The sequence below is a fragment of the Argopecten irradians genome, unplaced genomic scaffold, assembly GCF_041381155.1.
Source record: "Argopecten irradians isolate NY unplaced genomic scaffold, Ai_NY scaffold_0342, whole genome shotgun sequence".
In the NCBI taxonomy this organism is placed as follows: domain Eukaryota; kingdom Metazoa; phylum Mollusca; class Bivalvia; order Pectinida; family Pectinidae; genus Argopecten; species Argopecten irradians.
Window position 1 is genome coordinate 1 of NW_027187809.1, and position 61,959 is coordinate 61,959.

The window sequence follows — 61,959 nt, forward strand, 5'->3', positions numbered from 1 at the left end:
TATGAAATATAATCTAGTCTTCCTAGGTCTTCATGAAGTATCCCGTGAGGATACAGAGGGAGTTGTGAGATACTTTTTGTATAATGAATTCGGTATCACGGAGAACATTGATTTTGGCAACGTCCATAGATTCGGGAAGAGGAAGGCCGCGACCTATTTTGGCTAGGTTCATTTACCAACGCCAGCACGGGCTGATTCTATCACTGACCCACAAGCTGCAGGGGTCGCGTTATAGTATTAATGAGCAGTTCCCTGTCGTGGTCGAGGATGTCAGGAGGAAGCTTTACCCAGTCGCCTAACGACTTCTTAGAGAGCGCCATGGGGTAAAATTTATCCGGGACAGAATGTATGTTGACGGTGGTTTTTTACACGGGGCCTGAGGCTTCAGGACCTCAACCGGTTCAACAAACGAACCAAGTGTTTCATGATTCTGCAAACTTACAACATAATAGGCGACGACCTCAGAAACGTTACACATTAATACATTAAATTGGCTGTATGATGTAAAAAATTATTTAGGTAGATGCGGTTTCAACAATATTTGGATTGCTCAGAATGTAAATAATGAAAAACACTTTTTGGAAGTGTATTCACAGCGCTTGCATGATATATTTATTCAGGAACTGCGTTGCGCATTTGATGTTTCTTCAAAATGTGAAATTTACAAACATCTTGTTGATAACTTTGAAATTCAATTTTATTTAAAGAAATCTTTGAATTCTAAAACTAAACAAATATTGAGTAAATATCGCATGCAGGCCCACTCTCTGCATATTGAAGCTGTGAGTTATAACGCCGTTCCCAGAGGCGATAGACTTTGTACTGTTTGTGACAAAAATATGTAGAAGATGAAATGCATTTTGTATTACTATGTCCTGCTTATTCTAAGTTTCGTAAAAAGTTTATAAAAGCTTATTACTACAAACACCAAAGTGTATATAAATCAATTATGTTATTTTCATCTTACAATGTAAAGAGCTTTAATTTGCTGGGGAAATATTTGATCCAGGCAACAGAAAAAAGGAAAATTATCATTAATCTGCAGTAGTATATCATACTCATATATTAGCCAATTTGTTTAATTTCTTATGAAGTATATCGGAATTATCCTCCGCCATCTTGAAACATGACAATGATTATTGTATTATGTATTTATGTATTTGTAAAATCTATATGCTGTATTGCATTTGGAAAATAAAAAAACATGAAACTTGAAACTTTTTTTTAAAATTCGTATTCCGTATTTGCATCACTAGCTACTAATATTTTTCACATGAATATCAATTATAAGCTCTTAGGCTTCACTCGTTATATATCCGAATGGCTGTATCTCCATTTGCCCACACTTTTTATAATCTGATAATTAGCAGAATGGTGTGACAAGGATTATACCTTAGAGTAGCTAACCTGTGTTTACTCGTGTTTATTTTGTCTGTGAATTTCACATGTGCTAATTGTACTTGTATTAAGGATACCATTTATTTATGAGATGTACATAAGGGTACATAACCGCACCCTCATCCACATGTTGTCCACATTTGTCAATGAGATCTATAATGATTGGGATGATCATCTTCCATATATCCTAATGGCATATAAAGCTACAGCACAATCCAGTAAAGGGTGTAGTCCTAATCTAGTTATGTTGGGAAGGGAGACAACCTGCCCCTTGGATATCATCATGGGATTACCCTCTTCCGGTGAAACAGTTTGTAAAAATCAGTATGTTGAGTGGTTAAGAAACAGTATGCGGGATTCATTTGGTTTTGTACGTGATAATTTGGCTGTTGCAGCTCAGCGACAAAAGAATTATTACGATATTGGGTTAAAACCTAGAGAGTACAGAATTGGGGATTATGTATGGCGGTGGTACCCGCCAGCCCTTTCTGGTAAACTAGGAAAAAGGGTTGACAGACCCATATAAGGTAGTTAGGGTTATACCCAGGTACACATACCTAGTACAGAAAACCCCATCTGCAAATCCAGTCTCCGTACATGTAGATCATTTGAAACCGTACGAAGGGAAACTGCCAGTCTCCACATGGACGACTGAGCCTGACTCAATATGGTCAGATATTTCAGTTGACATTAAGATACCTGATTTGGATTCCAGTCAAAATGACATAGAGAGCCTAGATCCAAATCCTGTAGTCAGAACCAAAACGGGTTGTTAAACCAAGGGAAATCTACTCACCATAACCCCCAACTCCACTGACCTGTCTCTATCATTTCTCGTTTCTGCCCTCTCTATACATGCTTTCACTTGTGTAAATTGTCTGCTATATAGTTAAAAGAATACAAATAAATACAATAAATATTTCAAATTGTTTGTATTTGGAAGTATTAGTTACAAGATGGAAAAGTTTACAAGTATAGAAACTGAGTAATATCTCTTTAAATTAACAGTGACTAGTGTAAGGGAGATAACTACTCCCTAGTATAATGGAAATTTAAACTTGAGTCTACAAGTTTTGTTTATTATTATAAACGGTGAAGTTGTTTGATCACCAGGGTTTCTGCTTATTAAACTGTTTGCTCATTACAATATTTGTATATTTCTGAAATGGATGTTCTGGAATTAAGTGTATTTCCAACCGATGTACAGGAGCTGGATGAGGACCTCTGTCCTGTGTGGCAACCACAAGGTATGGCATGCCCCGTGGTAGGGTGAAGCGAGGAGGTATTCTTGCGGTATACCCTGTTGGCCAGGCATTGGCGTAGGATTCATGAACCAACGTTCACGGCTGTCGTGTGTACTCTTTGTCTGTTCTGGAACATGCAGAGAAACCAGCTTCGCCGGCATCTGGTCAGCTGACATCACCAGACACCTAACCAAGTGGCCGAGGCAATGCTGTGTATCCGTGAGATAGAGCGGGATAATCCACATTTCTTGAATCCCAGGAATGTTCTGATGCCAGTGTCACCTCCCTCGGAAGGTGCTATTCTACACCGAAAACGCGTTCCGGACGCGCAGCGGCAGGCGGTGCATTCCAGTGCCGTAGATATTCATGGCCATGGGGTGGTTTTCCAGGCATGTGATGTGCATATCTGTGAGTGGCAGGACAAAGACGGAAGGTCCTGGGCTGTATCAACCGCTCGGAATGAACAGACCCTATGGACGAGTACCGGTCAGTTATGGACACGTTTCCTGAAAACTAAAATGAAAATTGTCATATGTTTAGGTTTAAAATAATTGCATCTATATGGAAATTTCACCATTTTATTATCTCCTAACAATTATGTTTTTGGTTGGAATATGATGAAATAATTGTGATCCAGTCACATGTGTTTGTGTTACTTATTAAAATATATATATACATAAAAACTGGTACAATAATTTAGGGTATACCTTGTTTTCACACATTTTTTATGTGTGGCTGGACACAAGAGCAAATTTTTTCTCCTCTGAAACAAATATTTACTGGGTGTTACACTCATTTCATTATTTAATTATTTTTCTACTCGTTATTGTTATTATGTGTTTGAATGATCTATATTAAGAAATATGTTTGTATTTATTTTCTTAGTGCAAGGGAAGCTATAGGAGAATGAGATGCTCCCTTGCACTCGCCTCCCTTATTTTGGGTGATATTTTTGTTATGTATGAGTGTACTTTTATTTGGCAAATTGGGTATAACTGTTTCATACATATCTTTTCGTACTATAGTTCTCAATTTGTTTGTATTTTCAATATATATTTTTGGATACAGTATTTACACTTGAATATCATTTTGATAGACTTGGATTTATGTGCGTTAATGAGGTACCATGTGTATATACATTGCTAACTAAGCATAATGTAGTTGTTATAAATACTTCCGGTGCTTAATACTTCCGGTGCGGAATTTGTAATTTTTTTCTCTCTCTCTTTCATTGATAATTTTGCTCCAGACAAATGTTGTGTTTTGTTAACATTTGTCAATTTTTTATAGGAGGGAGGAGTGTGAAAGTATTGATATTTGTAAATTGTATGAACGGCGTGTGTGAAAGTGAGTGTGTAATTTTTTTTGTTCAATATACATGATAATTATTATTATGTCATCTTTTTATGTATTGCTTAATTGATAATGTTACCTTTCTGTATTGTTTATTACCGATTGTTTCATGTTATCATCCGGGTATCTCAATTTCGTTACATCCTTATTTTCGGTCTATCTTCCCGTTAAATTTGTAACAAGGTATCTTATTGGCTAAATTTGTCCCATTGTGTAATCGCTATATAAACCCGCTGTAGTCCGTGTAACTTCAGTCTGCATTAGCACTGACCTGCTGGTAGACTCATTCTCTGTTCTCTCGTGTCTGTCTCTTTATTGTTGTCTGCGGGGTTGGGGGGTCTGTGTCCCTTTATAATTAGGCTAGCAGTTATGTAGTACAGTGCATAGTTCCGTAAGCTGAAACCAGCGGTAGGATCCTTCGATGTCCATGTATATACTTTGTTGTTGTAAACTTTACACTTATTATGTTGATATTTAAGCATCTGCGGGTGCAATAAAATGCCCTGTACCACAGTGCTGTGTTGTTTACTCTCTGACCACGCTATATCTCTACGGAACCCGGGTTGAACGACATTGAACCTGGGTGCAACGTACACTGTAGTGACACTAGTATTCGTAGTGACAGATGAACGTGACTACACTCCTATTAAACAAGCAGCCCGCGAATGTTCGGTAGAACTTCAATCTGAGGACATCGAAAGATCACATCGCGTTTGTCGCGAAATTCAAGGTAAACCGCGTCAGATAATTGCTCGTTTGAATTCTACGGACATCTTTAAACTTAAGTCCAGCTCAGGTTTCCGGAATTAGTACGACACATCGGAAACATTTCGGTTAACGAGAACTAAACTCAGTTTCGTAGCAAACTGTCGTTCCTTGCTAAGAAACTAGTCAGAGATAGCAAAACTATCCAAAACATGGACAACCAATGGTAACTGTAACATATATGTTCGTGACAAAAATGACAAAGTGTTCATAATACGAAAAAGAAAGTGATCTGGTACCGTTCGGACATGTTATTGGCTCATAATGGTTTTGCTACCTTGTATGTGAAATTAATAAGTATTTGTATTATTCATTCATAACTTGGTATATTATTAGCTCAAAGAAGATCATTCAAATTTAAATAACACTCTTTAATGAGTAATTAAGAATAAAGTTGATTAGTTATACTACTTATTTAAGCTTATGTACTTGATGTTTATAAATCATACTTGTCATACTTTTCGTTTTTAAACATTGTTTATTGGATATGTTGTTAATAGTTTTATGTAGTTTTATTCAGCTTTAAACCATTGTTTGACATAAATGTCTGTCTATGCAATCGCATCTATTTAGGATGCATGTGCATGTATATTTTTTCCATTGTATATCTTTAAAAATGACAACTTTAGACTGTACTTTAATTCTAATTTCACTTTATAAATTAAGCACCTCATATTATTTATACATGGATATGTAAACATACATTATAGTACATGTTTCTAAAGTATATTCAAAGTGCTGAGATAGACACATTCATCCGTTTCAAAAAAAAATCTTATTCTAGCATGGCGTAAGTCCACGTTGCATGGAATTTAACGACTGCAGTTCTGCGGATAATCTCTCGTGTCTACTAATTTAAGAGATCCAGGTCTCGTGGCTACTGGTCAGGATCAGTGACATTTTATATGTTGCTCACTGGCTAGTACGTCCATCTTAGACCACGCTGTTCAAGTTCAAGTTCAAATGATATTATATATAAAGAGCTCCACCTCCTCAATTAAAAAAATTACATAATAAATGCACTACGAAAGTTATCTTTAATATATAGAAAGCAGGCCACTTCTATAAAAGGGAATGTATGAGAGACTGTAAGAATATATACTACACATTACGCAAGATATCGGACTAATAAAAAACGTTTAAAGATAAATGATACAAATTCCAGTTATTATGAAATTAAGTTTTGGCTACTATAGACAACACATATCACTATTTTTGGAGAATAAAACATAATTGTTCTGTATCACAAATTTCAGAATTTATCCTAACAAACCTTTAAGAGTAGGTTCATTTCTAACATCCTGATATGACGGATTAATTTAATAAAACATGGAACTTATCTTTTTGATCATGGCAGTTAAAATATGTTCTAGAATTCAAATCTAAGTTTTCTTAACGCCCAATTTCTAGGTTCGAAATTGAGAGCCACTCCACATCGTGAATTTGGATTGGGCACCGCGTGTTTTTGTAGACATAACTTTAGATAAAAATAAAATTTCAGTACCAAAACTACTCGTAAGAAGTTTTTTGTAAAGTTCTCAGTTCACTTCGTCCACGATCCAGATGCAGATAGGGAGTTGTTTAATTGTAACTTCCGTAGAATCCAATAAATACTATCAAGATTCTTTTGAAAAAAACACCAGTGGTCTTGCACTGCTAAAGGTATAAGGTTCCTATAATGTATCTAAAAGTGGTAACTGTAGAAGACCGAAACGTTCTATCACACCGGAAATTCAAGTTACGACATCTTGGCCCGCTTTTAAAACAAGACCATGAGAAAACCTTTATATTAATCCTGGAAGTATCCATTGTATGTAGCCGAATTAAACACTGGACTAATATAGTGTCCCATATCTTCACTTTAGGTAGAATCCAACCGATATCCCCGTGCACTGCTGTATTAGGTGCGTATTTTCCGCACGATTCTGTATTGCGTTAATACAGGAAATAAGACTTGAAGCCCAAAAATAGCTGCTCCGTAATTGATAACCGCCATTAAACTAAAGGCTCATATAATTTCGAGTTTTGAATTGTGTGAATACTCCGAAAGACTTATATTTGGCGATCACTTATCCAAGTGCTCGATTAGCTGATTTTAGCGACTGTTTTAGCCAATAACATCGTAGTTGAAGTGTTCCGTAAGGATGAGGTCAAGGTACCAATATTATCGACGACGTCAAATTTCTCATGCCCGGCATTGTGAAACAGTTCCGCGTTCTCTGTATCGACGGAAATCTTAACATTTTGTGGTCTTTGCATCAAACGTTCAGTGTATCTAGTAAAAGCTGCAGATCCTCCTCTGTTTCGGCTTTTAAAACGACGTCATCGGTGTATGCTAACACACACAGTCTATTGCCGTCAATATCAATTCCAACGTTTTGTGTGAATTCAATAAATGTATGTCGTAGGGTTAAATATATGTATATATTGTCACGTGTTCACGTATATGTGAATCAATGTTTACAGTGAATGTTATATGTTTATCGATCTGTGTGTCTATTTATAGTATGTGTCCATGTGCGTCCAGTAGTTATGTAATGTCTATTTTTACTGTAACCTGTTCGTCCAGTTGTGTCCAGGTATGTATGGGGATGTGTCAGATGCAATGAAATCCGCAAACCATATATCAATAAAGATGCAATATGTGCTGTAAAGAAGAAACACCAGGAATGGACAAAGTTCCACTGCAAAACAATACTGCAAAAACAAACAGGTTACACAAGCCACCAAACGATTATCAATAATACGTATGAAATAGCGAACCATTTGCCCAGGAGTACAAGCTAGCCCACAAGGCTATTGTCGATTATCAGGCTCATATAAAGATCAGTATGCAAGCCTAAAGCGTTAACCGTCAGCTAGCTGAAAACATAAAGGATAGCCCAAAACTCTTTTGGAACTATGTCAGATCGAAAACAAAGACAAAATCTACCATCACCAGAGTCAATAATCCAAATGGAGACCTAACAGAAACAGATGAGGAAAACAGCCGAAGTTTTGAACGAATTTTTTGTCAGTGTATTTGCGGAAGACGGAAATACCAATCTATCCCCGTTACCCATGAGGAATATAACAAGTTCACACTGGTAAATTTTGACATCACGGAGGAAACAGTACTAAAAGGCACTACATAAACAAAACCAAATTAATCACTGGTCCGGACAGAATTCATCCGAAACTTCTACTAGAAACAAAGGAATAGTAAAGCCTTTCACCTCACTATTAAAAGATTCAATCGAATCCGAGGAAAGTGTAGTGGACCACAGCAAATGTTTGCCCAATACATAAGAAAGGCTCAACAAAGGATCCAAATAAACTATCGTCCTTTAAGTCTGTCATCTGTACCCTGTAAAATCTAGCAGAGGATAATACGTGACAATATCATTGAACACCTAAAGACCAACAATACACTGTCACCAGAACAACATGGATTTACACCAGGCAAATCTTGCACAACACAGCTTCTAGAGTACTAGAACACTGGACACAGGCCCTTGACAACAAGAACAACATTGATGTTATGTATTTGGACTTTAGTAAAGCCTTTGGCAAAGTGTCCCATAGACTCATACACAAATTAAAATCCTATGGAATTGGAGGCAAAATTCTGTCATGGATACAACAAATTCCGTCGGGACTACAAAAAAATGTTACTATAAATGGAACAAGCTCCAAATCCAAAAAAAGTAAAGAGCGGTGTGCCACAAGGAAGTGTACTCGGGCCCATAATATTTTTAATTTATGTCAACGACATCCCAGAGGTAGTGAATTGTGTCGCCAAACTATTTGCTGATGATACCAAATTGTATTCAGAAATCAACACATTACAGGACTGTGAATAGCTACAGAGAAATATTGACAGGATCTCAGATTGGACTGACCTCTGGTTAATGAAGTTAAATAAAGAAAAATGCAAGCATATGGAAATTGGCAATATCCCCATTAACAGACAATACAGCATAAAGGACGGCGACAACAGAATCCGACTTGGGAAAACCAACAGTGAGAAAGATCTGGGAGTCACAATGGATAATACCCTGAAATTTACAAATCAAGCGAACAAAGCTTCATCAAAGGGAAACCAAATAATGGGTATCATATTTAGAACATTCACATATATCTTGACAACCAAACCTTTAAAACACTGTATATAGACTTTGGTTAGACCTCATTTGGAATACTGTTCTGTCGTTTGGTCTCCCTGGGCAAAAAAGATATAAAAACCATCGAAAAACGTCCAACGAAGAGGTACAAAAATACTTGTTAACCGTAATCTCACCTATTCAGACCGATTGAAGACCCTGGGTATCCCAACACTCGAATATAGAAGACTGAGGGCCGATATGGTGGAGACCTTTAAAATAATCAACAAAATCGACATTGTTTGTTTGTTTCATTTATTAACGTCCTATTAACAGCTATGGTCATGTAAGGACGGCCTCCATGTATGCGGTGTGTTGCGTGTATGTTGTGCGAAGTGCGTGTTTTGGGCGACTGCGGTATATTCATGTTGTGTCTTCTTGTATAGTGGAACTGTTGCCCTTTTTATAGTGCTATATCACTGAAGCATGCCGCCGAAGACACCAAGCAACACACTGCCAACCGGTCAACATTATACTGACAACGGGCGAACCAGTCGTCCCACTCCCTGTATGCTGAACGCTAAACAGGAGCAGAAAACTACCACTTTTATAGGACTTTGGGTGTGTCTCGGCGGCCAGGGGACAGAACCCATAGCCTTCCTCACAGGGGCGAACGCTCAACTCAAGGCCAAAAGTGAGGCTCCCGGGGTGGCCAAGGGAGGCATTAGGAAAGATAAAGTCAGTTAGGAAGAAGAGAAAAGATTAATATCCTAAATTTAGTCGCCTTTTACGATCATGGCAATTGGGGCAGCAGGTTATAATTCTAACGCCCTACCTGCAGGGCCATTGTTACCAGTGAGAACATGTGTACTCCAATGAGACACACATAGGTACAAGAGGTCATAACAAAAAACCTCTACAAGAAAACCCTTTCGTCTCAACTCAAGCAAGAAACGTTTCCAGTAAACAGGATGAGTGGAGTCCTGGAATTCTCTCTCCCTGTTGATGTGGTCAATGCTTAGAACCTGACCATTTCAAAAATAGACTAAATAAGCACTGGAAAACCACGCCATGAATTTTTTACCATCAACCTAGGAAAACCAGTATATTATACATAAACCTAGAACATACTTTTAAGAATTTTAAGCAATCACGTTAAATACTTTACCATTATTGTAAATATCACTATACATCTCTACAAGCCTTTTTTGGCTTCCCAATGATGTTGAACTGATGAGAAATGAGAGTTGGCACGCGGAAAGGTGCGTGTTTGCGTGTGTATTTAAGTGGTGTGTAAGAAGGGAGTGGCGCAGTAGCCAGGGAAACGACGGGTGAAATATACGGGTTTACGTCGAACAACCTATTAAACGAGACATTTATCCGGACTACATGTCACCATGATAGTCAAAGGGGTTCAATCTTTGATCCAGTAATCTATGTGGCGACGCTCCTGAAGTAATAAATAGATAGATAGAAGCAGCTATTGTTCTTGTTTCATTCACCTATCACATGTATATAAGTTCATTTATATATGCATCAAATAATAAACTGGATAACAAACATCCGTGTTTTAACCGCAGTTGACAGCGAAAAAGTCGGTATTTACACTGTTGACACGTACGCAGCAATACAAGTCACGATAAAGTGATGTGATGGCACCAAATAATCGGCCACCAATGCCCAGGTCGTGTAGTTTTTGGAAGAGTAGTGATCTATCGATGGAATCAAAGGCTGTACAAAAGTCTATGAATGCTGTAAATGTCGATAATTTCTTAGCTTTGCGCGAATCTATAATAGAAGTTAGTGTAGACAGATGGTCTACGGTGCTTGTTCCTTTCCTGAAGCCGTTTTGTTCGTCACAAATTATGCCGTTAGCGTTTTCCCGGGTAGTGAGTCGCTGATTTAAAATACCACAGTATAACTTATAAACAGCCGATGCATGGGTTATTCCACGGTATCCGGAGGAGTCCCGCGGGTCAATCGACGAAGATGAGATTGGATTTGTAATGCACTTTTTCCATATGCTGGGAATAATTTCTAATTGGAAACATTTATTGAAAATAGCGAGTAGACTGTCAACAGCCGTTCTTCAAGAATGTATTACGAAGTACCTCCATAGGGATTTCATCTATGCCAGTAGATGTTTTACATTTAGCTGAAGGCACTTTCTATTTCCTCTCTCTATATAGAGTGTTGTAGGATATCTTGTAATAAGGAATTTTTGACGTCACCGGCGATGATAAAATCCGCACAAACACGGCTATTTGGGTTAAGTAGAGTTTGGAAGCTGAATTTCCATGTTTGTAGAATATCGGTGGTATTATAACTGATTGAACCATCGCTTTTTAAAATTCCATAGGAATGAGATTTTGTCGTTCATTACCGACGCCTTCCTTCCAAAACTGTTTTTGGTCATTTGACTGGACATTTTCAATGTCCGACTGTCTTTTGTACCAGTAACGTCGTTTGGCTTTTTGTACTTCGTTGTCAAAAGCTTTCCAAAATTTTACAAATGCTGACTTCAAAAGGTGTTTTCCTCGTTAATTTGACTTTAACCATGCTTTTTCTGCTGAACACGTTTGATACCAAAGAGCAGATAACTGTCATTCCACCAAGGTTTCCGTATCCGCCTTGCTTGTGTGAATTTCCAGTAGCTATGTCACAGTGACGTAAATGCTTGTCCATTTCATACTTTATGGAACCTATAAATTCTCAATACACGTTGTCCATATCATCTTGTGAGAAGTTGTAGTTTTCAAGTTTTGATATACAGCTGAAAAGTTGATCGCTAATGTCACCTAAGAAATTTGATGGTACACTGCCTCTATCGTAACGTCGGTGGTATAAATCTCCAAGATAAAAGGGAATGGTCGGGCAGTCCGGAAAGGGCACACATATCGTGTTCGCTCGCGAGCTCAGATACAGTATTTACTGAGAAAGAGTCCAATGTGTGAACGAGTTCATAAGGAATTATACAGTAATCAACCACAGACGATCCTATAGTTGATACACATGTAAAGTTATTTTTTAACTGTATTCCGACTGTTGAGTATGCAACAATTGACATGAGTTAAAATCTCGCATAGTAGAGTCCCGTGTTTGTTTACCTTAAAATCAATAACATCTCTATGTTTTATTTCGTCTACACCGGATATGAAATCATCGGTATCACCGCATAGACCGTTAAAGTCACCACAAATATTAAATAGCGGATTGGTACCAGTTGTACTGATTTCGTATAAATGAGACATCAATATTTCCAGAAACTTTCCTGCATCAACTCCTCTCGTAGAATTCTGGCCGCCCTACGGTGTCAAATGCATATGTCTTTTTATAGGTAGATTATGTTATAATGTCAACCCTGATTTTTTTGCTATAATCCATAATAATATGCTGTTCCTTCATTAAACCAAATTATAATACACAGTGCATCCAACCCCTCCCCTTCATTTTTTCTTCTATTCCAATCTTTTCTTTTCGATAGCTTTTCCATTAACGCAGATACGCCACTTTTCATAGTATAATACCGCAATTCAAACATCCCGCTTCGCCATTTTTGTTTTTACTACCAATGGGCATGCCTCAACGTTGCTGACTAAAACGATCTACCAGGCCAGGTGCTCGGTTGGGGGTTTAATGATCCGGATTTATAGCAAGGATATATATATCTATTTCTTTCATATCTACGGGTGTAATACTGGCTGGTCCAGGGCAATACACTCATGTCGCCTGAGGCTGTATTACATGGCTACTCTTGCAATAAAGCCTCGTGATGTCACGGCATCAACAAAATCTCTATTTCCTCGGTAAAATTTTAACTCTTTTTTTTTCACGAATATGACTGGTTTTACTATGAAAGATGCAAACAACGGAATTTGTTATGAAAGTATCACGTAAATTTTCATGTATGGAAATGTATTCAAGCCTCGGGTTTTACTACATTTTGTGACCCTCGGGTAGAACATCCCTATCCTTCATATCCACATATGAAAGAGTCTTATACTAGTATGTGTTGGTGTCAATCATTACTTTGTTTGTTAATTAATCACTAAGATTGTAAAAATAACCTACACCATATTAATGTACTTTTGTAAATCAAATGAGATAATCAAACAACAGACCAGTGACATTTCCCCAGACAATGACATACAAATGTACTCAGTACAGATACATGTCACTTACATATAAGCAGTAACTCAGAAGATTTTTTTAAGTGGTTCCTCAAAATTATAAAATGACTTAATCCAGATTTGCAGACAAATACTATTTCATAGTTAATAGAGTTCATTACACAACAACTAGATCAGTGTTGAGAATCACGATGGGGATTTAATGTCACATGCAGTCATTGAAAAATATAACATTGAACTTTACATGTACATCCTAGATCTTTCATTATATAGAAGACATTGCTCACAAACATTTCATCTATTTCTCTCTCTCCAACTTTCTATTTAGGTTAAAAGGGTTGTTGTTTTCTTGATTTAAAATTGCAATGTTATAAAATATAACATGTATATATATAAATAATTCTTAAACAGGTATGACAAATTCTGCTTTTCTGAAAACTGTGTTTAGTAATCAATATTGATATACCAACCAAAATATGGTCAGTGTATAGCATGAAAACTAATATCAATGTGAGGCCATGTAAACACATACATGTATAGATATATTTCATATTCCAAGTGATCCTGAATTAAACACATCATGTGGATACATTTATTTTCATCTGTAAGAAGAAATTGTAAGAATCTTTAAGATTGTGTGTTCAGTATTATTGTATTTAAATGAACCTGTGCTACCTCCTGAGGCTTTATTGCATCCATTTGTATCAACTAATTAGTTTAATATACAATTATACAGTGTACCTGCATGTATCACCTAGCACCTACAAGTATAAATGTACATGTACCAGGCATATATTAACTGTACCTATACTATTACCATGCATACTCTATCTTGTGATGTCCAGTATTATAACTTTAAAGAAATTATGAACAAATTGATATATTTATGAGTGCTGTAATGTATTTACTGAAAAATTATACTTTATTTTAGAATAAAACCATTTTCTGAGACATTCACGTCCTCATATAGGTTTGTATGTGACAATATGTTCCAAAATTATTGTGCTAAATGCTGCATTTTTTCAAATGAACAAAAGAAATATTGTAACAGATGATGGACTCAGGAAATTAAAAAAAAGATACTTATGGTTTCCATGCATTTAATACTGTCTGGTTTTTACATATAGAAACATATATATTATGTGTATAGCCTCAAGAAATTTTTCCTATATTCTGGGGTTTTCCATGCCTGCAACATAAACAAAATAGAAAATTAGACATGAAAAATTATACCAGGCACAGAGCTAATGATCTTAACAATATCCAATCATGGCTGGATTATAGGGTATCTCTGTTCTATAGGGAACAAATTAAAATGCACTATGTACAGGTAAAAATACAATTTTATTGCATTGACATGACCGTTATGAGGACTTTCCTTAACCTCCTATTTGTGGTCTTTCAGTAAAAATGGAATGGATATATCATTCCCAATTTTACCATTTTACAGATAAACTCTCAGGTAAAAATGATTTACATGTAGCTACATGATTACATGTACAAAATATCTCTATATGCTATAAAATAATTATACATGAATCACATGTATTTGAATCCTCTTAATAATTTGATATGGGAAAATTTTAATATGTAATGTTTTGTAATGCAAACCTTTTAAAATCGAAGCTAACTACTTTATATAGAAGATGGAACATTTATATTTGGCACGCAGCAGGTTGATGGCTCAGTGAACCTTATTCCATAAACATTTTTAGTGAAGATTCAGTGGAAATGTTTATTTTGATGACTACGTCGAGCACAATGGACTGACCAGTACAGTGACTACTGTTTACTCACGCTAGTGTGTATATATATACCTTACCTACACGTGTGTTACCTGTATCTACCTGACGAACTATCTTGTTATCATGGCTAACAGATCTAGACAAAGTGTAGGTGGGAGGGCGACATCCGGAAAACAGTTGGATATTTTGTCAGAATCCATGGAAAATGACAGAATAGAAGAGTTATTCGGAATGATCTCCTCACTGGTTACAAAGAGTGACATGGATAAACTTATGGACAAAAAATTGGAAAGAGGATATAAGAGAGGAAAACCGTGTGTTGGTTGAACAGATGGAAGGGAAAATTTTTGATTTAGAAAAGGAAAATGAACTGATGAGGAACAAAGTAGCATCACTTGTTGACCACGTCAGGGAAAGTGAAAAGTTCAACGCATCCATGGACTATAAGTTGAATGATATTGAGCAGCAAGGGAGGAAAAATTCGATTCGAATTATAGGCCTTAAGGATGGAAATGAACGGGAATCAGTAGAAGACTGTGGGATTCCTTTGAGGTTGACATTAGTGACAAGGACATCGACATTGCCCATCGGCTCGGGCGATACAGCAGAGACCGACCGAGGACTGTGATCTGCAAGTTTATCCACAGAAGGAAAAAGGCAGAGATTATCAACAACCGGCGGAAACTCAGAGGGAAACCACAAGTGAGTTTTAGGACCTTACAAAGCGGAACCAGGACATTCTCAAAGAGGCATACAAACTTAAGAGTGTGAAACATACGTACAGTGTAGATGGAAAACTCTCTGTGGTACTGGACAATGACAAGAACCGCAGACTGCGTTACGATACTGAATTGACAGATCAGTTTTGGCAGATGACAGAAATTTTCGAATGGGACTTTAATTTTTCCGATTTTTTCACACTTGGATCTATTGATTTTGATATTTAGTGTATTTTTCTTTGTGTGTTCCATGTGATCGATAAGTGACTTTAGGTACATTAAGTACCGCCAGGGACGGACTTCTCTGGTTTATCGATCGGACACTCGTAAAAATTTCTTTGGATCTAGTGTTTCATTTTAAAATCTGTTTATGTGACGTGTTTTCCTTAATTTTGGATGTGTGTACACATAACATTAGATTGTGTATGGAAAATTCATATAACCGGTAAGTCGCTATTTTACAACGTTTACAACTTTTTTAAATTAGAAAATATCTTCCTTTCTATATTACACTGTATATTATTCTCTGTTAAAAAAAGGAAACCCAAATGAGTAATTTTCGTGTCACGCAAATTATATTTGCAGTTTGGATCTAGTGTTTCCTTATTATAATCTTTTATATTATTATCCGCCAACTTTGGATTACATGCAATCACTACGTATTTGTACAATACATATAATGATATGGTTAATTTTGTACGATATATACATATATGTATATGGAACATCCATGTAAACCGGTAAGTCATTTTAACAACGCCCTATTAAATTGGAATATATCTTCATTGGTATATATATGATCCAAAAAGAAAATCGAGTGAGTAGTAATTTTGTCGTAGTTAAGTCTGGAATTTAAATTCGTTGCTTTCCTAGCGAATGCTTTTCCGGATATTTTATATCGTTCTTCTAATTTCCCGCTTCCAATATTAATGTACTACTTCCGGTTTGCATGTTACTTCCGCTGATTCGCCTTGTGTTTTCTTGCCTGATTGTATGGATGCGTGAGTAGACAGTGGTACTTAAATTTGACCATTTTGAAATGTTTTATTCTCCTAATCTTCTACTTTCTCTTTCCTCTTCTTTTTCTGGACTAGAGATCATGTTTGTGATACGTAATCTACTTAATTACAGTATAAGATGACGGAGTGTATATCAATCCTGTCGGCAAACTGTCAGAGGCTCAGAGATAAAATGAAAAGAAAAGATGTTTTCTCTTACTTGAGGGCAAAAAAATTGCAATATCTATTGTTTACAGGACACTCATTTTACAGAAGATTATCATAACATTATAAGAAGTGAGTGGGGTTTTGATTGTTATTTTAGTTCTTTTAAGTCTAATACTAGAGGGGTTGCAATCTTGCTTAACAGTAATTATGAAATCAGTGTTGTAAAAGAAAAAAAAAAATTCTCAGAATTTTTGGAGCTAGATATTTTAGTGGAGGGCTCTTAAATGACATTGATTACACTGTATGGTCCTAATATTGATACACCTACATTTTGTGATACTATTTCAAATACTTTAGAAGATTTTGGTAATGATAAGTACATTATTTGTGGAGATTTCAATCTAGTCATCAACCCAGATCTAGACTATGACAATAGCTACAAAAATATAAATAACCCCAAGAGCTAAAGTTTAGAAATTATTGAAAATTTGTCACTGGTAGATATTTATAGGGATCTTCACCCTGATGCCAGACGCTATACTTGGAGAAAGAAATCACCATTAAAACAGGCAAGATTGAATTTTTATCTGATATCTGATAATTTGTTAACTAGTACTAGTATGATCGTTCCTCGTTTACATCTTTTGGTACAGGCCAGTCACTTACTTTTCTGGTTTTATCTGGGTCGGTCGAAAAGCCGTCTTCTGATACGACGTTGCCGAGGAATGAGACTTGTTTGGCAAACAGCGTAGCGTACATTTTTGGGGTTTCAGTTTGAGACCAGCTTCGGCAAGTCTGTTGAACACCATCTCCAGATTTGTCTTGCTCTCCTCGAAGGTTTTTCCGTGGACAATTATATCATCTAGATATATTAAACATACCTTCCACTACAAACCAGCCAGAACTGTTTTCATGAGGCGCTCAAAGGTCGCCGGAGCATTGCAAAGGCCGAATGGAAGAACTGTAAACTGATATAAACCTTTCCTGGTGGTAAACGCTGTCTTAGGTTTGTCTTTTGGATCCATACCAATCTGCCAGTACCCTGATGATAAATCCAAGGTAGAAAAACATTTGGCCCCTCCAAGTTTGTCTAGCGAATCGTCTATTCGGGGTAAAGGGTAAGCATCTTTTACAGTTGCGTCGTTGAGTTTTCTGTAGTCGACACAAAATCGAAGAATTCCGTCTTTCTTTTTAACTAGGACCACACCGGACGCCCACGGACTAGTAGATGGTTCGATTATGCCTCGGTCTAGCATGTCATCAACTTGCTTATCTGCCTCTTGCTGAGAATGATATGGCAATCGTCGAGGTGGCTGTTTGATTGGTTTCCTGTGTCCGGTGTCGATTTTGTGCTGGACAATATTTCTTTGACCAAGATCCTGATCATCTTCTGAGAACAGCCTCTTTCGTTGTAAGTCTATTTGCTGTCTCCGTAAAAAGCTTCTAAACGTGACCAGGGACATTTTGATGGCTCTCACACTCATTTAGTGTAATATTTCGCATAACTTTCGAAACAGGGTCAAAATGACCGACTGTTGTTCCTTTATACAATATCTGCGGATCGCCGGAAGGATTCATTAACCTAACTGGAACCACGTCGCTGGCTAACACAAGAGTCCTTCTCAAAAGGGTATTGCCTGTCTTGGCGTCACCCTTTAAAGGTTCTACTATGCCGAACACACCAGTGGGACTTGGTTTCGCTAGTGCTGCAGTGACAACTACTTCATGACGCGGAGGTCTCGTAACAGTCGCCGCCAAATGAACACGAGAGCAGCCAAATCTACCGATCAGCTTGCATGGGACAACACTTCCATCGATATTGATTGAATTCTGATTGACATCGACCTGGCAGTTTTGGTGACGTAGAAAGTCTAACCCGAGTATACCGTTTGACGTTAAATCTGCGATAACTGCACTGAAACTTAGCGTTTTATTTGCGATGTCGAGGTCAAATACGGCCTTTCCACTAGTTTCCAATGGTTCGCCATTAGCTGCGAGTACATCTTTTTTAATTGGATACAAGTCAGGTTTCCGCCCTATGGCAATTGAATTGCCGAGAACCAAAACAACGGCAACAGCGCCGGCGTCACCCACCCTGGCGCACCTGGCGTAACCCAGGCGTACTCAACGCCGCACCAATTCCCTCTGACGCTCCGCACTCTGGTTCCAAGTTACGCCGGCAATTCCGTGCCGGCAAGTAAAGCGGGGTCCTAATATGTATCAAGGAATATTACCTTTAGTAGCTCTGTATCGTTCCGATGGTAGAAATGGAAAAAGAGAGCAAAAGGAAGTGACCACTGGCCTTATATAGTATTGAGTAACCTGAATTATCTAGTCGTAATTACGTCACCGGTCAAAACAGGAGTGAAAGGTGTAATGATACACATGATTACACACGATAAGGTTATCGGTGTTACCTGTACAATCGTTCAGGTGAGACATAGATATAAACAATACGTGAAATAGGAATTCAATAACGTAACCTTGTCAATATATATTAAGAGGCATATTTATTTGATATGTCGCCGTCGTTGAATAATCGACTCGACAACATTGAAGCTGATATTATAGACAAGGTCGTATCACGGGTTGTTGAGGTTTTAGAAGAAAACATCGACATTGGAATAGATGAGAGACTTAAAGTTGTTAAATCTGATGTAGACGCCCAAATTGGTTCAATGAATACGAGATTGAACAACATACAGTCGTACGCTGAAGCCGTTAAATCACAGCAACACGCTGGTGTTCAGGACAATGGTCGAGCGGTGAAGACGGTGGTCAGTGTGTGGTGAACATTTCAGTACATCTATTTGTAAGCAGTTTTCTGGTAATGTGAGTAGACCACATCGTAGTTAACGAACTTTCCTGTGTTTAGAAGAAGTTTCAATTCCATACACTTTGAACTTTTATTGGAAATCATTGTGCTTCTTTATTGTACACAGTCATACTGGTGTGTAACACAGGTGAGAAACGCTCGTACCCTTTGTGTCGGTTACTATTTATAGACGGTCTGTCCTACAATTACAGTGTATACATATGTCTCAGTCGACGTTAAATAAGTTTTTAAGCCCAGCTGTGTCTGACCCCAGCAAACGGAAAACAATGAGTAGTCCGTTGTCCCCAGAGGATGTTGAAAATAAACGTTTTTCTCTATACACATCCCCTTTACCGGAGGGCAGCCAAACATTATCTCCTTCGGATTCTCAAGAGAAAACATTTTCGGCATGTATCGAGAGTAAACAAAACTCTTTGTTTACACCTGACTTTATTACTCGTTTCTCTGACATGTTAGCGCCAAAGTTAGCAGGCATCGTATCCGAAATGTTACTTGTATCTCTGAAGCCAGAAATCGACAACACATCAAAGAAACCTTGTCTGACAACGACACCATCAAATCGGTTATCGATTCCCATATCAATGACGTCATGGCACCCATCAAAACCCAATTGCAGGATCAGGCCTCCGAAATATCTGAACTCAAAAACACAATCCAGAATCTATAGTTTGACCTTGATGAACAACAACAATACACAAGGAGAGGTGCCCTGAAATTTCATAATGTTCCGATAGACAAGCCACTTGGTGAATTCGACACTTATCGGTCGGTACTTAACATTTGTAAAAAAGTCAATGTTCCTCTCGGTATAAATGATATATCAAGATCTCATATTATTGGCAAGGTGCGCGACAAAAAAGTAACCATCATTGCCCGTTTTGTCCGATACACTGATAGACAGAAGGTATACCAAGCCAAATCCGCCCTAAAAATCAGTACAGGGACAGCAAGATATTCATTACCGAGTGTCTGACACCCTATAGACAAGGACTTGTTAACGATCTTGGAAAGCTGTGGCGTGACGGCAAAATCGCATCTCACTGGACCATGGACGGGCGAATATTCACCGAAAATTCTAACCAACTCATATGGCTGCATTGACCGCCTCAATATGGCTGCATTGACCGCCTCAAATCCGAGTTCAGAAGCTAACGCGTACGTGCATCAATTCATGGACTCTCTCCCACCACGATGAAATATATTTTGAACACGACTCCAATGGTCGAATCGTATAAGATATCCTTTTAATAAATAAGCAAATAAATTAATATATATGGCAGTATGTGTTCGTTCATGTATGTATGACCCAATTCTTCGTCTAACCGTAAACTAAACACAAATGATAATATGTACTATCATATATTTTCAATCTATATACTCATTTCATACACACATGAACGATCACATCAGAAATACATAATTTACATTGTATCAAAATATAGATTCATTATACGAGTATACTTATGTTCACAAGGTCACCGTAATATGCACATAAGTGCGCGAACCCATATGTGCATTTGCGCATAATTTGTATATTTTACATTTATATATGCAACTAATTGAACAATAACCGCCTATACAGCTATTCATTCTTGATGCATTTCATGTAATCTTTAATTGTATATTTTGATGCAGATGACAGCTGCTGACAAATATACTCGCTATATGTACAAACAAGTAAACATGTTCAAAGTGTTAAAAGAATAACTATCCCATTTCTAAAGTTGCATGTATGGATGTACCTATTCAGACATATATATGCGTATGTGTGAAATTTATACATTCACTGGAATTACAAGTAATAGGCGCTTAGACACAATATCGGTGTACGGATATATTAATTACAACTTTTCAACCAAATTTGCCAAACCAAATTAATTAAATGAGCCACCGCGGTAAAAAGAAAGATATTGTATTATCTCCTTACTACATTTTGTATTAGATAATTGACAATCATGTTCCAATCTACAAATAATCTTTTCTTTGTGTGAACAATGCCACGCATTTATGTATGTCTGCGCTTATTTGTTATTATTTGTTATTATTATCGATCGAGTGTGTGTAAATCTTTTGCATTCAAATGCATATGGTAATTAATTAAGCCAAAATTACATGTGTATATATATATGTAATTATTCCAAAATATACACCAATATACAAAAATATCTGCTAAATCAATTTATAATTCCAATGTGCCCATTAATGCACTAATGAAAAACTCATGCATTTATGTACTGTGCAAACGCATGTTGGTCCCAATATATTGAACCGCATACGTTAGAGTTCGTGCGTGCAAGTGTACTTATGCATACAGGTAACCTCGAGTCATTGCTGTATATACTTACGCACTTTCGCACGCATACTTGCGTATTTTCTACTATCTATAAACTAAAATATCAGCAATGAATTATACATGAAACCGTACGTATGTGCTATCATGCACGTGCGTGTATGTGTTAAAGCATATGAGCCTGTATCCATATCCACACACTATGTATATTACATCGCCGACTACACCAGCAGTCGCGTGTGTGTGCTAGAATATCTATATAAAATGTACGTATGATTGTGTTCACAGGAAAAGTTTGTGTTTGTGTACATGTGTACGACATAATGCATATATACGGGTAAACGTACACTTGACTTGTTTACATGTGTACGCTGTTGATTACCTATTATCTACTGTAATTAAGTCTGGTCTAATATACGACAAATTCAATATTAATAAAAATTCAGTATATTACCACACTCTACAATCCATTGCATAACCTTTTTAGGTCATCTGACCCGAAGGGTCAGGATGACCTATAGTCGTCATGTTTCGTCCGTCGTCGTCCGCCGTGCGTTAACTTTTCACATTTTGAACTTCTTCTCAAGTTCTACCAGTGCGATTTGGCTGAAACTTGCATGAAATGATCCTGACATGGTCCCGACAAAGTGTTGTTATTTTTCGGGTCGATCCGAAATCCAAGATGGCCGCCACAGCCGCCATCTTGAAAATACATTTTGAACTTCTTCTTAAGTTCTACAGGTGCAATTAGGCTGAAACTGGCATGAAATGATCCTCACATGGTCCCGACAAAGTGTTGTTACTTTTCGGGTCGATCCGAAATCCAAGATGGCCGCCACAGCCGCCATCTTGAAAACACATTTTGAGTTTCTTCTCAAGTTCTACAAGTGCGATTTGGCTGAAACTTGCATGACATGTTCCTGACATGGTCCCGACAAAGTGTTGTTACTTTTTCGGGTCGATCCGAAATCCAAGATGGCCGCCACAGCCGCCATCTTGAAAACACATTTTGAACTTCTTCTCAAGTTCTACCAGTGCGATTTGGCTGAAGCTTGCATGAAATGATACTGACATGGTCCCGACAAAGTGTTGTTATTTTTCGGGTCGATCCGAAATCCAAGATGGCCGCCAAAGCCGCCATCTTGAAAACACATTTTGAACTTCTTCTGAAGTTCTACCAGTGCGATTAGGCTGAAACTTGCATGAAATGATCCTGACATGGTCCTGACAAAGTGTTGTTATTTTTCGGGTCGATCCGAAATCCAAGATGGCCGCCACAGCCGCCATCTTGAAAATACATTTTGAACTTCTTCTCAAGTTCTACAGGTGCGATTAGGCTGAAACTGCATGAAATGATTCTGACATGGTCCCGACAAAGTGTTGTAACTTTACGGGTCGATCCGAAATTCAAGATGGCCGCCACAGCCGCCATCTTGAAAACACATTTTGAACTTCTTCTTAAGTTCTACCGGTGCTGTTTTGGCTGAAACTTGCATGACATGATCCTGATATGGTCCCGACAAAGTGTTGTTATTTTTCGGGTCGATCCGTAATCCAAGATGGCCGCCAAAACCGCTATCTTGAAAACACATTTTGAACTTCTTCTGAAGTTCTACCAGTGCGATTTGGCTGAAACTTGCATGAAATGATCCTGACATGGTCCCGACAAAGTGTTGTTACATCTCTGGTTGATCCCAAATCGAAGATGGCAACCATGACACTATATCTAATTACTTTCCTACATGTTAAGGCCCTTTGGCCTCTTGTTTGAAATAAAATTTGTTGAAAGAAATTGAAAATGATCCTGACATGGTCCTGACAAATGACACCATATGAAATTAGATTTACTATTGCCAAGGTAGTCAGATGACCGTTAAGGCCCTTTGGGCCTCTTGTTGATGTTTTCAAAGCTATTTCTCTTCTGTTTCTTTCCCTATTCTGCTCCTTTCTTCTTTTATTTAGTGTCTCCTTCTTCCATCCCTTTGCTCTGCTTCACCTGTCTTGTGCTCATTTTGTCAAACCTACATGCACCGTCGCTTTTACCTACCCTATGGAAGTTCCTCTCGCATATGATTGTGATTATTTTTCTCATCCACCATGATGGGTACGGATATTGATTCGTGGAGGGCTTCCATAGGTTCTTTTTATTCAAAAATGTGCAAGATTCGTGCTAGCTATTATTTTAAAACGAAAATGGCATCTTTCCTCTTGATACGTTCAACTAATATCAAATACACTACCCTTTTTTGTATACTGTCGATCCTTCAAGCGACCATAAACACTAATATCACTGTCCCTATTCTGCTCCGTTTACTTATGTCGGGAGACACCCATCCAAACCCTGGTCCAGATAACATAAACACATCTACTTTTCACTCTCTAAACTTAATGCAATTAAACGTTAGAAGTCTACGCAATAAAATAAAATTATGTTGAATCAATATCTAACGATGTTGATATCCTCTGCATTACAGAAAGTCATTAGATTGTTCAATACCAAACGAAGATATTCATATATATGGTTTTAGTGACGAGCCTTTTCGCAAAGATAGAAATATGTTTGGAGGTGGCGTTATTATGTATTTTTCAAACTCTATTATAGCTAAGCGAAGATATGACCTCGAATTTGCAAACGACGAACTTATCTGGGCACAAGTACATTCAAACAACACAATATATATTGTTGCAAATCTGTACAAATCCCCTAATATAACAAATTCAAATGGTATCTGGCAATTCCTGAAACACTCACTAGATAATGCATTTGACATTACTAACAATGTAATATTATTGGGGGACTTCAATGTAGATTTTTTAAACCTAAACCGAGGAGAATTATATAACATACTTACATCTTTTTATCTTACCAATATTATACTGGAACCAACCAGAACGGTTGCAAACTCATCTAGTTTGATTGATCCTATTATAGTAAGTGATACTATCACTACAATCATCGCTGATGTAATTGAAGTTGACAACTCAATAAGTGACCATAAAGCAGTTTTTGCAATAAATCAGTTAAACGTAAAGTATGGATTAGTGATCAAGCAGATATCGATCAGCTAAAAACAACCATTAATAATGTTCCATGGCAAGAACAGTTTGACTCGTGTAGTGATGTAAATGACATGTGTAACTTCTTAACTGTTAGTATTAGGATGGCTATGGATATGTGTATACCTTCTAAATTAGTACAAATACGCAAAAACGGCAGACCATGGTTTAACAACAGCATTACAATACAAATACGTATACGAAACAGATTAAAACATACAATGATAAAACCAACACTAATCTCAACATATCGAAATACAAGAAAGCACGAAACAAAGTTAATAATATGATCAAACGTGCCAAGGAAATATTTTTCGAAAACGTAGATAACCTTATTGACAGATCCAATTCTGACCCCAAAACATACTGGAAATTACTTAAACTCTTACTTAAAGGGAAAAAACACCGATATATCTCCCCTATATTGTGAACATTCATCAAATTTTACTTCTGACGACACACAAAAATGCAACCTTTTAAACGATTACTTTACATCCATATCGACAATAGATGGCCAATGTAAACACCTACCTACATTTAATACACAAACTGCCTCCACACTCACACCCACCGATATAGTTATAAACACCCGATGAAGTGAAAGATATTTTAAGCATTTTAAGTATAGATAAAGCAACCGGTCCTGACGGAATAAGCCATAGAATGTTGAAATTGGTTATGAACGAGATTGCCCTACCTTTATCTATCCTATTTAATGCGTCCCTTCAAACCTGTTCCTATCCCTAAAGTTGGAAAATAGCAAATGTTATACCTATATTCAAGGGTGGTGATAAAACACATTGTATCTAATTACAGACCAAATTTCATTACTAAGTTGTATTGGAAAAATCTTTGAGCGTTTAGTATACAAACATATTTACAATTTTTTCAACCAAAATAATATTATTTACAAGTTACAATCAGGATTTCTGCCAGAACACTCTTGCACACATCAGCTAATAGAATTTTATCATTCCATGTTGCTGTCTTTAGAAAATCATGAACACATAGCTTTTGTTTTTTTTGCGATTTTTCCAAAGCCTTCGATAGAGTTTGGCATAAAGGCCTCTTATACAAACTTCAACAATATGGAATAAATGGAAACGTACTTACCTGGATAGCTAATTATTTGTCGTGTAGAAAACAGTCTGTTTTTATAAATACATCAAATTCTTCTTTGAAAAATACAAATGCTGGTGTACCACAGGGTTCTGTCCTAGGTCCTCTATTTTTTCTTATTTATCTTAATGATATTTCAAACGAACTAATTTCACTATGTCGTCTCTTTGCAGACGACACCTCGTTATCATATTCTTCAAAACATTTAGAAGATATTACACGTGTTGTAAAATACTGATCTTAAAACATTAGAAAAAATGGTCAAATGACTGGCTTATGTCCTTCAACCCCAAAAATACAGAAATTATATTAGTATCTCTTTCAAATCTCCCTTACGAGCCACTTTTTACATTCAATTAAGAAGGTTTCGAAATATATAGCAACACTTCGTAAATTGAAATTTCTACTAAGCAGAAAAAAAATTAGAAAAAAATGTATCTAACATATATAAGACCTATTTTAGAGTATGCATGTTAAGTTTGGGATAATTGTGGTGTCACAAATTCTAATAATCTTGAAAATTTACAACTTGATGCCGCCCGTATTATTACAGGACTACCAATATATACCAAAACAGAGTTTATTTATAAAGAAATTGGATGGCTTCCATTATCTAAACGGAGAGAGATAAGAAAATTAACCCTGTTTTATGATATTAAACACAACATAGCTCCCTCATATGTATGTAATATATTACCAGAAAACATCGGTGTCCTGACAAACTATGACTTAAGAAATTTCCAGGACGTGAGGCAACATCGTTATAGACTCCAACGCACATTAAACTCCTTCTTTCCTTCAACTTCTTCTCTTTGGAATAATTTAGATATATCTATTAGAAATTCTCCAACTTTAAATACCTTCAAATCAAATTTAAGTAAATCTTTCCTTCCTGAAACCGATTTGTGTTTTCTAAATTTTTGGTACTAGACGGCTTAATATTCTCCACTGTAGATTAAGCAATAGAGCAAGTACTTTAAATTACGATCTTTTCAGATCCAATCTTTTGCCTTCAGCACGATGTGAGTGTGGATTCACGTGCAAAGACTCTGATCGCTTTTTCCTTACATGCCCAAAATATCACATTATACGACAGACATTATTAAACGATCTTCATTGGTACCCCGGTGACATCACATTAGATACATTACTAAAAGGAGATACAGCTTTAGAAAATGATGCTAACCTTAATATTGCAAAGGCAGTCCAAATTTATATTGATAGTACTGGCAGGTTTTGACATTATGAGCATCCTACCCCATTTCCTATATCTACCCCGTATCTTAGTTGATTAATAGATTACTGTTATACATATGTCAACAGTATAAATTAGTTGTATCTGCTGGCTGGTGTAGTTGAAAGATTTTCTAGGAAAGGAATGGCTTCGAGTGGATCTTCAGTGCAATGTTTTCTATGGAATGTGTATAATGGACAACATTTTGAGGAAGTAACCGATCGGTGTTTCCCAGCCAGTCAGATAACTATGTATACAATTATCACTTTTACAAATAATCATAACTTAATAAATAACTATTCTTCTCTCTTATACTCCTCTATCTTTCCCTTTTCTCCTTCATTCTTAAAATAACATTTTGATTCATATTATATATATATATTGTCTTCATTGCTGTCCATTATGTATATATTCATATTATGTATTCGGGAGAGGACGTTACTAAGTTAGCAAAACTTGTGTCCAATCCCTGTTGTCAATAATTTACGACAATAAAAATATGTTTAAAATCAAAGCAACACGCCAGGAGTAGGTCACGCAACGTCATTTTCCGGAACCTAGCGGGTGAGAACAACACGCGGAAGTCCGACGAAAACGCCGTTTTGGCAATTGTACGTGTCATTCTGAAACTAAAGGATGTAAAAATTGAGGAAATCGATAGAAAGCAAAGTTTTAACGGTAAACCTGGAGTCATTCTGGTGACATTTCAAACACAAGAACAAAAAGACAAAGTTCTCGCCAATAAAAAATGCCTTAAGGTCTACCGACCTATACAAGCATGTATATATTGAACAGGACACGGACAATGAATACAGAAGTCTAATCTGAGAGTCATTGCCAGCCATCTCGGTAACGCCTATAGAGTTGTCAATGGAAGGATTGTGAAGGATCGTGAACACCGCTCACAACGGAAACCACAGCAAGAGTTCGCGTACGTCAACGCCGTATCATAGCCAGGGAAGTTACACAAGTGATTACTCTTCACAACGTGGTCAAGACCTTACCTGGACAACGGTCAAGTCACGTGATCGCCGAAGGACATTCTCTGGAGAAAGAACGCGCACGTCAGGCAATCGGTGGAACGACTCCTCTCGGAGAGAACAACGTGAGCGTTTTAACGGTACCAACGAAAATGGTTGATCCGGAGTTCGCGTCAATAACCGACATTTCGAAAAGCCGGGAAAGATCCAATGGACCCATTCAGCTACAGAGGAATTTCGCTCCTATCTATTCCATGTAAGATATACGCGGATATACTAAATCAGCGGTTACATGACTGGCTGGAAGTGAAAAATATCCTTGTCGACGAGCAAAACGGTTTTATGAAAACATCGCAGCTGTCTCGATCACAATCTTTTTAACATACTCAATAATCGTAAAATACGGAAACAATCAACATTCGTCTGTTTTGTGGATATGAAAAAGGCTTTCGATAGTGTTAATATAGATCTGTTATGGTTAAAACTAAAACATCTTGGAATTGACGGAACATTTCTACGAGCAATCCAATCTCTTTATGTAAATAATGTTAGCACGGTGAAGGTAAACGGAAAGCTTACAGAGCCATTCGAGGTTTAAAATGGACTTAAACTTTCTCTATCTTCATCAATGACTTGGCAAAGGACAAAAATTTAACTCCAGGAACATCTAGATCTACATTACGCGGTACGCGAACTGTGTAAGTCTGCGAGTAGGGCTCTTTATGCCTTTTACGCAAAGTTTAGTCACGGGGGAGGTATGACACACTCGATTTATTCAAAACTTTTCAACTCTATAGTAGAACCAATAACTTACTTCGCGAATGGACAATTGGGCATCAATTCATACACAGAAGTAACTGTACTTCAAAACAAAGCTTGTCGATATTTTCTTGGAGCATCACAACACTCCTGTAACTTTGGCCACTAGAGGCGACATGGGCTGGACATCCACTACTACTAAACAGTCAGTTGAAGTTTTAAGACTTTATTTGAAAATTACAAATATGGATAGTAATAGAATGGTCAGTAAAATCCATAAATGGTCCAGATGTGTTCGTAATTCTTGGGATTCACGTGCACATGATTTAATAGCGAAGAATAAACTTAATGGGTGTATTTACAACACAGAACTCGGCTCCGTGGAAGATGGGGAAAATTAAAGAAAGATTATATAACACGGATGCCGATAGATGGCAAAATCAATTGTGGAACGACAAAGGAAATGTTAATGGTAATAACCTACGACTTTATAGAACATTTACATATGAGCCAACAACAAGTGACTATGTAAAATGTGTTAGATATAGAGAAAGGAGGGGCCTATTGTGTAATTTAAGATGTGGATCACTTTCTTTGAAAATCGAAAAGGGTCAGCATACCAGGCCGATAGTGCCAGTAAACGATAGGATTTGTAAACTTTGTTTATCAAACGAGGTTGAGGACGAAATCCACTTTTTAACACGATGTGAGTTTTATAATGATTTATGATGCTCAGAAATATGTTGATTTTAATATTATGGATAATCTTTACCAATTCAAATACCTTATTGATAATTCTCTTCCAAATCTACTATCAAATCAACGTTATGCAATGTGGAGGAGGGAGAAGTAGTTTTTTGTAAATTTTATATCCTGTAACATAACGTGGCTAGATACTAGCCATTTTTAATAGCATGGGACAGCCTTACCTTGTTATCTTTTAGTATGCAACATTTTATACTTGTATTTATGTGGAACATAAAGTAATTTATACTATCTGTTTTTCAATTTGATTAATTTTTTATTTTTACTAATCCGGATTAATTTTTCCGGATTCTTGGTCTTGTCCGTACCTTCTATTAATCACTGCCGTCTAGACGGTCACGTGATCTCTTTGTTTATATTTAGATGCTTTGTTGAAAAATCAATGGGCGGAGTGAAAACTTTTCAACTTGATCTGCGTGTTTTATGATTGAAAATAGCAATATTTCTGGTAATTTATTGTGAAAACCCAGATGTTACAACTTCTTTGACATTAAGGCCAAAAGTATTGGCTATTTGAAAAGCAAAAGTTTACCAAACGGCCCGGATTGTACACTGTAAGTACCATTTGAACTTTTCATGCATGTCCCGCCATTATTCAGTACCTGACCTAAGCTCAAAATGATTATGAATGCTGTGATCTTAGGACATTCCTTTGTGAAAAGACTGAGTAATTTCACTTTAGTGCATAGGGATGTTCGAGTTTATAGGAATTTCAATCTATGCCCCGAGGAAGTATGCGTGTCCTTCGTAGGGTACAGTGGGGGCAGGATTCACACCATTTACGATAAAGGCACTTCAGTCATTGTTCAGACTCGGCCAGAAATTGTAATTTTACAGTCAGCATCGAATGATTTGTGTGATGTAACCAAAACAGTAGAGGAGGTGTTTCGAGAACTATGTCAGCTAGTGATCACGCTGTTATATACTCACGGTGTTAAAAAAGTGATTGTTAACCAAGTGTTATATCGACACCCACCATCGCACAGGATTCGTTATCGAGTGGACACGGTCTGGTTTAAAGCTGACAATGCAAGTTAAAATTATTAAAATGATTTTTTTTTAAATAAGTATACTCGTTGTTCAAGAATCGTTTATGAGACATTCCCCGGTTGAAGACAGACATTTTTGTTTTACATTCCGACGACTCGCCGACCCCTATATAAAGCGCGTGAATCGACACACGTGCGCTCATTCATGTACCTATACACCTAGCACTCCACAGTATATATCACCTACAAATAGGTAAACAAAACCCTAACCTGTAATACTATATGGGACCTTTTTTAGCAATTAACATGTCAACTCCTCTAAGTTGTCATTTAGATGTTTCTCAAAATAAAAATCCAACGCAAGTGAATAGAAATCCAAACAATAATCCGTCCACATATCTCCACGTATGTCATCGTACCCGATGACTCAACTGACCGTATACACGTGACTACGTACCTGACCCGAACGAGCGACAACTATCAAGGACACACACGTGTCGATGTACATGTACGTGTAAAACTTCGTGTATATTGAAGTGTTTTATTAGTTCGTATTGGACATATGTTGGGATATAGCTGACAACACATTCATCTATTACTTCAATGAAATATTGGCAGGTTAGTGCAATGTTTATTTTCAATTTGACATCGTTATTTCCAATATCGGGGCATGTGTATCTGAGACAAGACATGTTTAGAATGACACGTGTGTCAAGTGTCCCGTGCTTTATATATACGGGGTTGGCCAGTGATGGTTACTAAGAAGAGCAAAAGAAAAATGGCTGCCACTTCCTTAGATACCACACTGTCATAACTAGGGGACGTCTCAGAAACAATTTTTTGAAAAAAAATATTTCGTTAATTTTTTTTTAAATTTCAAATGCATGTTTTTAACTTGCATTGTCAGCTTTAACAGGCGTGTGGACGAACTCAACAGACGTTTAGATAATTACCTAAAGGACGTAGAAGGGGCCACATTATTTCGCCTTAAGGGATTCTGGTCCGAGGGCAGTGAGACAAGCGTTTTTCACACTGATGGGGTGCATTTGAATGACGTCGGTAACCAGAAATTGTACAACAATATAAGAGGTTCCATTATTACGGCGTTGAAACAGATTCGAATTGGTGGGTTATAGGAGGTGATACTATTATATACATATACATTTTGTATATTACTCGGCAATACTGTACCTGTTAATTGTCATTATATCCATATTATAATATCTGATCATGTACTGATTGTCAATAGGATATAATTTGTACCTAGTTGTGGTATATCTTGAATATTCTTCAAGGTAAATTCTTTTCCCAGGCATAGTAGCTATATAGCTATATATGTAGGCCTACGGTATATACAACATACATAGGGGATACACTTGTCTTAAGCCCCCGCAGTTCCATATAATACGGTACAGATATCTTAAAATAGTAAATATATATATAGTCAACATATAGGTGAAAAAATTTGGTCTGTAACCAACCCACCACCTACGAGTTCGCTTAAACTATAAGCTTTAGTCAGTTCAGTTTGCAGCTCATTACCAGTCATGGTAGCAGGTATTATATTCTTGATTCATTAAATATTTACACTTTACAATTATAGCCCCTACCCGTCGGGGAGCCAGTAAGTAAGCTATATTAGCATACTTAGCTCCTACCAATTAGGATATTTAACTGGTTATTTAAAATTTATTTAAATAGCCCCTACCAGTCGGGGTAACCATTTGGTAAGTTTAAGCACCTATATATATAGCTACCGGTTTGAGTACTCGATTGTTAATGGATGTTAGCCTTTAGTTTAAATTAGCCCCTACCAGGCTGCAGTCTGCGTAATCGGTTGCTAATTTATATTAGCCCTTACCAGTTGGGGTATTCAGTAATGAATTTTAGCCACGAAATTTATATTAGCCCCTATAAGTCGGGGTCATCAGTTGGTAATTGATTTTAGCCCTACCAGTCGGGGTAACCAGTTGGTAATTGATTTTAACCCCTACCAGTCGGGGTAACCAGTTGGTAATTGAAATTAGCCACTAGTTGGTAAGTTATATTAGCCCCTACCAGTCGGGGTAACCAGTTGGTAAGTTATATTAGCCCCTACCAGTCGGGGTAACCAGTTGGTAATTTATCTTAGCCCCTACCAGTCGGGGTAACCAGTTGGTAATTCATACTAGCCCCTACCAGTCGGGGTAACCAGTAGGTAATTCATACTAGCCCCTAACAGTCGGGGTAACCAGTTGGTAATTTATATTAGCCCCTACAAGTCGGGGTAACCAGTTGGTGAAATTTATATTAGCCTCTACCAGTTGGGGTAACCATTCAGTTAATAATTTATATTAGCCCCCACCAGTCGGGGTAACCAGTTGGTAATTTACATTAGCCCCTACAAGTCGGGGTAACCAGTTGGTAATTTACATTAGCCCCTACCAGTCGGGGTAACCAGTTGGTAAGTTATATTAGCCCCTACCAGTCGGGGTAACCAGTTGGTAAGTTATATTAGCCCCTACCAGTCGGGGTAACCAGTTGGTAAGTTATATTAGCCCCTACCAGTCGGGGGTAACCAGTTGGTAATTGGTATTAGCTCCTACCAGTCGGGGTAACCAGTTGGTAATTCATACTAGCCCCTACCAGTCGGGGTAACCAGTTGGTAATTCATACTAGCCCCTACCAGTCGGGGTAACCAGTTGGTAATTTATATTAGCCCCTACAAGTCGGGGTAACCAGTTGGTGAAATTTAGATTAGCCTCTACCAGTTGGGGTAACCATTCAGTTGATAATTTATATTAGCCCCCACCAGTCGGGGTAACCAGTTGGTAATTTACATTAGCCCCTACCAGTCGGGGTAACCAGTTGGTAATTTATATTAGCCCCAACCAGTCGGGGTTCTTGATGGGTAAGTAATATTAGACCCTACCAGTCGGGGTTCTCGGTTGGTAAGTTATATTAGCCCCTACCAGTCGGGGTACTTCTGATCAGTTGTTAATTTATATAAGCCTCTATCAGTTGGGGTACTCGATTGATATCTTATATTAATCGCTATCAGTCGGGGTACTCATATGATGATTTATTTTAACCCCTACGGGATATTAAATTGAGTAATGTATATAGCCCATACCAGTCGGGGTTACCAGTTGGTGATTTATATAAGTCCCTAGCTACCAGTCGGGGTAATCAATTGGTAGCTTATATTTGCCCCTATCAGTCATGGTAACCAGTTGGTGATTTATCATTCATAAATCCAATGACATTCTACAATCGCAGTTTATCTAAAGACTGTTAATATTTATTACAATTGTTGTTTAGATGGGCAGAACAGACAACCAGGTGGCCAGCAGCAGTAAGGCAGCTGCAGTTAACAGTAGGCAGAGGATCTAGAGAAAAACTTCCAGTAGGCAGAGGATCTAGAGAAAAATCCAACAAGACCCCAGCCTCAACTTCAAGTCAAGATGAGGTACCAACTATCGATACAGACACCCAACAATAGGTGGCCTCCATTACTAAACAGGTTTTAGAACAATTGAATTCGAGGAGTACACGTCGCCCGCCCAGTCCGGATTCATCTGACGATGAGCTCGAGGAGGAGAGTGAACATCCTGGACGTACGCGTGGGAGAACAAGAACTCGGTCCACACAAAAGAAATCACGAAAGAGACGTCGACACAAGTCCCCTAGAGGTACGCCGTCTGGGAATGACAGTGACATTAGCACTAGCAGTGACTCTAGTACATGTAGTAGTGAGAGTGGTAGCTCTAGTGAGTCCGATGAGGACAGTTCAGGCTTTTCTGGCAGCCGTACGCGTATCTCCAGCACAATTGCTAGTCAAATTGATCAAAAGCTCAAAAACAAAATTTGGCAACGCAAATATATAAATTTAGCAAAATTGCTGCCCCAATACAAGGACACCAGTGCATCTGGTGAGTCCATTCATTTACAAAGTACAGGTAGGTCCCAATTTCGATTATTAAAAAAGAAATCGGCACCAACAATTAAAACAGTTGATCAATGGACCAGTGCTTTTCTGCGTTATGTAGCAACATATGCAGGGAAATTTCCTAAAGAGATTCCACATGTAATAAAGCATGGAGAAATTGCGCGCGATTTGGCTGCCAGAATAAACGGTGATGCCTGGTTCATTTACGACCAGCGTGTGAGGGCAGATATAGAGGTATCTGACTTTCCCTGGGGTCAGTTACATCATGAGTTCTGGGTCATGGCTAACACCCCATATCAAAATTTCTCCAACAGTAGTCAGCCCTTTCGCGGAAAAGGGGCAGGGGGTTTCCGTGGACGTTCAGGGATATTCGCTAGACAAGGACCAGACAAAGTCCCTCAGGGTTTCTGCTACTCCCTACATAAACATGGGAAATGACCCCTCTCACCCTGGATCCTGCCCATACAAGCATTGGTGTTATCAATGCAGAAAACCCCACTCAGCTCTGTACTGTCAAGGAAACAAGGCCAACACAAACACTAGTCAGCCAAATCAAATCCAAACAAGTAAAAAGTAATAACGACATCACTACCCCAGTCAAACCTACAGTGCTAGAATATTTTTTGACTGGTTATGATAAACAGTTGTCACAGTATCTTTTACTGGGTTTCAGAACAGGTTTTAGACTCAAGTTTGAAGGTCACCGAGAATTTAGAATATGTCGAAATCTAGTTTCAGCATATCAAAAGGGAGATATAGTTGCAAACAAATTAAACAAAGAAGTTTCTTTAGGAAGGATTGCAGGTCCATTTTTAATACCACCTTTCCCAACTCTGCAATGTTCTCCTATTGGTGTTGTTCCTAAAGAGGAGCCAGGCGAATTTAAAATGATTCACCATCTTTCTTATCCAGAGGGTCAATCTATTAATGATTCTATTCCCAACGAGTGTTGCTCAGTAACCTACAGTACTGTAGATGATGCAGTGGCTCTTATTAAAAAACTTGGAACTGATTGTCTTTTGGCTAAGACTGATATAGCCTCAGCTTTTAGGATAATTCCCATACACCCTTCTGACCATGAATTGCTAGGGATACATTTCAAAGGTTTTTACTACTATGATAAGTGTTTGCCTATGGGTAGCTCTATTTCATGTGCTATTTTTGAAGCGTTTAGCTCTGCATTACAATGGGTAGCTATTAACAAACTAGGAGTGTCAAGTATGGTCCATGTTTTAGATGATTTTCTCTTTTTAGGTCCCAAAAACTCCTCAATTTGTGCATTGAGTCTTCAGCAATTTATTTCATTATGTGAGGCATTGGGAGTACCAATAAAAGATGAAAAGACAGAAGGTCCTAGTTCAGTGTTGACATTTTTAGGTATTGAGCTAGATACAGTCATGATGGAGGCACGTTTACCAGTCGAGAAAGTTGTTAAGGTCAGAAACCTTCTGTCCTCTATCAAAAAGCGCAAAAGGGTCACTTTACGTGAATTACAGTCCCTGTTAGGACTCCTTAATTTTTACTGTCAAGTGGTTGTTCCAGGTCGGGCTTTTCTACGTAGGCTCACAAACCTCACTAAAGGACAATGTAAGCCCCATCACCACATACGTTTAAATAAAGCAGCTAGGCTAGATATGCATGCATGGTCAACATTTATTGATAGCTACAATGGAAAATCAATTTTTCTAGATGACAAGTGGCAAAATTCAGATAAACTACATCTTTTTACGGATGCTTCTGGTTTATTAGGTTATGGTGCAGTATTTGGCAGTAGATGGTTCTATGGTATGTGGAAAGAGTGTAAAATGCAAAACCATCATATTACAGTTAAAGAGCTTTTTCCTATTGTATTAGCTGTAGAAATATGGGGGGTGAACTTACAAAATCAGTCAGTCATGTTCCATTCTGACAATAGAGCAGTTGTGGATGTTATCAACAAGACATCATCCAAAGACTCATATCATGCAATTGGTACGTAGGCTTGTATTAGTGTACTGTTATCACAGTTAGAATGGTACATATAGCGTGCGGTATAGAGCAAGTCAGAGATTTGAGTAAGAGTTACTCCCCTTGAATCGACAGGTGGCGCTCTCTCCATGCCATTACAGTATGGCCGCCATATACGAAGAAGAAATGTGTGTGTAAACAAAACAATCAAAATTAGCTACCTTAGAAGTATCACCTATGTAAGTTTTTATTGGTATTGTGTAATATAAACACTTATAAAGAGAAATATATCTATCTGTAGAACTATCATTTCAGTTTAATGTAATAATTTCTGATGTGTAGACAATCGTTCGACGCCTCGTGGTATAACTTCTCCGACCACGTGGTTTACATAAAACTTCGTGACAACATAATAGTGTACTACATTGTATATCATTATAATAATTTACTGCATATCTACAGTTAATATGTTCATAATACTCAAATTTCTAGTATTATTTCTTTGTTTATCATTGCTGGAATTACCGTATTTGTCATAATATACTCAGTGTTTACGATATTGGTTTGTAACAAATTGTAAGAATACGTTTGTTTACTTCACAGCTTTTACGATGTCTTGATGGAATAAAGGCAAAATTAACCTGTCAAGCTTCGTTGACTTTCTGTCTAATCGACCAAACGCATCTGGAAAATTGTGGCAGAACAGTAAAAGATAGCACCTTCAACGGTAACTAATCATCCCGAATTGGCCGGACACATTAAAATCAAGATGGCCGACAGCAACACAAGAGTGAAAGAAGATGAGGATGCCAGAACAAGAACAAAAACAGCAAAGGGTAAACAGTACCAGATTGAAATTAAACTGAAGAACAGACTGAGTGGCATCAAGGCTCTCGATAAACTCTCCAGTGACATTGAGATACTTTTGTCCGAATCAAATGATCAAAAGAAAATAAAAGATATGTACTCACTTTGGCTTAACCAGTACGAAGAAATTTTACAGATACATGATGAATTACAATGTTTAATGGAGGAAACAGAAAGCGTCACAGACGGCAATTGGTTCAAGGGAAAGAACTCCATGTATGTTGATCTTAAACATGCAGTTGAAAGGTGGTTTCTGGATAAAAAGGAAATTCCTGCTTTATGTGCGAGCAGGGATAAAAGTGACACTGTTTCTCAAACCAGTTCAAGAACAAGTTCAAGGGCTAGTCAAATTTCAATTGCCAAACTAAAAGAAAGTCAAAGAAAAGTAGAACTTTTGACTAGAAAGGCAGCATTAGAACAACAATTTGAACTTGAAAAAGAACGCTTAAGATTAAAAATCAAGGAAGAAGAACTACAGATAAACACAGAATTGAACGTTTCAAATGCCAAAGCTAAAGTTCTAGAGGACCTTGAAAACAGTATGGCAGAGGACCAAAGGATAGAAGATGAGATAAGGTTCAGAGGAATGCCATCAATTCCTCCATCTACGGTACCACCTCACATAGCTTCACGTATGACGTCATCACATACACCTCCTACGTCATACATGACACTGCCCAACCCAGTGATGCCAATCACCGCTCAACTTTATTCGCCAACTCCGAACGGAGTTCCCTCCACCGCGCCCTTTCCTTTCCCTCAATTTGCATCATCCGTACCATATATGGAGCCACCAGTCCCACAACGAACCATTCCACATGATCAATTGGTGACACCATCCAAGGGATCTGTTCATTTCATGTCAATGAATCAACCACCTGTCATGACCACATCAATAGCCTCGACACCATACATGAGACCACCGCACTTCGGGATGGAGTCTGGCTTCCCACCGATACCTCAACCTACTGGTCAGACTGTCCTATCTCCTAACGCTAGACCCTTTGTACAATCTGCGCCTACTACAACAACCATGGGACAAAACTTTGATGAGCCGGCGTCCGAGTGACTAGCCATTACCAAATATTTGGCCCGGAAGGATCTAAATATGGCAAGATTTACCAGGTTTGGCGACGATCCAGCTACCTACACAGCTTGGAAAAATTCATTTCAAGGTATTGTGAAAGAACTGAAGTGCATAAGACCTGTTGAAGAAATAGACTTGCTCATAAAATGGCTTGGACCAAAATCATCACAACAAGTTCTCAGTCTAAGGACTTCAAACTCATATAACCCGGAAGCAGGGTTAACAAGAATTTGGGCGAGATTAGACGAAAGATATGGGGCACCAGAGTTAATCGAGAGTTCCTTAAGAACAAAGATTGCCAAGTTCCAAAGGATAGTTACAAAGGATTACAGCAGACTGTACGACATCTTGGATGTATTGTCAGAGATACAATCCCTCAAGGAGGATCCAAGGTATGAGTCACTTCTCTCATATTATGACTCATCGACAGGGATCAATCCAGTAGTTGCCAAACTTCCACTACACCTGCAGACAAAATGGACAGAAAGGGCAACTAGGTATAAAGTTACTCACAAAGTACCATATCCTCCATTCAGCCATTTTGTGAATTACATTTCTGATATGGCCTCTATGCTGAATGACCCAAGTTTTAAGTACACTTACGAGGGCCAAGAAGGAATACAGAGAAAGAACTTCCAAACCAAGAAAACAACTACCTTTCAAACTCCTGTAACATCCGAACAGGACAGACCAGCCTGTCCCATCCATACTTATGCTTCTCACAAGCTCAGTGAATGTAAGCAATTTCGACAAAGGCCAATAGAAGAGAGAAAAAATATTCTACGTGAAAACAGAAGGTGTTTCAAATGCTGCGAAGACTCCCACACTGCAAGAGATTGTGATAGGAAAATTAAATGCGACGAGTGTGGCTCTTCTTTTCATGCCACATGTATGCACATAACAAGACCTCCAGCTGAAGGCCACCGAAAAAGCAATGGTAAAGTTCAAAGCAAAGGACAGAGTCAGAAGTCAGTGGAAAAGCACAATTCCAATAGTGAAAGTCCTCAAGCCTGCAATCATCACGACAGGGAGGATGTCAACACAAAATGCACAACTGTATGCGGTAACTTTAGTGGACGGTCATGTGCAAAGGTCATTCTAGTGAAAGTGTTCCCTAAACATCACCCAGAGAACGCAGTCGAGGTATATGCAATATTAGACGACCAAAGCAACCAGAGCCTTGCATCACCAAAACTTTTGGATTCTCTCAATGTTGATAGTGAAGAGGTTAACTACACCCTATCATCTTGTTCGGGAAGTTTCAGAATGTCTGGACGAAGAGCCCTAGGCTATACAGTGGAGTCTATGGATGGTACATATAAAAGGACTTTACCAGCCTTGATTGAATGCCCGGATATACCCGACGACAGATCCGAAATAGCCTCTCCAGATATCATAAAACACTTGCACCATTTGAAGGACATACCTATATTACAATATCGTGCAGATTGTGATATAGGCCTTTTGTTGGGACGAGACATACCGGATGTACACCAGGTGAAAGAGCAGGTCACCGGTCCTAGAAATTCTCCATTTGCCCAGAGATTAGGTCTGGGTTGGGTAATTGTTGGAGATGTTTGCATGGGAAATGTGCACAGACCCACCGGATTTGAAATAAGCACACGGAAGACAACCATACTCCAGAATGGCCGTGGAACAATTTTTGAACCGTGTCAAAACCAACTGTTTGTTAAGGAAGACGCAACGCTGGACAGAAATGATCTTCTTTTCCAGAGAACGAAGGAAGATGACAAAGTTGGCACTTCCGTAGAGGATAGACAGTTCATAGCCATAATGGAGAGGGAGATGTTTCGGAATGAAGAAGGAAACTGGACAGCACCTCTACCATTTCGAGTACAACGTTTGAAGATGCCCAACAATCGCGCCATGGCTTACAAACGTGCGTTGATCTTAGAAAGTTCTCTGAAAAGAAATCCAACTAAAAAGAACATATCGTCACATTCATGAGCAAGGTTTTGAGTTCCGGAGCAGCGGAAGTAGCCCCACCCCCAACAGGAGAGTCTTGGTACTTGCCCATATTTGGTGTAAATCACCCGCAGAAACCCGACCAGATAAGGGGAGTGTTTGACTCGTCCGCAACGTATGATGGCACATCTTTAAATCAAAGCCTACTTTCGGGACCTAATCTCACAAACGAGCTGTTGGGTATATTACTACGCTTCCGAAAGGACGAAGTCGCATTTGCCGCCGACATTGAACAGATGTTCTATTCATTCTTGGTAAGAGAGGACCACCGCGACTTTCTTAGATTTTTCTGGTACAGGGACAATGACCCTAGCCGGGACATTATCGAATATCGTATGAGGGCGCATGTGTTCGGGAACAGCCCCTCACCTGCCGTGGCGAATTTTGGATTAAAGAAAAGTGTAGAAGGCCAGAATGTCGATCAAGCAGTAAAAGAATTGGTCAATCGCAATTTCTATGTAGATGACGCCCTCGCGTCTGTGCCAAAGGAAGACGAGGCTATAAGTCTCTTGGAGAGAACCCAAGCAGCTCTCAAGGATGGTGGCAATATTAGACTCCATAAAATTGTATCGAACAGGTCTAAGGTCGTTGGGGCCTTCCCATTGGAAGATTTTGGGAAGGAATTAAAGTCCCTCGAGCTAGAGCAGGACCCCTTGCCAAACACCGCAGTTTGGGCCTTGAATGGGACATGAGTACAGACAATTTCATATTCGATATGGAGGTGAAAGCCAGCGATAAACCATTAACAAGACGCAGCATGCTATCAGAGTTAAACAGCATCTACGACCCCCTTGGGTTTGTGGCACCAGTTTCTGTACTAGGAAAAATTCTCATGAGGGATATTACCAAAGGGTACAACTGAGATGATCCTATCAATCCAGCTCTAGAGGAAAAGTGGAACATTTTCAAGGACGCGGTCAAAACGTTGAAAGACCTCCAAATTCCCCGCATGATGATACCTGTATCTCTCAGCACAGCAAACGACATAGAGCTAACACATTTTCTCTGATGCCTCAGAAAAAGCTGTTGGTGCCGTTGCCTATCTCAAGGTGGAATCTACGGAAAAGCAGCACACTGGTTTTGTCATGGGGAAAAACCAAGTTAGCCCCTTCTCATGGTCACACCATGCCAAGGTTAGAACTTTGCGGAGCCGCGTTAGCTACAGAACTGGCGCACATCATCATCGACAGCTTGGATGTTGAACTGAAAACGGTTCAGTACTACACAGACAGCAAGGTGGTACTGGGCTACATCAACAACAAAACCAGAAGGTTTTATAATTATGTCAGCAACAGAGTGGAACGAATACTTAAATATTCAAGTCCCAAACAATGGAACTACATTTCTACAAAGAACAACCCTGCTGACTGTGGCACTAGAGGTGTATCTTCAGTCGACGAGCTTCAGAAATGGTTGGAGGCACCTAAAATTCTCTGTAAGGAATCAGACGATTTTAACACATGTACATGCTGAGGAGTTCCCACTGATTTCTCCTGAAGATGACAAAGAGATCCGAGTTGAAGAAAACTGGCATTAAGAACATTTTCTTGGACAACTTCTCAAACAAATTTTCAAACTGGAAACGCTTGGTGAATGTAATAAAACGCATCAAAGAAATGGTCAAGAATTTCAGGAATCGTCGCAAAAAACATGATCCAAACGACGCTACTGAACAAGTCACTCCTAAGTCAGTTGAAAGGCTTCTTCTGTGTTTATACACCAGCAGGAACACTTTCCTGAAGAAATCGAGTCTTTGAGGACAGGTAGATCAATACCTTCAGCATCAACCATTATCCGACTGTCGCCTATTCTCGACTCGGATGGTTTACTTCGAGTTGGAGGCGCTTGGGACTAAGCTGCTTGCCGATAGGAGAAACGAACCCCATCATCGTGTCGAACAAGTCTCCAATCTCAAAACTTCTTGTAAGGCACTACCATGAGAAAGTAAAACATCAAGGGAGACTATTCACAGAAGGATCATGGATTATGGATCATCGGTGTAAAGCGATTGATTTCAAGTGTACTTTTCAACTGTGTACCATGCAGGAAACTAAGAGGAAAAACAGAATTTCAGAAGATGGCAGATCTACCATCAGAGAGACTTGTACCAGCACCACCCTTCGTCAATGTTGGCATTGACGCGTTCGGGCCCTGGAATGTTGTAACAAGAAAAACTAGAGGAGGCTCGGCAAACTCAAAACGCTGGGCTATTCTTTTCACGTGCCTCGGTACTAGAGCAGTCCATATCGAAGTAGTAGAAGAAGACATGAGTACTTCATCGTTCATAAACGCCTTGCGTCGTTTCATTGCCATCAGAGGCAATGTGAAGGAACTACGATCAGATAGAGGAACAAACTTTGTTGGAGCCGCGCACATATTCAAGGACATGAACAAAATGCAAGTTGTGAATGTCGAAGACGAGCCAATGAAGGAATTCTTAAAGAACTCTGATCTTGTTTGGAAGTTCAACCCGCCCCACTCCTCTCATATGGGAGGGGTGTGGGAGAGGATGATAGGTATGGCGAGGAAAATTCTGGACGCCATGTTAATGACAGACAATCTCACATCACGAAACCTCACACATGAGGTTCTGGTAACCTTAATGGCCGAAGTGAGTGCCATTATGAACTCGAGACCAGTGGCAGGGATTTCGACTGACCCGGAAGCACCACATATCATGAGTCCAGCTACTCTTCTAACTCAAAAAACATCATCAGAAGCGATGTATGATTGTGCGGACCTGGACACAAAAGATATGTACAGAGAGCAATGGAAAAGAGTAAAATTGCTCTCCGAAATGTTTTTGAGACGTTGGAAGGATGGCTATCTTCAAAGTCTTCAGACCCGCAGGAAATGGAATCAGGTTACTAGAGACATTAAAGAAGGCGATGTGATCCTCCTCAAGGATAAAAACTACTCAAGGATGGAATGGCCGGTTGGAATCGTGGTGAACGCTATTAAGAGCGACAGTGACGGAAGGGTTCGAAAAGCTGAAGTCAGGATTCGAAAGGATGGGTCGGATGTCCAGTATGTTCGTTCAGTCAACGAGAGATGGTCATGCTTCTTGAGAACTAAAAACGTGAAACTTGTACTTGCCAAACCATGTAAATGTGAACTCTTAGAAATTTCTAATACTCAGACATTTATTTGCGCTTTATTAAATGGCCAGATGGCCTATATGTGTTTTTCTAGAAACCTTGGTAATGTTAGATTTTCAATTTTGTGTGTTTTTCTTGTTAAAATTTTCATTAAAGGATGTATGAAAGTCAGAGGTCAAAATTTTGGAATATTTAACTTTTGCTCTACCATGGTTATTCAGAGAGAGGAGATGATGCCCGATTCAATTCTGGAAAGAAAACAATATGTTGCTGTGCTTGTTTTTGCTCTAGAGCACTTTGAAAATGGCATGTAATGTGATACCACCTTCAAATCTGAATCCCTTGAAAAACACATGTTTAATGACAATGTTAAAAAAAAAATAAAAAATAATAAAATCACATATAACATTGGTTTTACTGTCATAACTTTCATACTTTTACAAAATAAAAACAAGAAATATTAGCATTCATTATCTAATATATCATAATTTTAGCCTTTCACTCCATCCTCATTTAAACTAGAGATTTCACTTCCATGCCTGCAAAATCTAGACTAAATCATAAAAAAAAAAATATTTATAATATTTAACTTTTTCTTAAACTCTGTCAAATTAAACAATTAACCTTCAACAATCAAAATTTGAAAAAATAATGATAGGTCGCTGATGAAAATTTTGAGATATTCCAACATTAATTTACCTACCCCCCACCCTACCCCCATTTCAAATCCATTTTTTCACCCAGTTTCTTCATTTTTGCATATCTATTTTCATATAAGGAATAAAGAAAGGGTTCAAAATTGTTGTTAAAATGCTATGAACAATAAAAAATAATTGATTTTAAAATTACTGTATGAACAAATCAGCTATTCAAGTGTTTTCTTCGCATTGTTCAAGTTTGAGAGTTATCTCCCTTGTTCTCTTATTTCCCATAGTGAAAGCAAAGTAGTCTTACATTAATTTTTAAACATCAAAATAAATGGTCAAACAACTGACGTTCGTACCTAACAAGTTTTTGTCTGCTTATTCTATTTATACAAGATCAATTTTATAACAATACATCCAATCAATAATGTCACAACAGAACATGGTGTAAGCTATATATTACCTAGTAGGTTACAAAATGAACAGTACTGTATATTGTCTTTAGAAAATGGCTTGATAGGCTGATTCATCGTTTACAAGAAAAAATTCTTTCATGTCCCACTGAAATTAATAAAAGTGACATCAATGCTTAAAACTATAATATAATACTATACCATTACTATATACATGTATATATACTGCTGGTTACAAATTCGAGCCAGGTCCCTGGGACTACATATACATGCATTAGAATGCTAAAGACTAAGAAAGCTAGAAGTTGGAACAAAGATCAAACACCAGCTACATGTAGCAACAATTGTAGTTGCTCAACAACAATACAAGGTCAGTAATGTGTCAAAGATATGATACAGATCTAACACTGCAGATAAAAGTTGTAAACACATCAAACTTTTACATTTCACTCACACAAATTTGCAATTGTGAAAAGTAATCCCCGACAGTGCTAACAATTTTAGATGACTTTGTCACTCTTACACCTTTCATACCACACTTCTCTCCAAACACTTTCCTTATGCCATCAACTCCATTCCTTCTGTACGCTAATGCCAGGCAACTACAATTCAAACCACTGCCTGCTACTTTCCTTGCCATAGATTCACTCAAGATCTTTCTGTCTATCAAGGGTTGTAAAGAAGGCAGGTTTGCCCGCACTCTTTTAGAATATCTGTGCATCTCTTTCACATATTCTGTAGAGAAGGTAGCATTTTCATAGGCACTATCAAAAACATTTAGTTTGCTCTCTAAAACAAGAGTTTGCAGTGAAAGCACATCTGCTAATGCATCATGTGCATTGTAGTCTGAACTTCCAGTGACATGTTTCACAAGATTTGGCTGGGAGTAAGACTTTAATCCAGGCATCCCCGTCCTAAAGAGTATTTTCGTGTCCAGGAACCCTGATACACAGCCCAGAAACTCTTCTTGTTTACCCACAGACTCCAAAGCATTCATTAGGAGGGGACAGTCAAATGTCTTGATATTGTGTCCAACAAGGTACAATGGAGGTGGATATTGCTTCAAGAAGGCTATAAGATCTTCTAAAGCTTTGGACACTGATACAGAATCAATAAGATGACCTCCTTTAAACAACTTTCCATTCCTACATGTCAAACCAGTGACTGAGGAGGCAGCAGGGGATATAGCTGTACCTGGAGTTACGTATGTGCTAAATTTATCATCTTCGCACACTGCTGCCACTTGCGTGATATGGGAAGTTCTAGCTGTAAAAGATATCGGGAAACATTACTTGCAATTGCTTAATAATAAAAAAATTGTTCATTGGATGTGTATCGGATTTCTTGTTAGTGGCTAAAATAAAAACTCATTTTTGAAGGGAATATACATGTACTGTAATCTCTATATTTGATGCACTGGAGATTGTCACAATATATGAGGGGCAAACAAACTCTATTATGGTAAATAAAAAACCTTGCCTCCTCAGATATTGTGCCAAACTCCTGCGATTAAAAAGATTATTCCTGCAAAATTTCTGAGAGATCTTATTTAGACTGAGCAAAGTTAACCAAGTGCATCAATGGATAGCTAGATGAATTGGAGGATGAGCCGATACTAGTGAGAGTATGAATATGGAACAAGCTAATAGTAAGTGTTGCAAGCAACAGATATCCCTTGTCGTCGATTACATTTTCTAATCTATAGATGGCAAGTTATTATTTTTACCAGATAACACATAAAAAAATCCCAAGCTGCATCACCACCTATGTGACCACCAAGTTATCGTCTGTAAAGTAAAATTTGTGAAATGAAAACACATCCTGACATACAGATGGAGAAATGGCCGGATAGACAGATTGATGGGGACAAAAATTATAGTCCATCTTGTTTCACCGGCAGAGGACTAATAACGGAATATATATCTGCTATAGAAACTTACCTAACCCTGTACTTTCCAGGTCAAAGTAAACTTGTTTGGACTTTTGTGGTATTGGCGAGGTATTGAGACTAGGCAAAGGTTCTGGATTAGGAATTTCCTGAATGGAATCAACTGGTATGTCCGTTGTATCTATACAAGAGGAATATGAGGTACCTTCTCTAATCTCTTTTGTTGTATTGGCCTGGATCCTGTTAAAAATGAAAACAAAATACCAACATATATAATAAAGTAAAATTGCACAACCAGGTACTTCATGTCAAAGTGACTGCCATTATAAGGAGAATTGTAGTAATCTGATGAAGTTTCACCATCATTTTAGTAATTACCTTGACATTAAATTTACATAATAATTTCCCATTTTAAACTTCTTTACAGAGTTAAGTAAAATGTAAAGAATCATTAAACTAAATCCATTTATGAAATTCAAATACAATAATTCAAATATCTATAAGCTCTATTCCATTTTCAAATGCAGAATTATTTTGTATTATAAAATATATCATACCTTCTTGCATGCAACTCTAGGCGTCGTATTTTGGCTTTTCTTGTGATGCTACATGCCTTACGTTTTCGTGCTTGAAGATCCCGCAGACAGGCAAGTTTAAAAGTGTGTCCACCAGGTGACAATCCAACTTGTCTATGTGTCTGTGATTACAAATTACATACAAGAACTGTAATATTTCACGAATCTATTCATTTCAGACACACATACATGAAGATAAGCTAATCACTAATGTTCAGTTTTTTACCTGGTAGTCATTTTTAATTAGGATATCACTCGCAGGAATTCTGAGGCCATATTTCTCCACTGATCACAGAATTTTCAATCAAATTATCTGCTAAATAAAATGCCTAAAAAAAATAAATGTTGTTTGATTGTTTTTGTAAAATATATTCACCAACAGAATTAAGCGATACAATTAGGGGCCATGGAAATTAAAGGAATTAAATTTACTCACATTGGTTACATAGGAATGTCCAATATTCTTGTGTGCCACACTAGCTGCAACTCTGTGATTAAGACTGGCTGTTCCACTATAGAAATGTGCTTTAGGTGCCTTCGATGCCACTGTTTTATTGAAGGACTCGTTTCCCTGAGTGCTTCCCAATGTAGATAGTTTGTCACTTTGATGTTTCAGTGTATCAAATAGTGCAGTCAAAGATGATTGCAATCCCTGGTCTTTCAACTGTTGGCCATAAGGCAAAGCTCTGTACTTTTTGTTTGGGTTTTCTCTATGGGAGCACCAGTTCGGGTCACATTCAGAATGATTTCCAAACACATGTTTAATTATGACATCAAAGCCTTTGCTAATTCCCTTGGAATTTCCCTGATTCTGGCTGAGCATGTAATTAATACACTTTTGTATGTATTTAATCACTTTACTTGTCAGTGATTTATGCTTAACCTGAAGTTTGTACAGTTGTGAAGTAATGTTTTTCCTGACATGATTACAGTCTGATTTCTTGGTGAAATCAGTTTGAAGTGATTTGTTTAACCGCTGAAAGGTTGTAGTGTCATCATCAGCTATTATAGTAGATATCTCATGTCCTGCCTTGTGATGTTTAGTAACCATCTCTATCACCATGTCAGATTCCATAGACTTACTACTGCCATCCCAGTTACATCGACAATCGTGGGATTTCGAGACTTGGCCCTGTTTGCTTGAAACATCACACATCTTGCAAAACTTGCTGCGTACGCTGTATCCGACTACTTTGCCAGTTTGTGCACCAATCATAGAACAGTGACCTGAAATATAAGATATCTGATATATATAATGTAATCAAACATGTGATCATTATGACATCACTAATGCTTACGTGGACACTTATAATTAAGCATTGAGCGTCTTTCCAGTTGGCATTCATAGGCAATATAAATGCACAGAGGGAAATTCTATGGTGCGCGCTAGCACTTCATGTTGAATTTGCCTCTGTCCAGTTAGCATTCATTTTGGCTATGAATGCCAACTGAAAGACGCTCAATGCTTATATTTACATTTAATAACAATTTTAGGAGATTTTTCATCAATTTATAACGAATAAAGAATTTATTGTCGTCGAATACAGGACAGCCATTTTAACAGTCATCTCCTGTGATTGCTGACACGACATTTGTAAAGTCAAAATAAGCAGATAGGAGTTTATAGACTGATGGATGCCAACTGTGCTTGGTTAGGTTACATAATGGAAATATCTACCGTTACATACAGATCTGGTATCTATAATGTATATATACAGACCATATAATGTTTAATGTTTAAATAAACCGCTTCATTGTAATTAAACCACTTTATGCTTTATTTGGGGTACACTCAGCTTTGTTTGGTATATTTCAATAATTTAACATAAACAAGCTATCCTTGAGGGATCTTGGCACCCACCAAAGAACTTTAAATATCAAAATCTAAGATGGCTGCCTTTCGGCCATCTTGTTGATAGATCAGTCCCAAAATGCCACATGCCAAACTTAAGGTCCTAGGGAAACCTACATATGAAATCTGAGACAGATCCCTTCAGATTTTCTGAGAAATAACAGTAATAAGAATTGTTAATGGACAGAAGGACGTACGAACAAAAGGATGAGTTTAATCAGTGGTCTGGCTTCTTCTAAATTGATACACACACAAATGCTTAAAACTTAAAATGCATATAATTACAAACCGGATAAACTGTCAAAGGATCTACCACTTCCTCTCTTTTGCCACGCTCCATCCACACTGACTGTAAGCCTTCCATCACCACTGTTTTCCCTGTAAGACAAATCATACATGATTGTTCAATTTATAGTTACCTAGCTCATTAGTATGCCCATTTTTCTTATACAATGTACAGTGTACCTACGAGAGTATATATATATACTAGTTTGTCCCAAGCAATATATGTATACACTCATGTCATCTGAAGTTGTATTACATGGCTGTGTCAACAAAATTACTATTTTCTTAACAAAATTTTATTTTCAGAAACAAAACTAGACAAATCATTTAATGGGAAATTTATCTTCCTGAAGGGTAAATATTTGCTTTATTTGATTGCGAGCAATGTTATTTATCAGCCCCAAGATTAACATGTACAGTAGACCCTGATATCAAGCGCAATGATCAACTTACTAATAATACTAATAGTTGAACAAATTGCTTATACAGGCAGGAAAAGATATTGTTATTTCAACATACTCAGTCAATCTGATCTCTTCAGCGATAGAATTTTCTATGGAATCCTCTGCCACAAGCTCAATTACTGGTCCAATTTCTTTTTGACGGGATCTTAACGTTGGTTCACTAACGGGTGGTATGTTGAGTGACGTAAGAATACTATTAATCTGTCTTCCTCCTACACCAGCATTAATCATTGCTGAAAAAGAAAATAGTTATTATTATAGTTCTGTGTGTAGTTCATAATCTTTGCATTGTAATACAAGATTATGAACATGCGTTCATCAAAAAGTATTTCTAAAATCAATGGTCAAACAATGTTAAAATAACCAATAACCAAAAAATTCCTCACCTTGGGTGTTTTTCAGCAGCCAGATTTATAACAAATTAAATCGTGCAATAAAGTGAAAACAATCATTTATCTGCAGATCGCATTCAGTTGGGAAAATTAACAGTGCACATATGTGGAAAGACTTTTTATCAGACACAGACATACAATTATGTAAAAATCATACACTGTACATGCATAAAGATATATCAGGCCAAAAAAAATGTCTGTTTAGGGTTACATTGGCAAAAAAATTGGGTCGGGAGGATTTTTTTTAGTGTCTTACACTCTAAAATAATGGCCGCAACCGGAATTTGAGATACAGACATGTATTTTTTTTTTGCCTGATCTACATGTATACATGTACCAGATGTACATGCATGCACATGTAGAATCCATACATGCATGTACAGTATTGCGCATATTGTATTGTACATATTCTCTCGATACATGTATACAGACATATGCTTGTACAGTATTTTATATACAAATTGTTTAGTATATGTATACATTCGGTGTATTATAATACCTGATGCAAGTTTTGTGTTAGCATCCCAGATCCTTCCATGTTGTTTTCCTGTCGGGATATTGTTCATGAATTGACATGAGGTGCATTGTACCTGTTGGATATGAAAACAAAATATGAAGAAAAAATATTATACCTTTTTTACTTGAAATAGTATCCTCATCAACCGCTAAAAGTTTGATTTTAACTTTTACATTTTTGTACATTTACAGCTGTACATTTTTTTTGGCAGTTCTGCATCATGGGTCATTTTATAAAATTTTCAATGATAAAATACAGATGTAGTACATCTAGTATTCCCAGTATAGAAATATTATGAGGGGGATTCGACTGAAATCTTAACTAATTTTTAATGTGGAAGCGGAAATTATAGTATACGACCCGTATATGTTTACTCTGTAACATTGTGCCTACCTTCAGTATAGCAGATAGGCCATACGTGTTAATGGAGGTGGTATTCAATAGATGAAGTGGCTGATGACACTTCTTGCATGCTGACAAGCCATCGGCCAAAACCCCTAGCTCGACAACTCGTCTCCCATGTCTCCAACTGGATATTTCTTCTTGACCATCCCCACCTGCTACACGTACAGCGTACGAGTGGTCAGTGATCACTGGTGAAGACGATTTGTGATCGTCGTCTGCTCCGGCCCCGGGTTCCTTATAAAAACGTAATTTGGCACCCTCGCTAACACTACGCAGCCTTTTCAATTGTTTCTGAGTTTTAAAGCCAGACTTCAATCTTATCTTACCCATGCATGAGTGTATGGCGGTCAATGTTTACAAAATATCAGCGAGCGTTCTTGATCTCTCTCGGCCTGTGTTTACATTGCTTGACAGCTGCGCCGGTTTGCGGCATGTCGTAAAAGATGCCGAAAAATATTTAAATATAAATATATATAAAATATTACTTGTTTTCATCACATTTTCTAACCTAGAATTAAAATTTGTTGATAATAGTTTAAAAATGTTTTTTATACTACCCTTTTTATTACGACCTCTCATATCCGGCACGGACAGACTTACGACAGATATTGACTTTACAACATCCTTAATTAGTTGATCAAAGACCTTACTTTATATATCTTGTGAATGTATGTAAGAAAATCAATAGGCCCATCCCTTTTGTAGTCCGTCCTTTATCCAACGCATTGGAGAAGATAACTATGGTAAACGATACTACGGAGCCTGTCCTCCAAGGTAATGGCTAAGAACCTGTCGATGAAAAGTTGAATGAGTGTGAATATAAATGTAAAATGTAAACTTGACTACTGGAAAACGTACTTAATTTAGGGCTGTCATTATTTTGCTATGGAATATGAAAAACGAAAATTGAGATTTATATCCGTGGCTAAAATATTGTCGCAAATTGGTTGTCCAACACTCAGAAAATACCTTTTATAAATTAAGATCTAAACTTGAACTATCGCCTCAAAGACAGCGTAAACCAGATCTAAAGTAAAACTTCCCGCAAAACAAGAATGTCTACTGTATTCGTACCGAAGTTTCTTATCTATTAAATCAACTGATATTAAAGGACAATTCAGTCTAAGAGAACATTAAAATTTGTACATATATCGGAAAAAAAACCAGTTTCTAATGGAATTAGATCAGTCCGTTTTACTGTGATATCCTGAAAAGCCCATGGTGGCGACATGTGTGTGAAATGTTCAAACTCGCTCGCTGTCTCGCCATTACACACTGTGGTCAAACTTCTTGTATGTCGAACCATGTCCCTTGCTCGTAGAGTAATGCAACTTTTGTCTAGAACTGCTCAAATCGCTCTGAAAGTAGTGTGTTTACCTTATTAGGTGAATTGTCTTGCCTAAAAAATCATTTTATCACCTTCTCAGTGTTATCTGTAGTTCTTTTGTTAAACGTAGCGTGACTTTGGCTCCGGGTATGGGTACAGCACTTCATATTGTAACCTGCTTAATCGTATATGATCAACCGAAGTAGCGATATACTTCCAACGATATTATGCTAAAAATTATTAAAACAATAACTTGGAATGTGTCAATAATTTTAATATTATCATGTTTTCATAAGAGAATGTTAGAACACATACATTAATCCCCATATTTTTGCTTCTTGTGTTAAGTAAACAGAAATTAATCTGAATGAATTTAGTCTCTTTAACTATCTGTTGATACTTATCAATGAAAACCATCTTCCGTATCCCAAAGTCCTTGTAAGAACAATCTGAATCGTCCCAGTTTCATTTCAGTTGAAATTGCAAAAGTCTGACAAAATCCACTCAGCTCAGTTAGAAAGCACCCGCCAAACTAAATGTATACCTAGACTCCTTACGAATCCGATTCTGGTCAATCCTTACCGTTGACGGATGCATTGCGTTCGAGATTACATTCCATTTTATCAGCACTATCACAGTCTTTGTCGCCGTCAATGTTAAACATAACCATGGCCACACTCTATTCCAGTATCGTCCTCAGTGTCTAAAAAACCTTATGACCAGCATTGTGACAACCGCCCGGTCCCCGATCTACTTGGCTGGGGACAGATATCTGATCACAACGTCATAGTGGACTATCTTGTGTCGCACTGTTAGTCTGATGTCATCTAACGTTGATGGTCATTTTAAGTTCGTCCCTATTACCTCCCATCCTCGATACTCCGGGGGTTACTTACACTCTCGTAATATCCACCCCTGGACTAAACAAAAGCGTACCAGAAGGCTCTGAGTGCGACAACAGATGAGATAGGAGTTTGGTCCTTTGATGTAAAACAAAATATTCGAATAACTGTACGCCGTATGGCGTTGTATTGGGTGTTTCTTACTGTAATATTAACAAGTCTTTGTAGGCCTGTGATTGGTCAGTTGTTTTCTCCTGAAAATGGTATGTATTCAGTTTTTCCCATTACATAACACAGGAGTGGACAGTACGACCTTGACAATAACCTCTAGAATATCAAGAATGTATGCATCCTTGACATTCACTATCACCTGAAATCTGACAACCCTAGTTCCTACATTATGCATTACCAAATCCACATTCCTCTCTTCATTACAACGACAGTATCTCCTCTGGTTAGCTGCCAGTTACCTCCCCCCCCCCCTTGTTCTCATCCCTTCTCTGTATTCATCACCAACGTCGCCAAGCAGGTCATTTTAACAACAAGACAAGATAAAGACCATCAAATTCTTCAATAAACATTTTAAAAAGATGCCTTCCACTAATTATGCATTGAATCTAAAGACAAGACACCGCCAAATGTTACCACAATAATAACGACATATTGGAATAAAAGAAGACAATGAACTACTGATGATGATCTGTGATGGACAGGGTACATTAATGTCATTACTATAAAACAAGAAGAAATCTTAGTCACTGTCATAGAAGATATTCACAAAATCCGTTTGGAGATGGTGAGTAACGTCATCAAAAGACTATTACTAGGGTGATTCAGTGACTGTTGTCAGTTATTTATACTCTGCTGATATATAATTAGTTGTGAAGTAAATGACGAATACATAATATTACTACCAAAGATGCACGACGGCAGGGAATGGGCATCAAATATAATATATTTTTGTGTACGAATGCAGTTGTTGCAATATTACGTTCCCACGCACTATTTTTAATGAACAATAAAATGAGCTGAAGAAAACAAGATCTTTAAAGTAATCCGGTATCAGGAATCATTAGTTACGGATGAGTTAGACCGTAGACGAAAGTGTTGCTTAGTTATGGTACAGCTTTAATAGGACTGTTAGTACTACTATCCCTGAAACTAGGGCTAGCTGTTCAAACATAACATGTAACTAGGGCTAGCTGTTCAAACATACCATGTAACTAGGGCTAGCTGTTCAAACATACCATGTAACTAGGGCTAGCTTTTCAAACATAACATGTAACTAGGGCTAGCTGTTCAAACATACCATGTAACTAGGGCTAGCTGTTCAAACATAACATGTAACTAGGGCTAGCTGTTCAAACATACCATGTAACTAGGGCTAGCTGTTCAAAACATAACATGTAACTAGGGCTAGCTGTTCAAACATACCGTGTAACTAGGGCTAGCTGTTCAAACATAACATGTAACTAGGGCTAGCTGTTCAAACATACCGTGTAACTAGGGCTAGCTGTTCAAACATAACATGTAACTAGGGCTAGCTGTTCAAACATGCCATGTAACTAGGGCTAGCTGTTCAAACATACCATGTAACTAGGGCTAGCTGTTCAAACATACCATGTAACTAGGGCTAGCTGTTCAAACATACCATGTAACTAGGGCTAGCTGTTCAAACATACCGTGTAACTAGGGCTAGCTGTTCAAACATACCATGTAACTAGGGCTAGCTGTTCAAACATAACATGTAACTAGGGGCTAGCTGTTCAAACATACCATGTAACTAGGACTAGCTGTTCAAACATACCGTGTAACTAGGGCTAGCTGTTCAAACATACCATGTAACTAGGGCTAGCTGTTCAAACATACCGTGTAACTAGGGCTACCTGTTCAAACATACCATGTAACTAGGACTAGCTGTTCAAACATACCGTGTAACTAGGACTAGCTGTTCAAACATATCATGTAACTAGGACTAACTTTTCAAACATACCGTGTAACTAGGGCTAGCTGTTCAAAACATACCGTGTAACTAGGACTAGCTGTTCAAACATACCATGTAACTAGGGCTAGCTGTTCAAATATACCATGTAACCATGACTAGCTGTTCAAACATACCGTGTAACTAGGACTAGCTGTTCAAACATACCATGTAACTAGGGCTAGCTGTTCAAACATACTATGTAACTAGGGCTAGCTATTCAAACATACCATGTAACTAGGGCTAGCTGTTCAAACATACCGTGTAACTAGGGCTAGCTGTTCAAACATACCATGTTACTAGGGCTAGCTGTTCAAACATACCATGTAACTAGGGCTAGCTGTTCAAACATACCGTGTAACTAGGGACTAGCTGTTCAAACATACCATGTAACTAGGGCTAGCTGTTCAAACATACCATGTAACTAGGACTAGCTGTTCAAACATACCGTGTTGTAACTAGGAACTAGCTGTTCAAACATACGTGCAACTAGGGCTAGCTGTTCAAACATACCATGTAACTAGGGCTAGCTGTTCAAACATAACTTGTAACTAGGGCTAGCTGTTCAAACATACCATGTAACTAGGGCTAGCTGTTCAAACATACCATGTAACTAGGGCTAGCTGTTCAAACATACCATGTAACTAGGACTAGCTGTTCAAAACATACCGTGTAACTAGGACTAGCTGTTCAAACATACCATGTAACTAGGGCTAGCTGTTCAAACATACCATGTAACTAGGAAAAGCTGTTCAAACATACCGTGTAACTAGGACTAGCTGTTCAAACATACCATGTAACAAGGACTAGCTTTTCAAACATACCATGTAACTAGGACTAGCTGTTCAAACATACCGTGTTACTAGGACTAGCTGTTGAAACATACCATGTAACTAGGGCTAGCTGTTCAAACATTACATGTAACTAGGACTAGCTGTTCAAACATACCGTGTAACTAGGGCTAGCTGTTCAAACATACCATGTAACTAGGACTAGCTGTTTAAACATACCGTGTAACTAGGGCTAGCTGTTCAAACATACCGTGTGACTAGGACTAGCTGTTCAAACATACCATGTAACTAGGACTAGCTGTTCAAATATGCCATGTAACTAGGACTAGCTGTTCAAACATACCATGTAACTAGGGCTAGCTGTTCAAATATACCATGTAACTAGGACTAGCTGTTCAAATATACCATGTAACTAGGACTAGCTGTTCAAACATACCATGTAACTAGGACTAGCTGTTCAAACATACCATGTAACTAGGGCTAGCTGTTCAAACATACCGTGTAACTAGGGCTAGCTGTTCAAACATACCGTGTAACTAGGGCTAGCTGTTCAAACATACCATATAACTATGGCTAGCTGTTCAAACATAACATGTAACTAGGGCTAGCTGTTCAAACATACCGTGTAAACTAGGGCTAGCTGTTCAAACATACCATGTAACTAGGGCTAGCTGTTCAAACATACCGTGTAACTAGGGTTAGCTGTTCAAACATACCATGTGACTAGGGCTAGCTGTTCAAACATAACATGTCTGTTGTACTTACGCCTCATGTAAGATGTCGAATGCCTGTCTCACTGTCCTGACATTCCCACAAGCGTCCGGTATAGCACACTGCCTACCCTCAAAGTTATAGGAGGCTAGCATAAACTGCCATCGACCTATACAATAGGTTTTATTTAAATAATAAAGTGTGAAGGTAAATAATCTTAAAGATTAGACTATTATCATTTTATTTAGACACGGCAACAATGGAAACAACACATGCATCACATCTACTGTTTAGATAATGTGCCGTGACAACAGTCAAACAAATTACGCAAGGGTTGACTTGAATAAATTTTTATGCTATGGAGACGTAATCAGAAAAAAAAACCTACATAAATGGTAAAATCTCCACGACATATAAATATATTCAAAATCCTTATGATTTAATCTACTATCGTAGATAGCTCTTAAACATTCCAAATTCATTTGAGGACCCCTTTTTCCAATTGAATCTCATTACGCCGTTATTTCAGCTAGTTAGAAGCGACGTTACTAAGGGCATCGTCAGTTATCCACGCCAATGTACTGATGAAGTAATTTTATAAGCCAACGGGAATGCTAATTACAAGCAAAATTGAATTATTATTGAATTGGAATAAAAAAAAAAATCCCAAACATTCCCTCTTTTGTGAGATCGATAATTCACCTCACTAAAACATTCAGGGATATCATGTCACTCGTCATACACTAACCAGGGAAGGCCCTTTCCACTGCTTGGCCGTTTGCCACACTTAAACATGGCCATACTCATGGTCGTAGGTAAACGGCCATTTTAATGTACCGGGGGTCACCAGGGTAGACGTCAGACAGCTCGAGTCATACAGCATACCATTGGTCTCCATACCTGTAATCAAACATATTGTTATGTTATGTGATTCTAGAAGAGGATGGTGTTCGAAGAAAGTGGAAGAATATAGGCCTTGTTTTAAGCGGGATAGGAAAGTCTAGAATATTCTCGTTATCCTCCTCAATACCACTACGTTGTCATTGTTGCAAAGGGAGACGTTTTTCCATTGTTTTATATAGAAAGATGCAACGTCGATCGGTATGATTTCATACAATTTTTTATGAAAATAAGGATATGGTATAGGGATTTGAGAACTAGTGACAGTTTTGCTTATATTTGGAACTATTCTAGTGTTCATAGATCATGAACCGGAAAGGTACGAGAAGCAGTATTTTTCCACGCCGTTTTATTAATTCTTTTGACGAGAAAGTTGAAACATAAGAAGATGATCAACAGTTACCAAAACTCATACAACTATTCCAAAATCATTGTGAGCCATGCAAGAACTAACCATACTTCACATAAACGTTTTAGGGTCTAGATAACTAGTCGGTAAAATCATAACCTTACTAAGTACTATGAAATGAGTTGTTAGGTTTTGGTAATTGGCGTGGTACATTATGTAATGTGTAGGATCTTCGCATTACTCTAATTGGCTGATAGGAACAGAAAATTGTCCCTTTTTCTGAAGCCAGAGACAAATAAAAAAGGGTATGCAAATGTTCCGTCGTCAATTTTCAAAAGCCGATTGAAGAGACTTTGGTGTCAGGTTTGTTGAAGCGAGGGTGTTACACTATTGTGAAGCATGAAAACAACATACAATTGTTTCATGCCAGAACAGTCAATACTCTTTAGTATTGGGACCAACCAGATGAATTCCGCTGCATGTAGAATATGATGAAGAGTGGATAATATGCTTTTAACCAATTTATTATCTACACCTAAAAAAACGTCTAAAATGATGTATGGAAACAATAATAGACCCCTGATATAATAATACTATAATTCAGATTAATGTAAGACATAATTTCGGGTGCCTATTACCTGTCAGCTCGTCTGTCCCGCCAAACGAGAGTTGTGGCGCTCGAACACCTTTAATGCTGCCTGGAGGTAGACCAGTAGCATCCAGCCTTCTCTCCATATCTGTCGGTAAAACATATATAACATATACCATACACTAGGTGGCGTTCAAAAACAAAACAATATGTGAAGTCCCTTGGATCACCTCCCTTGACAGTAATAAGAAAACTTACCCCTGATCATATCGGTCCAGCCGTTGGCACTAGTGGGTGATGTCCCATTAAGTGACTGTACCCCGATTTCGTGGCCCCGGTTTGGCATAACTGGCCACAACACTGTAATCGGTCTCAGTGTCGTCGATGAAAAATGTGGTACGAATGGGACAATTGTTAGGATTTTGAAAAATTTAACAGCACATCGTACAGAGGTTCTAACGAGGAGTTGAGACCACCGACGAAGGTAAGGAGGACAGTTTGAGGCGTAAGGAATGGAGATAGATATCCGGGAATACTCCGGTCAGAGAAACAGCGACAAGCTGGCAGGACGCATGCGTCGTTACACGACTGCTGAGCCTGGACAAGGCGGATGGCGGACACATACACGGAGAATGTATACCACACAAAATATAAAGCCATGCATGTTGTGACGTCAGGTAACGACCTAGAAGTTCTTGACGAGGTCAGCACGATATAGATAAGCTTTTATCAGGTCATTTATTACGTTATGGAATTGGTTTGTTTGGGTTCAAATTCTATCAATTGTATTTAAAATCATTGAACATAAGAAAAAAAACTTTGTATATGAGTATGGATATTGCGAATATGTTTAAGTTATGGGGGACTGTTGTATGTTTTATGTTGTGTCTCCTTGTGATAAAATGAATTGTGTGAACATAATAGTGTTTACTCTCTCAATGAATCAGTCTGTCGGGAATACCCAGCCAGATCACATGGTTTATAACAGCCGCGAACGTGTTGGTCCAGCGCGGTAGATATAGAGAATACTATTGTGGTCGAACTGATATACAGATATTTCCATCCAACATTGACACACTATATTTACATTTTACCGCTCCTTATGACTAATGTATACTCCGATCATCTGATGATCGCTGGAGGGCATTATGTTGTTTGTTTGGTGGATTGTACGGTGTTGAAGTAATCTTGGAAGGATACTGTTAAGACCAAGATGCTTCAAATATTTTTTTTCCGATTCAATCGCTGGTCCAAACCTTTGACATTGTTTGACGCATGTGCATTGCTAACCTGGCCTTGGTTGATATTGATTATTAGGATATTATTTCATTCTTCTCAGATTTGCTATATAAAGATGTTTAATGGTTATATGTTCGACTTACAGGAATGACCAACGCGCTTGTTCTCTGTGCTCTTTTGAATTTCATTTTTACTTTAAAAAAAAAATCATAACTATGACAAGGGTTTCGTTTTTGACTTGATTGCACCAGACATGTCACGCTTTCTACATTTTTGGAGACTCGCTGTAAGAAACACTCCGACGACGATGTGTTTTTACAATGCAGATCAACTAAGGCATTTTGTTGTCTGTAGGCCACCATCTCTTCTGCAATGATATCGTGGTTAACTACGTGTTTTTGCCTCTATTTAAGATTCCTAGTATTTTTATTTGGATTCTTTTCTGGACGCGTGATTAACGATTTCAGCAGCCGTTTATGCGTGGCAAAGACCTTAGTCCGTTACTTTGGAATAATTTAGTTGTTTTCTACTCCTGTATTTCTCATTATGTCTTGGAAAGGTTACCGAGAAAGTGTTTAGATACATGAGGTTACTTTCTAGTGTGATATTACGGTCTAGTACGGTCCTGTATGATATTACTGTTAAAAACCACAGCCGGTATTATGTTGGAGTAAGGATACTTTGGTGCGCCGCTGTGTCCGTCCGTCCGTCCGTCCCGTAAAATGTCAACCTAGGTCAATGCTAGTTAAGGCGATGTGTCATGTACCAAAATTATCTGCGGTAAAATAAGGCAAATAACTAAAACAATTTAATACGAAAATCATTGACTTTGCTATTGCGTAATTCATACCAATACATTGCAGCTGAAAGCAATTCAGTTCTTAATAAGCCTCAAAATTTGGTATGAACTGTTTCATAAAACTTGTCTCCAGACCCTTTTATGTTTATACCCCATTAACCTCAACATACCATTATTTAATCCTTAAATATCCACATTTCTAGTTCCACTACGTAGCCTAACCTTACTAGCTACAGTTGGTACACCAGAACTTGTTATTTGACAATGTAATAATATCGACAGGCTGTTCACAAACAAATAATTATGGTCAAGGTCATTCATATTATCAAACTTGGTTGTCCTTTTTTTAAGCATATAATTACAGGTCCTATATCATATCTCTAGGCCTTTCATAACTTTAAAAGAAGCAGTTTTGAATATTTTTAAAAGGTTTTTGGTCCATGTGACATTTAATGATAAATAAAGTCAAGTTAACAAACTTGGTAATCCTTTATATCAGCATGTCACAGGCCTAATACCAGAGCTCTAAACTTTCCATATCTTTTAAAGAGACAATTCACTGAGGATAACTCTTTTACAAAACCAAGAAGCAAAATATAGCATAAACGTATTGTTCTACATTTCTTATGAAACATATAACGTAAAACATTGACCAAATCCACGACATTGTTAAGTATTTTAATTAATATCGCTGAAATATCAAATCGTTGATCAATACGATTAAGCAGGTACAATATGGACGCTGTACCTATACTTGAGCCAAAGTCACACACGTTAAACAAATGAACTACATAACCACTGAGAAGGTGATAAAATGATTTATTAGGTAAGACAATTCACCTAATAAGATAAACACACTACTGTCAGAGCGATTTGAGCAGTTTAAGACAAAAGTTGCATTACTCTACGAGCAAGGGACAGGGTTCGGCATACAAGAAGTTCGACCACAGTGTGTAATGGCGGACAGCGAGCGAGTTTGAACATTTCACACACATGTCACCACCATGGGCTTTTCAGGCATATCACAGTAAAACCGACTGGTCTAATTTCCATTAGAACTGGGTTTGTTCCGATAAATGTACAAATTTTAATGCTCTATAGACTGAATTGTCCCTTTAAAGAAGTCATTTCAAGATATTAGGTTTTTGGCCAATGAGATAAGGTCAAGATCATTCATATTAACAAAATTGGTAGCCATTTGTCTCAGTATGATATATGCCCAATAATAGGTCTCTAGGTCTTCCGTAAATTGAGAAGATTTTAATGATTTTTTTTTTTTCTCGAAAAATTGCACTTTTGAGCTTTAATTCTTATTTCTATCCGGATGTTTTACAGAAAAGTGTTACATTAGTAGTTCAATGTTCTGTGTTATTCTACATAATACATCCAAAAATGAAAGAAATCATCAAGTTAACGAGGTAATGACATAAGTTTAAAACCGGAAGAGAGGTC

The 61,959-nt window shown here is 37.9% G+C and overlaps 5 protein-coding genes, 1 long non-coding RNA gene and 1 pseudogene across 6 annotated transcripts; 5 read left to right on the plus strand and 2 right to left on the minus strand.

The window, feature by feature from the left end:
- Positions 1 to 34,112: 34,112 nt before the first annotated feature.
- Positions 34,113 to 36,483, plus strand: LOC138312494 (uncharacterized; the record flags this gene model as incomplete). The annotated part of the gene is made up of 1 exon (XM_069253348.1): positions 34,113 to 36,483. A coding segment is annotated over one exon (885 nt), but the record flags the coding sequence as incomplete, so codon positions are not given.
- A 78-nt stretch (positions 36,484 to 36,561) lies between these two features.
- LOC138312500 (uncharacterized) lies at positions 36,562 to 37,154 on the plus strand. The gene is made up of 2 exons (XR_011206963.1): positions 36,562 to 36,745; positions 37,110 to 37,154. It is a non-coding gene; the product is annotated as an uncharacterized lncRNA (long non-coding RNA).
- Positions 37,155 to 37,275: 121 nt separating this feature from the next.
- On the plus strand, positions 37,276 to 38,442 carry LOC138312495 (synaptonemal complex protein 1-like). Its single transcript, XM_069253349.1, has one exon. The coding sequence runs from the start codon at positions 37,276 to 37,278 to the stop codon at positions 38,440 to 38,442; it is 1,167 nt and encodes a 388-aa protein (XP_069109450.1).
- Positions 38,443 to 40,424: 1,982 nt separating this feature from the next.
- LOC138312496 (uncharacterized) lies at positions 40,425 to 41,138 on the plus strand. Its single transcript, XM_069253350.1, has one exon. The coding sequence runs from the start codon at positions 40,425 to 40,427 to the stop codon at positions 41,136 to 41,138; it is 714 nt and encodes a 237-aa protein (XP_069109451.1).
- Positions 41,139 to 41,945: 807 nt separating this feature from the next.
- Positions 41,946 to 43,858, plus strand: LOC138312498 (uncharacterized). Its single transcript, XM_069253351.1, has 3 exons — positions 41,946 to 42,133; positions 42,493 to 43,441; positions 43,766 to 43,858. The coding sequence occupies exons 1-3, from the start codon at positions 41,946 to 41,948 to the stop codon at positions 43,856 to 43,858; spliced, it is 1,230 nt and encodes a 409-aa protein (XP_069109452.1).
- Positions 43,859 to 43,940: 82 nt separating this feature from the next.
- Positions 43,941 to 51,604, minus strand: LOC138312493 (uncharacterized). The gene is made up of 8 exons (XM_069253347.1): positions 50,968 to 51,604; positions 50,557 to 50,647; positions 49,721 to 49,898; positions 49,206 to 49,294; positions 47,501 to 48,291; positions 47,047 to 47,186; positions 46,542 to 46,729; positions 43,941 to 45,867 (listed from the first exon to the last, which is right to left on the minus strand). Exons 1-8 carry the CDS (start codon positions 51,307 to 51,309, stop codon positions 45,041 to 45,043), a joined length of 2,646 nt encoding a protein of 881 aa, XP_069109448.1. The 5' UTR covers positions 51,310 to 51,604; the 3' UTR covers positions 43,941 to 45,040.
- A 5,077-nt stretch (positions 51,605 to 56,681) lies between these two features.
- LOC138312499 (chitin deacetylase 7-like) lies at positions 56,682 to 59,129 on the minus strand (annotated as a pseudogene).
- Positions 59,130 to 61,959: the final 2,830 nt, after the last annotated feature.

Bases quoted from the DNA above. Each gene is read 5' to 3' on its own strand.
- LOC138312495 (XM_069253349.1), top strand. From the start codon at position 37,276: ATGGCCGACAGCAACACAAGAGTGAAAGAAGATGAGGATGCCAGAACA.
- LOC138312496 (XM_069253350.1), top strand. From the start codon at position 40,425: ATGAGCAAGGTTTTGAGTTCCGGAGCAGCGGAAGTAGCCCCACCCCCA.
- LOC138312498 (XM_069253351.1), top strand. From the start codon at position 41,946: ATGACAAAGAGATCCGAGTTGAAGAAAACTGGCATTAAGAACATTTTC. The intron at 42,134-42,492 runs GTCAGTTGAAAG...TGTACCATGCAG, and splicing joins ACTGAACAAGTCACTCCTAA to GAAACTAAGAGGAAAAACAG. The intron at 43,442-43,765 runs GTCAGGATTCGA...ATGGTTATTCAG, and splicing joins GAAGGGTTCGAAAAGCTGAA to AGAGAGGAGATGATGCCCGA.
- LOC138312493 (XM_069253347.1), bottom strand. From the start codon at position 51,309: ATGGGTAAGATAAGATTGAAGTCTGGCTTTAAAACTCAGAAACAATTG. The intron at 47,187-47,500 runs GTGAGTAAATTT...TTGTAATCACAG, and splicing joins GACATTCCTATGTAACCAAT to ACACATAGACAAGTTGGATT. The intron at 45,868-46,541 runs GTAAGTTTCTAT...TATCTTTTACAG, and splicing joins CCTGGAAAGTACAGGGTTAG to CTAGAACTTCCCATATCACG.